The 63,872-nt window shown below is 47.0% G+C and overlaps 4 protein-coding genes across 4 annotated transcripts; all 4 read right to left on the bottom strand.

Moving 5' to 3' along the window:
* Positions 1–4,528: 4,528 nt before the first annotated feature.
* On the bottom strand, positions 4,529–7,455 carry LOC142774871 (beta-galactosidase-like). The gene is made up of 2 exons (XM_075876019.1): positions 5,971–7,455; positions 4,529–4,981 (listed from the first exon to the last, which is right to left on the bottom strand). Exons 1-2 carry the CDS (start codon positions 7,453–7,455, stop codon positions 4,529–4,531), a joined length of 1,938 nt encoding a protein of 645 aa, XP_075732134.1.
* A 4,730-nt stretch (positions 7,456–12,185) lies between these two features.
* Positions 12,186–32,263, bottom strand: LOC119181851 (uncharacterized). The gene is made up of 6 exons (XM_075876018.1): positions 32,030–32,263; positions 31,760–31,853; positions 16,593–17,220; positions 16,332–16,341; positions 15,702–15,986; positions 12,186–12,353 (listed from the first exon to the last, which is right to left on the bottom strand). Exons 1-6 carry the CDS (start codon positions 32,261–32,263, stop codon positions 12,186–12,188), a joined length of 1,419 nt encoding a protein of 472 aa, XP_075732133.1.
* Positions 32,264–36,489: 4,226 nt separating this feature from the next.
* LOC142774870 (beta-galactosidase-like) lies at positions 36,490–39,416 on the bottom strand. Its single transcript, XM_075876016.1, has 2 exons — positions 37,932–39,416; positions 36,490–36,942 (listed from the first exon to the last, which is right to left on the bottom strand). The coding sequence occupies exons 1-2, from the start codon at positions 39,414–39,416 to the stop codon at positions 36,490–36,492; spliced, it is 1,938 nt and encodes a 645-aa protein (XP_075732131.1).
* Positions 39,417–53,757: 14,341 nt separating this feature from the next.
* Positions 53,758–54,444, bottom strand: LOC142774869 (beta-galactosidase-like). Its single transcript, XM_075876015.1, has one exon. The coding sequence runs from the start codon at positions 54,442–54,444 to the stop codon at positions 53,758–53,760; it is 687 nt and encodes a 228-aa protein (XP_075732130.1).
* Between the last annotated feature and the right edge of the window lie 9,428 nt (positions 54,445–63,872).

Below are 63,872 nucleotides of genomic sequence, written 5' to 3'. Positions count from 1 at the left end.
ATAGCAGCTATTGTAGGAATCGGAAAGTTATAAGCTTTTTTAATGTCAACATCCCGTAAGAAATTTTTTGCTGCCTTATTTCACTTCCGGTGCAGCGAACAATGCTTGAAGGGCGTTTTAGGGAAAATTTGTTTAGACTGCTGTATGCTATGTGCATGATTACTGTACATATTACTTAAAATGTCAAATAGGCCAAATATTCATTTATACTAACCTTGCTTTTAAACTAAAGCGCCATTGAACCCAACGGTTATGCACTTCAGGTTAACAAAATTAGGCGACCGAATCGGTGTGGTAGACTGCCAGAGACTAATAACTAATGGGTTCAAGCGCGGACTGTCACCTGAAGTTCAGCAAACTGTCCATTGCTTTCTCAGATAAATATTTCTACATTTCCTGAGAAATAACGAGCGTGGTCCGTGAGTCTACTCTTCTGCCTCGTGCACGGGGTGTAAAAATTGGTCTTTGTGATTGTTTTAACGGCTATCTTTTCCTTTCCTGTTTCAGTAATATGTACGCGGTATGTGAAAAATTAACCTTCAGCGAATAGTCTACAGGCTAGTCCCCGTCTGCTTACCGCCCTTGATCATCTACCGCGCATTTACATTGATCACGAATCACCGAATTGCCGAATCGTGCGATTTGATTGGTGGAGAGCTCATTTAATTTCTGCGAACACATTGCATGGTACATTCGAACACATTACATGCCATATTGATCACATCAAGAAGTACAACCGCAGTTCTTGCGGCACAGTTTTACCGTGTCCTCCTTTGGAGGACCCATTAAAAGTTTAGCCAATCCAATCTACGGTCAGCTCCGCCAATGGCGAGCGTCGTTTTATCAACCATCAACCGACTTCATTGTGTGAGTGGGTGGGTAGCGCTTGCAATGATAGCACTCATGGCACGCATATGTTAACGAACAGAGCGCCGTTGGCAATGCTTTGACGTTGCCAACAGTGCTTCATTATCACTTGACGAACGTAATTATTCTCATCAGCCTAACTGCACCTACTCCAGAGAGAGAGAGAGAAAAAAAACCTCTCCCATCTTTTGCTAATCAACCCGGTCATATATGCTTGCTGCGGTGAGGTCATCTCCGCAGAATTGTTAATCTCACATGCACACCTGACTTTCTGCCGCCCTTACGCGGCGAAAATTGGGGCCTTTTTTTATGGCTAGTGGTGGACATCAATTGGCTTTCAGTTGAATCGGCTGCTTACATATTTTTTTTTGTTTAGCTAGCTGTAGACATAGTCCGGGTGACAGCTACTGTATGTAGTCCCTCAACCTCCCGTGTTGGGTGTTGAAATAGACGTCTTTTCTGGTGCAGCAGAGCATTTTGCCATGATGGTTCATGGGAGCTCGCACACTGACTTAATCTTGGTAAATTAGGTCTTTATTCCACAAGTGCTGCGAAATATTCCTGTATTTTACAATATATGCTAAGCAAGCAGAAACACATACGTGGACGGGACTCGATGATTAATTGGGCTGAAATTTCACAAGAACACCTCGTATTTGCTTTAGTTGACCATAGGTTTTTACGCAGCTGTTTAAATTTAGTGAACTTGCACATAAAAAAATTTTCCTGTGGCGCCTTGAAATTCGTTAAAGTGCTTTCACTGTATCGGCTATCTATAACCACACTTGTCTTTTTGAAAGTTTATGTAGTACTTAGTAAAATAAAAATAGAAAATTATTATAATACAAAAGGAGGTCCCGAAGTAAAAATTGTCAGGCAGACTTATTGTTAACACATGCATAGAAATGTTAGAATTAAGATTGTCACCTTAGGAAAAAGCAGCGAGAGTAAGATAAAGCTAACGTAATAAAAGGTGTTACTTAAGGCAGCTGTAGGTAGTAAATATACCCTTGAAATAACTTAAACCAGTCATAAAACAACTATAAGAACAAGGTGAATATAACATCATAACGCATACATCAATAACTAATGACGCAGTTTCTCACGTCATGGCGTATATTTATATGTATGTAGACACATATACGTAAGCAATGAGAGTTTTTCAGGTGCAGGGTTTCGAACGTTTTTTGCGTCGTCCATTAATACGACATTCTCTCTCACGGACGGACATAACGAGTGGTTCATTGTTCAGTTCGTTTAAATATCCCGGCGTTCCGGTATTCACAGTCTGTTCTTCCGTGCATCACGCTGCTGCCACTGTCGAACACTTACGAGACCGGAGTACATAACGAGCCTTTTCTCCGTTCGGTCGCTGTTATCTTCGTATTGCCACAGGTGTTTACGTTTTCGTGCCCGACACAGTCGATCTTGTTTGCGCCTATTGGTGTCACGCGAAAATTAGACACGTTGCACCTATAACCAGTAACTTACGCTCTAATTTAGTCGGTCCTAGTTTGACAGGTGGCACGTTTACGCACTTGCTGGCGTTTTCAAGTTTATTTTTCGCTTTTATGTGGTCTACAAGCACGCTTGTTTTAACTTAATTATTTAAAGTTTATTAAACTTCTCTGACGCGCCTCTGTCGAGAAACGATGTACTTTTAACATAAATGTGCATGTTAGAGGATCCAAAGGTCATGGCATACTCACGTATTCTCAATGCATTCTTTTTGCTGCTGAGTTGGCTGCGTTTATTCAAATGCCTTGTCCCCCCCTCCCCCCCTTTAGCAAGTCACATACCACACTCTAGTTATTTCTTGCTTATAACACAAGAAAACTAAAAACCAAACAACAGAATCTCCTGATGTTTTACGGTGTTACCGTGACTTAGTTTATCTGGCGCTCTGGTTAACCACTGAAGTGTCTAGCAGTTTAATGAGACGTGAATATTTTGTTTTGAACTGTACTTGAAAACCATTCATTTTTTTTTTCAAGCCATCCTCTCTCCACAGTTGTACAGATCCAGTGAGATCGCTTAGGTGTGATATGCCGCTACTATTCGGAATATGTTAGCCTCATTACAAGGTACATCCCGCAAAGCACTTCTTGAACTTGGTCACAGCCTTCATTATTTTTTAACTGGTTCACAAGTGACCTGTGTTGACGGTGTTCTTTGGATGCTGCAAAGAACAGAATATTGTACTGAAAAACATTCTAAAGAACAATACAATTTCGGTTTTTCCGTTAACGGGTTCGTAAACGTAGTGTGTGTGCTTTTTTTCAGGTGCTTTCGCAGTGCTAATTTTTTGTTTACATACATTGAAAGACACCGCGAAGTCTGCCAACGAAGGACGCGGAATAGATTAAACTGCTAAAGTTTGCTCATCATTTGTCAGACTTTAGCAATGGGTTAATAGAAAACAAACCATTTTCATAACTTCATGATCATTTTAGGCGATGGTTTTAATTATAATGTAACATAAGTTCAGAAAAATCGGTTTATTTAGGTTCTGATAATTCACGCAATGCGAAGACCTTGCAATTCGGGTTAACGTAGTAGCGTCATGTCATGCTGCTTGGTGCATTCATTGCATCATACACTTCTGTAACGTTCATATTTGCATGTAAGTGCGACGTGTTTAGAGAACACAAGGATTTCATTCTTGAGACACTCTGTGAGCTCTTTGGGTTTTAAAATAAATTGACTCCAGTAATGTTGTTAATTTTTTTTTTTTGCTGTTTGGTGTTAACGTCCCAAAACCACTATAGTGGAGGGCCTTGAAAATTTTTACTACCTAGCTTTTTTTTTACCGTGCATCTAAGCTGACGGGCCTCAATCATTTTCGCTACCATCGGAAATGCAGCCGCCGGGGCCGGGTATTCAATGTCGTGACCTGCAGGTCCGTTTTCGAGTGCCTTTAGCACTAGACCACCGTGGCGGCGCTGGTTGATGTGTTCGCTAGTCAACAATGATACACGTGATATCTCAGGGGGTCTCATGTTTCTTGTAGGAGAGAGAGAAGGAAAAGTAATTAGGGAAAGGACGGGACCCTAGCCAGCCTTGAATGCGGTCGGCCTTCCTCAATGCCAAGGTTGGTGGGGAAGGGTTCTAAGAAGGAAGGAGGGAAACTTCATATAAATAATTAAGAAATTCAGAGCACGCTGTGCAGTCTGGAACAATATAAGAGAGAACACTTACTTCGTGTTTCAGCAGCGATTGCTTGTAATGTACTCGTACTTATAATAATTCGACATATTGGATTGCAAAATACGCCCTTCCGTTCGAAGATAGTGTTATGAACACTTGCACTCTTGTCAGCTGCGTTTTGTCACTCCGATGCATGAAAAGTTATTTCCATATTTTCTCTCGCATTTCTCAGCGCTGTACTCAATCGTGGAGGCCCTGTTATGGTTCACTTAGGCAGCACCAAGTATATGAGCTCGCTTATTTGAAGATTCGAAGATCCTCTTTATTTGCTTTATGACAAGAAACTCTCATAACCTAGCGTTAACGCGTACCATTTCCACAGAGGAAACATCAGCCGTTTAACTCAGTCTACTGACCTCACTTGGCGTAAAGCGGCGTGATGATGTTGACTGCATCAAAACGTCCCATTACTAGAAGTTTCCACCGCAGTTGCATCGACCTTTACGTAACTCATTTAAGGGTGTGGGCTTGCCGGGTCGGCAATGAGGTACGGCTTGTCATGAAATCTCACACCACGTTCGCCCTTGTCGCTCCACAGCCCTTCCACCTCGAACATGATTAGTTTGTTCTCTTCGGGATGTGGTCTCAGGAACACGCCCGGAACGTAGAGTCTGATCTGTGGTCCGGCCGCGGGCCAGTAGCGACCCAAGTTGATGCCGTTGATGAACGCGATTCCCTTCGTGTAGTTCCCAGGGTCTAGGAATGTGTCCAGCGGCTTCTGCCCTTCGCGTAGCTTGAAAGTGCCGTGAAAGAAGCGCGGCGTCTTCTTCTTGCCGTCCACGTCTCCTTTACCGTGGCTTTCCAGCAGGCGCATCAACTCGGTGACATCCCTGTTCCTCGTCACCGGCACAGCCTCGATGGTCCAGTCGGTCAGGTTGACACCATTCACAGTCACGTTCTGCATACCCTGCGCGCAAAGGACAGTACATTGTCAAATTGAGTCTGTTTTCTTCTTTTGTTTAGTGGCCCTCAGTCATTTCAACATGGTTTTGGTAGGGCTGGTACACTCTGCGGGACAAGGAGTATGGTGTAGCGGCTGTTCATATAAGGACGTAGCTCAATTTTAGAGCACTGTGTGGTCCAGTTCATTTCCTTCCGCTTGACTATAGTTTTGCTAGCTGTTTATTCAATAAAGACGATATTCGACGACACGCAGTTTTCAATATTGTTCCTTACGCAGCAGTTACTTATATGGAAAGTGACTACCATCCAGCAAGTAATTACCGCGTAGTCAAGCAAGTAACGCGCAACAAGTAATTACTAAGTATTAGTTATACTTATACTTATAAAGAATTACTTATAAAGAAAGTAATTACCATCGCAATGAGTTTATTTACAGAACATGTGTACTGAAAGAAAATCCTTGCTTAGCTGATATGTAATTGGGTCATGCGAATTTTGATAAAGCGTGCATAAAGTTTGTCTCAAAGTAATTAGGTCAGTTTCTGGGAAAATGGCATTATTATGTTCTAATCGGAAGGGCTTTTGTGAATTGGAGGGTGCACTGATAATCACTGAATATTTGTCACTGAATACAAGTAAGCACTTTTTTTTCGAACTGTTTATAGTAAACAGGCCATCACACAGTCACCCAACAATTTGTGATTTTATAAAAAACAGAGAATAATGCAGTCATTACCATCATCATCTCTCACTGTGCCCACAGCAGGGCCTCTCCCGTGTTTCGTCAATCAACCCCGGTCGTTCCTGTGATTGCTTGCGACTACGTTATCCGTATAAATTTTCTGAATCTCATGCGCCTACCTAGCTCTCCGCCTTCCTCTAACGTCCTTGCCTTCTTTTTGAATTGGTCTGTTACTCTTAATGACCAGCTGTTATCGTGCCTTCGCGCGAATGCAGTATTTTACTTTTCTTCGCATGCTTTAGGCTGCTCACCTTGGGGTCGAGATTCTTCGGTCCAAAGTGTTCTCGGCCCATATTTTCAACAAAAATGGAAATCCTTTCACCCTTGGTGAGTTTCACGGTCGCGTTTGTCACGACATGTAAACGGCTTGTCTGGAAGCAGCGCATCATGTGGCGCTCGTCCCTCACGAAAAGCTGGGCCATGTCACGCAGTGCGTGCACCTTTAACAACTGAGACCCGTTGATGTTCATGCGCACCTCCGTGCTGTACACGAGAAATCCGTAGTCCTGTCCCAGCTGCTCGAATGTCACTGGATACTTGGAACTGGTTCTCCTCAGCCATCCCTTCCGTCGGAAGTGGTCCATGACCTCTGCGAGAGTCATGACGTGGGTCATGTACACCGCATCCAGTTTTAGTTTTGGTGAACCCTTCGGAGCATCTCCCTGCTTGAGCGGTAAGTACTTGCCGATGACGTCTCTCAGCGAATAGTAGTAAGCCTTGGGGTCCCCGTCTTCGCCGATGGGGGCGTCGAAGTCGTAACTTGTCACTATAGGCGCGTCGCCGCTTGTGGCAGCCTTGAAGCCGAAGCTCGTTCCGCCATGATACATGTAGATGATAATGTTCGCGCCTTCGTCCATCAACTTCTTGAAGGTATCGAGGACTTTTGCCGGGTAGGCTGGATTGTTGTCCCAACCCCAGAAGTTCATCCAACCGGTGTAGTATTCGGCAACCAGGAGAGGACCTCCCGGTTTAACCTGGACCTTGCGGATCGTGTTGAAGATGGACATGTTGCACTCGGAAGCGCAGTTTCCGGCCGCCAATATGTCGCGTACCTTGTCGCAATAGAAGCGTCGTTCGTTGGGAAAGTTCGTGTGATACATTACCACGTCCTTGCCGAGCCCCTTCTCCTGTAAAGTGAGCATGAATTCCATGTAGTTCGGGTCACAACCGTTGTCCAGGTGACCGTACTCGTTCTCAACCTGGAACATGATGATGGGTCCTCCATTCTTGTACAGATATGGGACGAACATCGGTAGCAGCTTGTGGAACCATTTGGTGACTTCGTCCACGTACTCCTTTTGCGTGCTGCGGTAGCGTATGTTCGGATGCTTGCGGAGGAGCCAGTAAGGGTAGCCGCCGTTGTCCACCTCGCCGCATATGTACGGGCCTGGCCTGATGACGGCTAAGAGGTCAGCCTTCTTGATGGCTTCGAGGTAGGCCACGACGTCATAGTTGTCGATGAAATTGTACTGTTCCGGTTCCGGCTCGTGCCCGCTCCAGTCAATGTAAAAGTCTACGGCGTTCAGGCCGCCCATTCGGAGCTTGTACAGGCGGTCATCCCAGTATGCTCTGGGAACGCGAAAGTAGTGCATCGAGCCGCCCACCAGTCTAAAGGGCTGGCCGTCCTTGACAAAGGTGTGCTTGTCATAGTCGATGTAAAAGGAGCGGCCGCACGACGCTGGTGTGGCCAGGATCACGAGAATGGCACTCAAGCTCCATACGTCCATGCCTTCCATGGAGTTGCGGAAAACGTGCCCTCCTATAGAGAAGGCTCGCATAACATTCCTGATAAGTTCATAAAAACGTCTTCCTTTATCTCCGAAGCTTCTGTGGCCATTCGGAGAAGTGTATACGCATTACACCTGTTCCTCATCGTTGTGTTTTCGGAGAACTTCTATTTCGTGGTCTACTTGCTTCTTGTTTATTTGAAGCATCATCAAGTGAGTGCAGCGACGCGCAACGCTTTCCACTAGCATACTGGCATATGACGTGTCTAGTTGTTTTGCATGGCGCAAAATGTTTCGAATTTTTTTTTTATTTTGTGGCTGTGTCTGAATAAAATAACCCAAAGTAATGTATTCCTCGTGACAGTGATCACTTCTTGAATACTCATCACTTATACAAGCTCTTAGCGAAAGAAAAGAACTGTACGAGCAGTTGTTTCCTTTGTTACACATAGCGTTAGTGAAACTCTACTAAGAACGCTGCCCAAGAATGTATATGGGATGTTGTTTGTAGACTAATTGTAGTGCAGTGCGTATAAGAAATGTCATGAAATAAAAGCGGACGAATAGACAACTCGCCACCAGCATCAAGCGAACATACAACAATAGGAAAATGGAAACGATGTCGTTTATCCCAATATGGGGCCGCAACTAAAGAGCTGTTGGACGGTCTTAATGTAGCCAATCATATAATTCATGTTCGCCCGTTTTAAACCCTGACTGCAGTTAAATTTAGGAACGTCAAGTTTCTTGTTTTGCTTCTTTTTCAGCTCACGGAGATTCATTATTCATTATTGTTCGGGAATAATGAATTCTCATTCTACATAATCCATTGGTTATCCGTGCGTCTTCTATTTAATCACTAGCAAACGAAAAGTAGTTAGAAAATCATGTGTGAAATTACCTATCGAGCACTTCGCGAACTTGTTTAAGTTTTGCTTTCGGGTTTCCTACAGGGCGCATCAACTTTTGATTAAATTACGCTGCATGAATGAAAGCCTTAAGCGACTTGGCCCTTAGCTCGCAGTGAGGTAACATAAAAAACACTATAAGCATAGGTCGTCCATTCTTCTTTTTCCAAGCCAAACTTCCTTTTAGAAAAACCGGCAGATCTGATGTACAGTGGGAGCTGCCGTTTACGAAACAAGAGGTGGGTAGGTGACTGTGACGTAACTTTTTTCACTTAACCAACTTAATGAAATGACGCTACAGATATGTACATATTTTATACGCACACAGATAAGTTGATGAGCGGCGTATGTCTTAAATAACAAGTTGTTTATAGTTGAGCAACGATACCAACAAAAACTTTGGTTTTACCAACACGAGAAGTGTGAAGATGTTACGTAGTGCTTATGTTGCCTCCATTACAGCATTACCGCCTTTACCCGCCTTATTTTATTCTTGCGAAGTGTAACACAATACCTGTCTCGCGATTAACATATGTAGTTACCATTTCGAATAATTTATCTACATCTACGCTTATATAACACCCCCAAGAAGAGTCTTTAGGGTTTTAGGGTAATAAAATGAAATTAAAATGAAATATGTTTATTTTGGCGGAGAACGCACGCATGTTTTGTGAACCTGTGTGCTCTTGCGAAAGGGTTTCTTCACAGTTCTTCCACAAGGTGATCATCAGGTGGATCAGTGAGCACCAGGAGCGGGACAGGACTTGTTATCAGATGTGTTCATGATCGCAATGACAAGGCGTCTATGTAAACTGAAGTATCGTAATATTAATCATCATCATCATCAGCCTGAACACGTCCCCTGCAAGACAAAGGCCTCGCCCATGTTTCACCAGTCAACTCACTCCTGTACTTGCTGCTCCCACTTCATATTCGCAAATTTCGTAAACTTCCACACAACTTTGTGTCTCCCCCTAGCCCGCTTGCCTTTTCTGGCAATCCAGTCAGTTACCCTTGGTGACCGGTCGTTAACCGGTGGTTAACCTTCCTACGCGCTACATGCCCGGCCCATGTCTATTTCTTCTTCTTGATTTCATCTATGATGTCTTTAACTGAAGCATAGAGTTTTTCATTAGCAAGTAGAGGGAACTCTGGCTCTGCGACTGTTCCGCCACCATGCATAGGAACGATGGGTAATCGAAAAATGCATGGGCAGTAATTCCCGGCCAGGCCTTGGTCTGGGCCCGATATTCGTTTACTATATATTTCCCCACGATGACTCAAAGCAAGACACAGATTCAATACAACCCCGTCCCCTCAAAAAAGAAAAGAAAATTTGGGAACCCTTAAGCTTCGCGTTTCAGAGTAAAACACGATAGTGAAATCCAGCCCCTAGTACGCCCTTCAACCGCTAAGTGCATACATAAAATAGGTTTAGTTATACAAACACACGCACACAACCACACACACACACACAAACGCGTTTGCTTGCAAGAGCGACGCATCTATAGTAAGAGTACGGGTTTCTGATCTGTTTAACCGCACTTTTGTAACAAATTCAGGGAAATATTGTCAGTCATATAGTCACAAGGTCCTGTATTATAAATTGCTCGTAGGCGTGACTCTTGTATTTGTAAATGGTCACACTCTCTCCGTCTTGCTTTAGTTATCTGGCAATTGTTCGGCTTGTTCTTCTAGAGACCTTTTCCGGCCAACCGCAACAAGCGTCGCCTTATGAAATGGCCACTGTAGTACTTGACTTCTTAATGGTGTCGTGAGAATGAAAAGCTAAACCTATGCAAGTGCTGTGGTTTGTTGCAATAGCATTTTTTTTTTTTTGAAGGGACATAAAGAGTCTCACAACGCCTCACAGACGGCAGCACATTATCTGGAGTTTGCTGTTCGCTTGATCAACACCTGTAGAAAGGCATGATATGTTTTCCGCTAGATGGACATAGTTGTCAATATGTAGAGCTGTTTGAAAGTTCCTGTGTGTGTTTATCGGCGATGGCGGCCCTGTCCCGGCCTTTTTCGACGCAGTTTGATGGCTTCCCAAATGCGCCTACAAATCGCCGAATGGGCTCGTTTGGCATCGTGACACCTGTCGAACAAAATGCGTCAAGGAGACTCCTTCCACTGCGTGGCGTTTACGTAGTGTGTTTTTTGTTTTTTGAAGCAGCTGCAAGTAACATAGCGGCTTTGTGGTACACCTGCTTGCTACGTGAACGGCCCGGGTTCGATCCTCAATGGGATCCAAATTTTGTTCTTTACTTTATTTCCATTTTTCTGGATTTTTCGCTCACAACCAACGGTGCCGGCGTTGATGGCGGAATTTATGCGACACGGGCTCTCTAACGCTATCACGTTAAACAAAATTATCCACCTGGTACGGCTTGGCTCGACCACAGATTGGACTTCACTGAGGCCCGAGCCAATAATGTAGTCAGTGTTGCCTGAACATGGAACCAACAGCAAGTGATTTTAAGTAGCGCATATCAATGTAGTCAAGAGTTCGATGAAAGTTCGTTTGCTCCGGCATTGAATGAGATGAAACACGGGGACTGACGAAGTGTGGTGAAATTATCTAACGCATTGGAGCCGCATACTGGATATGTGACAACGACGTCCAGTTCAGTTCACTGACCAGTTCACTGGTCAGTGAACAGGTTAGGATAGAGTGAACAATACAGTTCACTGTATGCGGTTCCGAAACGTCACATAGTTTCGTCAAACTTAGGGAACGTCTTTCATCTCAGCAAATATCAATGCTTTCGTGGTGCATTTATCGCTAACAAATACAATTTAACCTACGGTCATTTTTTGCACAGAACGGCCTTAGGTGGAAATGGTTGAGCTGGGTACTGGATACTATGAATGTTTGTTCGGTAGTGGTGTACTGTTTCTATTTTTCCTCGAATGTAATGGAAATAAGCCAGAATGTTTATATTGTAGCAGGGAAAGTGATTTGTAGCATGACATCAGTTTCAATAGAAAGCGCATTAAAAGTAGAGGAGACCGAGAACAGAAACCTCGTTTTGTTTTTATCACTCTCTATATTTATATTTAAAGAGTGATCTACCAAGAAAGACTACAGTCCACCCTTTTCGATATACAGCACCTGTCTGCAGCACTTAGTACGACCTTACCAAAGCAAGACAAGTAAAGAAAGAGGGGCGAATATGTTACATTACGTATGAATTAAAACCTAGACAAAAATTATGACTGATCACCTTGCGCCGCGGGCGGCTTTCGAAATGCGCATAATACGTATAATAAATGCGCATAATACGCTTTTTTTTCTCGTTTGTTGTTCAGTCGTTCAACGTGTCTGCTTTCTTGCATCATTTATTGTACTTCTCCACCAGTGTTGTTGCCTGATGTAGAAAGAGCTGGACGGAGGGCTTCTAGCGTTTCAAGTGTCCCATCGCAATTCCTCGATCTGGTCTCGTCTTTCTGGAACTTACATCGTGGTGGCGGGGCATTGAGAAGCACTCGAGAACTGCCTGCCTGAAAAAAAGAAGGAAAAAAAAGGGGGGGGGCGTCTGGGGGGATAGGCTTGGAAGCAATCCTACACCCGGAGGGGGTAAGGGTCGTTGCACGCGCTTCCCGCACAGCCGCAACGCACGTGCCGGGACGCCTACCGCACACAAGCGTGGTACAAATAAGCCTATTGGTGACGCTGCGGAGGTGAAAGAGCGTTGCCAATTGGCTTATTTGTCCCCCGCTTGCGTGCGGTTGGGGTCCCGGCACGTGCGTTGCGGCTGTGCGGGAAGTGCGTGGAACAGCTCTTAAAGGGGGGGACAAAACTCTGGATGCCCCGCAAGTAGATCGCTATCCCGTGAAGCGCACAGGGTCGCCTGGAACCAGACCGTCGATGTTGGGGACGTCCACGAAGCTAACAGTCCTATTTCCCGGTGGCGTGTACTCGGTCTCGAAAAGCAGGATTGTGTTCATCTTCGGGTACGGGTGGAGTAGCGCCCCGGGAACGTACAGGGTGACCTGGGTGAATCATCATCATCATCATCATCATCATCATTATCATCATCATCAGCCTGTCTACGTCCACTGCAGGACAAAGGCATCTCCCATGTTCCGCCAGTTAACCCGGTCCTGGGCTTGCTGCTGCCAATTTATACCCGCAAACTTCTTAATCTCATCTGCCCACCTTACCTTCTGCCTCTCCCTAACTCGCTTCCCTTCTCTGGGAATTCAGTTAGTTACCCTTAATGACCAGCGGTTATCCTGTCTACGCGCAACATGCCCGGCCCATGTCCATTTCTTCTTCTTTATTTCAACTATGATATCCTTAACTCCCGTTTGTCCCCTAATCCACTCTGCTCTCTTCTTGTCTCTTAAGGTTACACCTACCATTTTTCTTTCCAGTGCTTGCTGCGTCGTCCTCAATTTAAGCTGAACCCTCTTTGTAAGTCTCCAGGTTTCTGCTCCGTAACTAAGTACCGGCAAGATACAGCTGTTATATACCTTCCTCTTGACGGATAGCGGCAATCCTCCTGTCATAATTTGGCTGCATTTCCGATGGAGGCGGAAATGTCGAGGCCCGTGTGCTCAGATTTGGGTGCACGTTAAAGAACCCCAGGTGGTCAAAATTTCCGGAGCCCTCCACTACGGCGTCTCTCATAATATGGTGGTTTTGGGACGTTAAACCCCACAAATCAATCAATACCTGTCATAATTTGAGAGTACTTGCCGAATGTGCTCCACCCCATTCTTATTCTTCTAGTTACTTCAATCTCGTGGTTCGGCTCAGCGGTTATTACCTGCCCTAAGTAGACATGGTCTTTTACAACTTCAAGTGCACTATTACCTATCTCGAAGCGCTGCTCCTTTCCGAGGTGGTTGTACATTACTTTAGTTTTCTGCAGATTAATTTTAAGACCCACTTTTCTGCTCTCCTTGTCTAACTCCGTAATCATTAGTTGCAATTCGTCCCCTGAGTTACTCAGCAATGCAATGTCATCGGAGAAGCGCAGGTTACTAAGGTACTCTCCATTAACTCTTATTCCTAACTGTTCCCATTCTAGGTTTCTGAAAACCTCCTGTAAGCACGCGGTAAATAGCATTGGGGAGATTGTGTCCCCCTGCCTTACACCCTTCTTGATTGGTATTCTGTTGCTTTCTTTATGAAGCACTATGGTAGCAGTTGATCCCCTGTAGATTTCTTCCAGAATGTTTATATATACTTCATCTACGCCCTGATTCCGCAGTGTCTGCATTACGGCTGATATTTCTACTGAATCAAACGCCTTCTCGTAATCTATGAAGGCAATGCATAGTCGTTGGTTACACTCTGAGCATTTCTCTATTACCTGATTGATAGTATGAATGAATGAATGAATGAAGGTGCGGCGATGGCGCAGTGGTTAGAGCATCTGCCTCGCATGCAAGAGGTCCGTGGTTCAAATCCCGGTGCCGCGCAGTTCCCAACCGGATTAAAAAAAAAAAATCCGCGTGGTGATGGAACTGCATTACGAGGCCTGGGGTGCGGCCTCACCGGTAACCACCGCCGGGAACGCACTCCCTCACCAGAGAAGGATTGGCCACCCTGGTGCAGTATCTGGCCACTACCTCCCACATGCATACGTCAAATAACTCACGGCCCTCAGTCCCCAGCAGCTGCGAAGCTACTGACCACGGCGGCGTGAATAGCCGTAACATTTCAAATCAACTGTCGCTGTCAACATGGGCATGTGCAGTGTTCGACATTAAATGGAGGAGAGGCACCTAAGCCCCTCCTCCGATTGGTCGAGTCGGATGAAGAGCAAGTTCCACAATGGACGCACTAATGAAAATGGAGCGATGGCGTGCCTCTCGCAAAGGCCTGCCGTCGGTGCCCTACTTTCTGGGTAAAAGATGGCTGAAGACAAATTTTTGAATATGTCGTCGGTGTCAGTTGGTCTCCACTGTCGTCACGTAAACATGTGTAGCCGTAACCCGGTGCAATATAAAACGGCGTGAATGGTCGTACTGTGTAAATGTAAGGTACGGAATGGTCTCCCTATTATAAATGACCACAAGAAGGGGTGTGGCCCGCCCCCATTTAAACGAAAAATACGTAAATTGACTCGTTTAACCTTCCAGCCTTACGCGACCGTCGACGAGCATATATAGTTGTCGCGATATTCTCAAACGTGACAAATGAAGACTTTTTAATCAACAAAAATGGTCTTATGTAGAACAAATAAATTGTATAAAAATTGATTGAGTGATTAAAACTTCTATTGGACAAAATATGATGTGCTCTCGCTGGTCGGCTTCAGCAACGTGGTAGAAAAAAAAGAGAAAGAAAAAACTAAAAAAAAGACAGATGAACCAATGATGACCATAATCGCTGTAGTTCTGTTTTTCGGCGCGGGGTGGTCACATGTGTCCATGGTTCTATAATAGTGCTTTTTATTCAAGTTCCTCACCTTTCGTTGCGTTGCCGGTTCTGATACCGCGAGCGCTGTATATTTTTACACAAATATAAAAGTAAAACAAACGTTATTGTATTAAAACATGGTGCTATTTTATTAGGAAAAAAAGGCTTTAAATAGTGAGTGAAAAACATTTTTGCTCATTTTGGTAAGTTTTTTATCAGTCGCGAAGGGTTAATGAATCCTTAATGTTTATGAAATTTGATATCTCAAGTGATTGTTGTTTCCCTTCTCCACTAAACCACCCCGAGGTGTGAAACTAAGAACGCTATTAACCAAGTCGAGTCATAACCAGCCTAATTCCATCAACTGTGGTAATGCGCATGCAATTTGGCTAACTTTCAATGTAGTAACTGATAGAACACAGAAAATCAAATAGTTCGGTCATGTGCAAGTTCGCGCAACTAGCAATAAGCTTTATTTTATAAGAAAGAACAAAAGGCGTTTCGTCAAACCTGTAGGAAAAGAAAGTCTGCCCAAATTCTGCAGTTGTGCTGATGGACTGGTTAGAGTTGCTGTATAGGAGATTGAAGAATTGAAAATTTTACTATCTCCTAGGAATGCCACAAATAAATGAATTAATGAACAACTTGATTCGTCCCTCTTTAAAGAGAAACAAGTCGTTGGGTATAGGGGGAGGGGGAGAACTACTTGGAGAGTGCTTCCTCCGCCTTTCGGCCCACTTCAGGGCGGCCTTCTGAATGTCGGGCCTCGAGATGCACAAAGCAGCTGCCCACTGCTCCTCACTAGAAATCGTTTCAAGAAAGAGGGTATGGGGTGTTTAGGGCACCTCTACAAGGATGTCAGCCTACTGTGTAAGAGACCCAGAATTTGCAAGATTGAGAAGGCCAACTGTTGGGGTGACGACAATAGAATTACCTCAGCGCGAGTGTGTATATAAAAAGGGGTTTACCTGCGGGCCTATACTAGGCCAGTATCGTCCAAGGTTGAAGCCATTAACGTAGGCTGCGCCTTTGCCCCAGCCTGTTAGGTCCAGGTAGGTATCCAGTACTTTCTGGCCCTTGGGCAGCATGAATGTCCCGAAGAACGCGCCAGGTACACTGCAGTGTCGGCCTGGATTCGAGCTCTCCAGAACGTCTGTCAGATGCCTGATGACGTGTTGCTTGTCCAATGGCAAAGGCTCCATAGTCCACCCGGAAAGCACTTCGTGTCCGAGAGTGACGTTAGAAGTTATTCCCTGTGAATGAAGCCCCTGGTAATATTTTTGCGCACGTTTGTGATCTATTACGTTCGTGGTATATTTTGAATAGTGTTACACGAGATTCTACCACAGAGCCACGCCAGGTCTCGGAACTACTTTTCAAATAGACGCTAATCTTCGTGAAATGTCACTAGTGGTTGCAGTGCTGCCTGCCCAATTTTATAATCATTACATATGTACTCCTTTCATACAGCCGTCACGTCGGGTAAACGTCAATTGTGGTGAGATGCCATGTGCTGAAATTGATTTAAGTAGCAGTGTCAAGGGCCAGCATCTTCGCGAGCATCAGCGCTTCATATCAGCTTCTGGTGTTGCTAAAACACATGTCCAGCTGACATCGTTGGGCAAGTGGAAAAATGGTTATATAAACATCTGCGACTCTTCAACATATTACCCTGCATGCAACATTCGTACATATATTTAGCGTCATGTGACGTGTCGCTAAAAAGTTGCAACATGGTCATTTTTCCTCCGCGTGCTTAGCATAAAGTTGATTCCCAGGCTCGTAGGATCTACCGAATTTGTTTTATAATAGTCATAGCCAAATACCACCGACTAGACGTATAACAATTATTCCCCTACCTATAGAGGGTGGAGTTAGGCTCGTCTGTCCTGAACAACACAACGTCCTGACCGAGGTAGCGTTGACTCAGATAGACGAGGTGGCGCATGTAGACGCTGTCGCACATACCGTAGTAGCCGTACTCGTTTTCTACTTGCACGAGCACAATGGGACCACCGTTCTTGTAGAGAAACGGCCGGGCCAAGGGAAGCAGGACGTGAAACCACTCGTTGACGCGCTTGATGAAGGAGGCGTCCGAAGACCAGTACCTCATGGCGGGATCAATCCTCAGCAGCCAGTATGGCAGTCCACCGTTGTCCCTTTCCGCGCATATGTAGGGACCCGGTCTGAAGACGACGAGTAGGCCGACGTCCTTGGCGACGTCCAGGAAGGCCCTCAAGTCGTAGTCTCCCTCGAAGTTGAACGTGCCTGGTTCCACTTCGTGTCCACTCCACTCGGCGTAGACGTCGACCGCGTTCAAGCCTGCGAATCGCATCTTTAGCAGGTGGTCCTTCCAGTACGCCCTCGGTACGCGGAAGTAGTGCAGAGAACCGGAAATGATGCGGAAGGGCTTGCCGTCTTTGAGGAACTGATTGTTGGCGTAGTCTACGGTGAAGGATCGGCGGTGTGAGAAGAAGGACTCGCCGCCTGGGGATGTGCAAGCTATTGTTAGCATGAAAACGAGCCCTCTCAACTCAGCCATGTCACTTCAATACGCTCATATGCGTTGCTCCAGTATCACTATGGGTCTGGAAAGCGTTCATCCCCTAGTGGACGTTTCTGCGTCGCCTTTGCGCAAGTATCCAGTGTCACCGAACTTACGCTATACTCGGGTGCAATCTAAAAAGACAATGTCATCTCAACCCACTGCCGTCGCTATGCGTTCGACAGAACTTGCTTCACTTCTTCGTCCAGTAGCGTTGGCTTATTTTCGTGACGTCATACACTTGTCCAGTGTTTCAGCTAGTTGAATTTCCCATCTGGACACACGCTTGAACTGCTGGTTTCGGGATTGAAACTTCAATGCCCTGGTAAATTTCCTCAGTGATTTTGAAGCAGCTGCTCAACCAAGCGTATTTTTCGATGCAGTAATGACGAACCTTTAACTCTAATGAGGCGTAGTACTTATTGTAGTTGAGTGTTTCCTGCTTGAGTTAAACAGCTAGCATTACTCTTTCAGAGTAGACACTCTGTGGTTTTGTAAGCGGAACTGGCATTTTTTCATTAGGTTGTAACCTAACACAGAATATTTGAAGCCGTTGAGAACAAGAAGAACGAAAACGGGTGTGTTTTCAAGGGCGAGTCGTTTTGATTATTATAAAATATGAAGCGAATATAGAAACGTGGCCTCTTTCGGTGACCTTATTTTGAACCTGAAGGGCGCTCATTACACTTTAGAAAGCATACGAGAAAGAACGTTGGCATAGCTTTGATTGTAACTGCATGAAATTCTCGGGCTCAAATTCACACGAAGCACGCCCGCCAGTGACGGAGAATAAGGTTGAAGGCTCGTATGAAGAGAAGGCTGATTGCGGGACAAGTATAGCTTCATTCATACGGGCCGAGTATAGAAGTCCTCAAGCGCTCACGCCAGCTGCTTTTGAAGAAATCGATATACTTTAACTTTTGCACGAAAGGTTGAGGAGAAGTTTTTACGGCGTGTGCCGATAAATTAACTATCAATGAAGCCTAGATAGTGGTCGGATGCGAATGTACCGCTATGGATAGTTAAATAGTATGGATTGTGAATACTCTAAATCTTCAAAGTAAATGTCTGAACAAGCTGTTCTGACGAGCCTTAGCTTCCACAGTTTAATGTCATAGGAAGATCAGGATTATTCCTACATTGTACACCTTACGCTGTCTCAAGTCGTTTTCTGAAGACATACACAAATTCATGCCGGCTCTCAGGTTAATTTTCAATGTAATTGAGAATACTAGCACAAACAGTTTGTCAATTCACGTTACAGGTGGGGACCAATGCATGGAAGCGAAATGCTGTGCACAGTTTCTATGGAACGGAAAGTTGGCCGAATTGTAGCCTTAAACAGTAATGAATCTACATTTCTAATCCCATTACATGAATTTTTCTAAATGTAATTCTCTTTCATTTAAATTACAGCTGGTTCAATCATGTGAGCAATAGGCTGACATAGGCCTTGTTGATGTCGCATCCATATTGTAATTTCCGATATCTTTGTTCCACGGTTCTCAGGTGAACTTTTCGATTCTGATTAGCTTGTTTCGTTTTACTCGTTCTTGTTGTTTTTTCTTGACCTTCATGCCATAAAGAAAGCGCGCATGCGATGTTTAGTCATAATTAGTCAGAAATATTTGGGAACACTCAATTTCACACAATTCAATTTCGAACAATTCAATTTTTTGAACAATTCAATTTTGAACACTTCATCAAGATATCACTCTTTTCTTTGGAGTTGTATAAGGCAAATATTGACCCGAGACTGCATGCGTGTGAACGACAACGATGATGTGGGGATTTAGCAGACACCATGTAGTGGGCCTCTGGCTTGACTCAACAACAAAGAAGACAATCTTGCGGCTTAGCTGTTCAAAACACGCTGCTTTCGCTGCCTCAAGGCGTACTTGTACTGCGACACTGGTGGAGGTGCTGGCCCGCGACACCACCTGATGCTCCACACTCCCACGGGGAGCCGTTCATCCAGTCCAGAAGCACTTGTCGACACTCCCGTGCATCGCTTCAGTCGTCACTTGCGAAGCCTCCCTCCAGAGTTCACCCCCTCGCAGGAACACTCTACAAGGCAGCGCTCACATCTACCAATGGCAACCGCCAGTCCACAACAGTTACTACGAGACAGCAGTCCACCAACCCCATCTCAGGTAACCTTTTTTTCACCGCTCGTGCCTGATCGCTTTGGTGGTGGAGCACATGAAGACGTCGAAGACTGGCTTGATCACTATGAACGTGTCGCCAACACCAACCAGTGGTCTCTTGAACAAAGGCTTTCCCGCGCCTATTTCTATCTCGACGACAGTGCTCGTACTTGGTACGATAACAGAGAAGGCAGTTTGTCAACATGGAGTGACTTTAAAAGAGGGATGATTCACACATTTGCCGATGTTGACCGGCGCGAACGTGCGCAACATATGCTCGAGCTACGGGTTCAGAAACCCAATGAAACGGTCGCAATGTTCGCTGAGGACATGGCCCGTCTCTTCCGTAAAGCTGACCCGCACATGACCGACGACAAAAAGTTACGCTACCTCATGCGTGGCGTTAAAGAGCAATTGTTCGCCGGACTTTTGCGGAACCCGCCAAGCACCATGACAGACTTCATCAAAGAAGCTACGGCTATCGAGCGGGCGCTTCACCTACGATGCCGACAATACGATCGCTTGTCCAGCAGCACCCACATTCCACTCGCCGCTACGACATCTGATAATCACAGCTCGTTAAGCGATTTAATACGAGAGATTGTTCGCGAGGAGCTGCTGAAGCTGCGGAGTCTGGTCACGGAACCACCCACGGCGTCTGTCGCTGAAGTCGTCCGCGAAGAAATACGCCAAGCGTTTTCTGCAGCTGATCCTACTCACGATCAGTGACCCATGAGCTACGCAGCCGCGCTTCGCCGCCCGCCGCCCGTTCCGCCGTCGTACCGCCAGCCATCGACAGCCGTTCCTTGGTCGTCACCGCAAGAACAGACACCGCGGCGCCCTTCCGTCGTGCCACCGTACGAAATGCTGCCGTACGAAGAGCCGTCTCCCAACGAGACACGGCATTTACAACATTATGAGCCGTTGCGGCGTCCACAGCTTCGTAAAACAGACGTCTGGCGCACCGTGGATATACGTCCACTTTGTTTTACCTGCGGAGGTGTCGGCCACATTTCTCGTCATTGCTGGCACCGCGTCGACACGTTTCGACCTCTTCGGCAATGGTCTGACGATCGACGCCCCAACGACGACTACCCACCACGCCGGGACGCTGATTCTCAACGACCTTCCTTGTCTGAGTTCCATTTTGACAACCGACGTGCCAACAATGACGACAGTGAGCCTAATTACCAGCCAGGTTTGGGACGTCGACCACGTTCTCCGTCTCCGGCATAATCGCCTTCGTCGCGCCACGGCTCTACAGCCGACGCCAGGGGAAGGAGGTCACCAAGTCCACGCCGGGGAAACTGAAGGCGGCGACCTCCGGGGGTGAGGTTGCAGGCCGCCAAGGCGACGAAAAAAGGCCCCTGTTACTCTTACCACAGGACGCCGTGAAGCCGACTAGTTGTAACGTTGACGAAACTGTGACCACAGATCTTACCGTTTTTGTAGACGGACAGCAAGTAACAGCCTTAGTTGACACCGGTGCCGACTTTTCTATTATAAGTGAAAACCTTGCCGTGCGCCTAAAGAAAGTGAAGACTACGTGGACGGGACCTCACCTGAGGACAGCAGGCGGCCAGCTGTTGATGCCTGTCGGAAGGTGTACAGCGAGACTCGGCATCGGCGGCTCTTCTTTCGTGGCGACGTTTGTCATCCTCACCTCATGTTGCAAGGACCTGATCATAGGGATGGACTTCTTAAGAGAATATGGTGCCGTCATCAACATCCTGGACCGTTCAATTACGTTCCGCAACAGCCCTGGTTTGGTTGACTTTTCAGACGCAATACGTAACACTTTACGTATAATCGATGATGATGTGGTCGTCCCGCCACCGTCATGCACTCTTGTTTCGGTGGAAGGGCACAAAGCGTTTGATGGCGAAGGCATTGCCGACCAAATTGGCTCGCTGCTATTTAGCCATGGCATTTCGGTCGCACGAGGTATCGTCCGTCTCACTGGTGGGCGCACGAATTTACTTTTGACCAACTTCAGTACTGAGCGCCGGCACCTTACGAAGGGCACAGCTATCGCTTCTTACGACAATATCGTAGACATGCGAGGCAGTTTATGTTTATCGGTATTAGACGAAGTGCCTAATCAAGAACCAGAACCCGTTCTCGATGTTAGTCCCACTCTGTCAGAGGATGACCGACAGAGACTTCTTCAGCTACTAGCCGAATTCCACGACTGCTTTTCATCGACCTCACGAGTTGGTCGAACACCTTTGACAAAGCATCAAATAATCACCGAGGACAGGGCGAGACCTATTCACCAGAACCCTTATCGTGTAGCTTTAAGGGAACGCGAAGCCATACAACAACAAGTAGCGAAAATGCTTGAAGATAATGTAATTCAACCGTCACAGAGCCCCTGGGCATCGCCTGTAGTGCTAGTAAAGAAAAAGGACGGCACGCTGCGTTTTTGCGTGGACTACAGGAAGCTGAATCGGGTGACCAAAAAAGATGTGTACCCGCTCCCACGTATTGATGACTCCCTTGACAGACTTCGGCACGCTCGCTACTTTTCTTCCATGGACTTGAGGAGTGGATACTGGCAGATCGAGGTAGACCCAAGAGACCGAGAGAAAACCGCTTTTGTGACGCCAGATGGTTTATACGAATTTAAAGTCTTGCCTTTCGGTTTGTTCTCCGCGCCCGCGACATTTCAAAGGCTTATGGACACGGTACTTTCGGGATTGAAGTGGAAGACGTGCCTAGTCTATCTGGACGACGTTGTAGTATTTTCAACGACTTTTTACGAGCATCTCCAAAGGCTGGAAGTTGTTTTACGTGCCATACGGTCTGTGGGCCTAACATTGAAACCGGAAAAGTGTCATTTCTGTTTCCACGAACTTCAGTTTCTCGGTCACGTCGTCAGTAACGCAGGCATCCGACCCGATCCTGGAAAAATTGCCGCTGTCGCACGATTCCCAGTACCCTCCAATAAGAAGGTTGTCAGACGCTTCCTGGGCCTTTGTGCCTATTATCACCGATTTATCGCAGACTTTGCCCGCATCGCGTCGCCACTAACTCGTCTCACAAGAGACGACGTTGCCTTTGAGTGGAACGAAGAACAGGAGGCTGCCTTTAATGACCTGTGTCAACGTCTTCAAACGCCCCCAGTGCTTGCCCACTTCGATGAAGAAGCCCCGACGATGCTTCACACAGACGCGAGCAATGTTGGTCTGGAAGCTGTGCTTGTGCAGCAGCAAGAGGGCACAAAAAAGGTAATCGCTTACGCAAGCAGAACGTTAACACGTGCCGAGGCTAATTACTCTACAACTGAGAAGGAATGTCTCGCCGTGGTATGGGCGGTTTTAAAATTTCGCCCGTATTTATATGGCCGCCCCTTCAAAGTAATTAGCGACCACCACTCATTGTGCTGGTTAACAAGTCTAAAAGACCCTACCGGGCGATTAGCGCGTTGGAGTCTCAGGCTGCAAGAATTCGATATTGTAGTCGTAGACAAGTCAGGCAAGCGACATATGGACGCCGACTGTCTGTCCCGTTCACCCATCGAGTCGGCAACCCTACCTGAAGAGGAGCAAATGGCATTTCTCGGTGTCCTCGACACGACTGCCATTGCGCAGCAACAACGTGACGACGCTGAGTTGCTTGGCCTAATTAACTACTTAGATGGCAGATCTCAGAAGGCGCCAAGAGTTTTCGCAAGAGTGTTGTCATCATTTTGTTTACGGGACGGAGTACTCTACAAAAGAAACTTTTCGCCGACGGGATCCGCCTATCTGCTCGTCATCCCAGCAACCCTTCGTACCGAAGTACTCAAAGCATGGCACAACGAGGTGAGCTCTGGCCATTTGGGTTACACGAGAACGTTGGCCAGAATACAGCAAAAGTATTACTGGCCGAGACTAACCACAGCCGTGAAGCACCACGTTCGTACCTGTCTCGACTGCCAGCGACGCAAGTCACCACCGATTAAACCAGCTGGCCTCCTGCAACCCGTAGAGGTCCCAACAGCTCCATTATACCAGATCGGCATGGACATTTTGGGCCCACTACCTACTTCTACTGCAGGGAACCGCTGGGTTATCGTCGCGACGGATTATCTGACCCGTTATGCTGAGACAACGGCTATTCAGAGAGGTACAGCAGCAGAGGTGGCAAGATTTTTCATCGAGAACATTGTACTGAGGCATGGTGCACCAACCGTCGTGATCACAGACAGAGGAGCCGCATTTATGGCAGCTCTTTTGGATCACGTCCTCGTGCTGAGTGGAACAGCGCATCGTAAGACCACCACCTACCACCCACAAACGAATGGGCTGACAGAGCGTCTAAACAAAACCATTGAAGACATGCTTTCGATGTACGTAGACGTTGAACAGAAAAATTGGGATGATATCTTGCCGTACATAACGTTTGCATACAATACGGCAAAGCAAGAAACGACGCGCCTGACCCCGTTCAGCCTCGTTCATGGACGAGAAGTACGAACTATGTTAGATGCGATGCTACCGCACGAAGGTGACGACATCGACCCATACGCCAACACGTTTACGGAACGCGCGGAAGAAGCTAGGCAACTTGCACGTTTACGGATCCGCCAGCAACAAGAGCACGATGCAGGCCGCTACAATGCTCACCGCAGAACAGTTGTCTATCAAACTGGCGACAAAGTATGGGTTTGGACACCCGTACGGAAACGAGGACTTTCCGAAAAGCTTTTAAGAAGATACTTTGGGCCTTCCCGAGTACTGCGACAACTGAGTGAGGTTACTTACGAAGTTGTTCCCGACAGTTCGTGTTGTACCAATCGTCGCCAGCCCCATCCTGAACTCGTTCACGTAGTGCGCATGAAGCCTTACATCAGCGAGTGATTGCGTGAGACTTTTCTTTTAAAAAAAACTGCATTATTGACTTCGCATCGGGTCGATGCTCTTTGAGAGGGATGCAAATGACCCGAGACTGCGTGTGAACGACAACGATGATGTGGGGATTTAGCAGACACCATGTAGTGGGCCTCTGGCTTGACTCAACAACAAAGAAGACAATCTTGCGGCTTAGCTGTTGAAAACACGCTGCTTTCGCTGCCTCAAGGCGTACTTGTGCTTTGTTCGCGTTGTACTGCGACAATATTACAGGCCGGGAATGGTCTCGCCTTTTTCCAAGTCGATGTATACGTTCTACACTACACGGGCTTACACCTATTACAGAAAAAAAGCTTTTGGTTTACAGTTTCAAACAGTTCATCGGCTGATTCATTTGGTCTCTCGGGAAGACCATAGACGATCAAATTATTTCTTCGTTGCCGATTTTCCAGATCGTCGACCCTCCGGGAAAGCACAGCCACTTATTAAGTTAAAGCAGAAACCGCTTCTTTAGTTTCTGTCAGTTTTGGAAGTGATGACTCAATCATAGACATTCGTTCTTCAAATTTTTTTATGACGCTGCCATTATCTTTTACTTTCTTCTGAAGCGCACGTTGATCACGTTTTATATCAGCAAGTGTCTTTGTCTGTTCTTTCAATGTTTGCAAAATTTGTTCAATTTTTTCTTCAAGTACAGCGTGACCGGGATTTGTCTCAATATCACCACTCCTAGCCAACTTCAGCTACACAGACCAGTAATCAGAAGATAGAGACAACAGTGTTTTGGGGCACGGCACGACTATGAGAAATAGTTCATCGTTTCGAAAACATGAAAAGCACCGCCTCACCTGTAAACAAGCAAAGACGAGCGTATTTGAGGTCATGCTTTGGTGAGGGCCGTGCCCGCAACTGAGTCCGTGTGGATCGGAGGTGTTCCTTATGTATGGTTGAGGGGCGTGCACATCCATCTTTGATTGGGCCACGTAGTCACAGCATGGCTCGTCGATGACGTAGGCTGCTGGCTCCAAGGGAACCGCATGAATGCGTCTGCTTGTTGAAAGATGTTCGACGGAGTAGAACACACTTGTTTAGGTCGTGCTGCTTGCAGAAATGATAATCGGAATCTGTAAACAAGCAAAGACGAGCGTATTTGAGGTCTTTAGTGAGTGCCGTGCCCGCAACTCTGCTTTGTTGAGTGCCGTGCCCGCAATCCTTGGAAAAGCAGAGGACCTTGAAATAGAGAGACAATGGACACACGGGAGGACTTACTACTGAGTGCTACGTGTTCGTACTTCTCTATTCCACTGATGGAAGCAGATACGTGCCATCTCATATGTACGTGCCAGCGGTTACAGTCGGAACGCTCCCGTCAACTCCTACAAGCTGGTCTTCTATGCAGTGACACGACCCGTTATGACCGCTGAATGCAGGACAACATATTCCATAAGACACCGCGTCACTTCACACACAGCACTGGCTTATAACAGTGCACGTATAATAAACATATACAAAAAATAGTTTGCTTTAAAGTCAATTCTATGTCGCAAGTAATAAGACACAGGGTTGCTTCTTACAACAATAGGTTTAATTCCTTCATTGTTCCATAAGTTACGTGACGCCAAAGTTGCCGACGGTCACTATGCGTTTCATGAGGCATTTACGTGTTGAAAAACGTTTTTCTTTTCCTGATCCTGCCATACCCCCCCCCCCTCCCTGGTTACTTTTTAAGAAAAGTGTATAGGCGCTGTCCAAAGTGCCCTCGAAATCAAGGAATGCGCTCCTTATTCCTTTTGTCGTTATATCTGTTGGAAGCAAGATATTCTGGATCTCGTTAGAGATTGTTGGGTGGCCGTGCGACTAGCTGCATTCTGTTGTGACTACCAAGCTTTTTAAATGAAGCGAGGCTTGTTTGATCCTGCTTAATTGTTAGAGATCATTTGGCACTAGTAGTTTAATCATGTGCAAACAAGTTTGTCCAGTATTATTAGCGATGGTTCGCCGGCTTTTTATATACGCGCATTCAGACTACTGCACGAGCTGTAATGGCTTTGTTTATCACTTGGTGTATTTACATGTACCCAAACGTGGGAACAATTGTAACCACCAGTACCCAGCTGTTTAACACAACATTGTATCATGTAGACTTTCTTTTTGTGGTTGAGCTAACTTTGGTGATTTTGTATATTTAGTGCATTTGGTATTTTTCATCATCTAGCGCAGTGGTCGGCTACATACGGCCAGCGGAACACTATATCGCCGCCCGCAACACGTCAGAACATCCCTTCCACACTCCCTACTTACCGATGAGCACCTGTCGACTAACTCAAGAACGCTCCAACGACTTGCTGCGTCTGTCGGTGAGTAACCTTGGTGTAGATATTTGAGAGTTCCCAGCAAAAGTCTCATTGAAAGAGCATTTCTGCATATTATAAACCTTCGTTCCAACACAGCCTCAGTGATCGTTCATGAGTTGTCGCAATCAGCGCTCGAAGCACATGTTCAGGATGTTTGGCCGGCATCTCAATCGGCATTTCGCTATACGTCCGTGCTAATTCATATCGTCCTACGTGAAACTCTAGTATCTATCATTATCAGCGTCGCCAGGTACTGGCCCATCAATGTTCGGTGCGTCGACGAAGCTGACGCTTCTCTTGTCTTCTGGCGTAGACTCTGTCTCGAAGAGCGTAACGATGTTCTCTTCCGGATGTGGCCGGAGCAGCACACCGGGAACGTACAGGGTCACCTTCAATGGATTTTTTGAGTCGCTTGCTGGACTCCGGGCCGACCGTTTGTGCGCCCTCGCACTCCGCGCGCTTGCGACCTTCGGCGTCAGCGTAGCTCTGGCCGACTGGGCTCGCCCTACGTCACCTCCTGCCGCCGACGACCTTCGACGACAGTGTAGCTCTGACTTACTGGACCTGCTCTACGCCATCTACAGACGCCGACAACATCTCTCGCAAGTGTACCCCATCCTCGGACTCCAGTGACCGTGCTTCCATCTTTCCTGTCTCTCCTATCCCCTCAGTTTGTTGTTGCTTCTTCTTCCTCTTTTCTACACCTTTACTCCTACCCTTTTTATCCCTCGTCACCCCCACCCCTTGTGAGCTCTGTGGCGGTGTCGCTCACTGAAGCAGACAATAACGGGGCTCACTTTTCTCTTCCTTTCTCTTTCTTAAGAACCGCTCACTGCAATGGATTCGAAGAAGGTGGAGGTCACAATTTTCAGCTGCAAAAGCATGGACAAATTAAGGAGATGCGTAGTGCGCGCGTTACCTTGCAGATGCGTGGAGGAACTATCGCTGATTCAATAGGGAAGAATCGTGGTGTAGTGGGCATTTAGCAACTGTACTTGCTGTACACATCCTATGCTACTTTGAAGCGGCTAACGTTACGTGAGTCGGTTAGTTTCCTTGCGACATGGTTGAGACATGCATGGAGAACCGAAGCCAGGCTGGCAAGTTAGAAGGCCTTGCGCACGGGGCTCGCTTACTTCACTTCACCTTATTACCTTAAAGACCCTGGTGAGGGGGTATTACATAAGGGGTGGGTTAACAAATGGAGGTTACAGAGAGTGATCTTCTGACAAACAATATGTATTTATGTTTTGCGCAAACGTTTATGAACACGTGATTGCTGCAGTGACACGGGGAAGGCCATTCCAGTCCACTGCTGTGCGAAGAAAAAATGAGGCAGCAAAAGTAGTAGTGCGAGCGCGTGCGTGTGCGATTGAATAAGGATGGGTTGTACGGTGAGATATGTGCGTTAATGGGAGATTTAAGGTGCTTGATTGAGGGAACTGTGAAAGAACTTGTGAAACAAACACAGGCTGGCGATGCGGCGACGCACAGATAGATTATCAATGTCAATGTCACGTTCTAGGGATGATATGCTTATGTCGTATGAATATGAAGAGTGAATGAACCTAGTGGCACGATTTTGTACAGATTCTATTTCGTTTATTAGGTATATCTGGTGCGGGCTCCAGATGGGCGCTGCATATTCTAGTTTAGGTCTGATGAGCGATTTGTAAGCCAGAAGTTTTATGTCTAGTGGTGCGTGACGCAAATGACGCTTTACGTATCCGAGGGATCTGTTCGCGGATGATATGACGTTGTTGATGTGTGTGTTCTAGGAAAGGCCAGATATTAAGGTGACGCCTAGGTATTTATATGACTGAACGTGTTCGATAGCGGAATTAGAGATTAGGTATGAGAATGATAAAGGATTACGCTGGCGTTGAAATGAGACGAGTTTGCATTTAGTGGGGTTAAGCTTCATTAACCAAAGATCACACGACTGTTTCACGAGATCCAGATCTTGTTGGACTGTAGTTTGATCAGAAATTTTAGTAACTGTGCGATAGATGACACAGTCGTTGGTAAACAAACGGATATGGGAAGTTACATGAACAGGATGATCATTAATATATATTAGGAACAAGAGGGGTGCGAGTACAGATCCTTGGGGGACGCCGGATGTTACTGGGAGGGAGCTAGAACGGGTATTTTTAATGGAGACGAACTGAGAGCGGTTAGTAAGAAATTGTGTGATCCATGCCAGAATGTTGGGGTGCAGGTTTTGCTGGGAAAATTTTAATAGTAGGCGTTTGTGCGGTACCTTATCAAAGGCTTTTGCGAAGTCGAGAAAGATTGCATCGGTCTGGAAGTGGCGGTCGAGAGAAGAGTGTATATCATGAATAAATATAGCAAGTTGGGTTTCACAGGATAATGATTCACGAAATCCGTGCTGGGAAGAATGAAAAAAATTGTTGGTGTCAAGAAAGTTCATGATGCGTGAATATATGAAATGTTCCATGATCTTGCAGGGGACGCTTGTTAGAGAGATGGGTCGATAATTTAAGGGGGACCGTCTGTTACTTGATTTGTGGACTGCAATGACCTTTCCCTCCTTCCAGTAGTCTGGTAAAATTCCTGTTTCGAGTGACAATGAGAACATAATCAAAAAGTACACTGCAATAATTTCTTTGGTATTTTTTAACAATTTAGAGTTAATATTGTCTACTCCAGCTGATGATGAAAGCTTTAATTTGTCAATGATTGATGAAATGCCACTAACGGATAAACACAACAGGGGCCATCACTGGTAATGTCGTAGTAGGTGGCGTAGGAAACGGTACGTTGGCTTCTTTAGTGAACACTGATGAGAACGCGGTGTTAAAGATATTGGCACAAACAGTGTCGCTTACGTCTTCATTTTTATCGTTTGTAAGCGTGATGTCTCGTGTTAGTTGCGGGTTTATGATTTCCCAGAATTTTCTAGGGTTAGATTTGAGATGAATCACTGTGATAGAATCTCTGTTTACCTTTTCTAATTTCAGCATAGTAAGCATCTTCCGCGGCATAGTACTTGCCCCATATGCGCACGCATTACCATTAAACTTCGCAGCTCGGAAGAGGCGCTATTTTTATTTTCAGGTGTTTTCAAACTTTTGGAAAACCATGGTTTACTTTTATTGGCAGTAAAGCTCACTGTGGGTATGAATTTATCAGTCAAGTCAGTTATCTTGTCTTTAAGCATTAGCCGCTGTCATTGAGAGAACAGGAACGGAAGTTAAGTTCGAAGTATGGTAGGAAATCTCGTAATTCACGATTAATTAATTTATAACTACCCTTATCATACACGTGAATTATTTTGCGGAAAATGGGGCGTATTTTTGGGGTGAAGTTAAATATGGTATGAATGACTTTGTGATCGCTGATTTCACGTAAGTATGCAATAGATTTTAAGCTTTTGGGGCTATTTGTTAGTACCAGGTCTAAAATGTTTGATGTTTGAGGATTCACTGGTGACGCGCGTTGGTTCGGTTACCTGTTGGATGAGGTTAAAGTTGAGGCAAACATCGACGAATTCTCTTGCTTCAGTATTTCCCGAGGTTGGTGAAACCTGCTTGAGCCAATTAATGGAGGGAAAGTTAATATCCCATAACGCAGAATACGTGCGTTAGGGTGTTTATTAGTTAGCTGGGATGAGATTTCGTTAAGTTTGCGGGGGAAGTCTGGGTAATTTGAGGGGGCCTATAGCATACGCCAAGTACTATTGCTTCGGGAAGGGTACGGCATATTACCCATAATGATTCTAGTTGTGAAGATGTGTTGATTAGAGAGCATGATAGTTCTTTTGTAGTGGCGATGAGTACGCCTCCGCCACGTGCATTTTTACGATCGTGACGAAAGACGTTAAAGTTTGACAAGTCGGCCAAAACCTGTGTATCTGAAATGTCGTCACTGAGCCATGTTTCTGTTAGTATCAGTACACTACTGCTGGATAATTGTACTAGATTAGACAGGGGCACGTGCTTGGGAAGAAGACTACGTATGTTAGTATGAAGTACAGAAAATGACAGGTTTGCTCTTGCGTTTGTACGGGGCTGATGGCGTTCTAGCTGACGGCGACATGATCCCTACGATATGGCTCTGGAAATGCCTGCTGCATTGTTAAAGATAGATCACTGCGCTCCGATGTGCAGGGTTTTGAGGCGTAATGAAAATGGTACGGATTTGCTTCTAGCAAAGGTTACAAGCTGTTTTCGTGCAGTTCGAACTGGACGCGTGAAATCTTCGCCAATGCTGAAATTAGTGCATTTTAGTTTTGGGCCGCTCGAAAGGATAGATTCTTTAGTTTTGAAGGATGAAAGCTTAACAATAATGGGTCGTTTCCGGTTTGTGTTGTAACGCCCTAGACAATGTGCACGCTCTATGTCTTTAGTCTTGACTGTAAGACCAAAGCTTTCGAGGCAGTGGCTAATGATTATTTGTTCCGATTGAGCGTGTGTTTCCTTCGGGTTGGTGTGGGGAAACCCGTAAAATATTAAGTTGTTGCGTCGGGAACGGTTTTCGAGGTCGTCAAGGCGCTCTTCAATGTCACACATATGATGGGTTAGTTGACTGGTCTTAGAATTAAATGCGTCGACTTCTGTTCAGAGAGCTAGAAGACTTTGGTAACGCTTTTCTAAGTCTGCGAGACGGGTGCTTAGATTAGTGATAGAGTTGTTTGTACTTGTTAGCTGGGTTTTGAGGCTCTGCATTTCGGTTATCAAAGTGGCCTGGCCGGCAAACAACTTTCTCAGTTCTTCGACGACGATTTTGTCAGGACTGGGGTTTGTCTCTACCTCCCCCGACAGCAGTAGCAAGGCGCGTACGACATCAATACATTCAGAAACAAGTAAAAGGCAGCACTGTGGGCTTGGTAGCTGCACCAAAAAGTAATCACTCGATTTTTTAGTAAGTGCTTGATACGAGCTACTAACCTGCATGATCAGGATGAACGGATTAGCGGTCTGTGAATTGGCACAGCCGCGAAGCCCACACTGCGCGGTGGACGGTGGTTGCTGCTTTATAGTCTGCGCATAGGATGTTGTCGATGGCGATAGGGCAGCTAGATTCCTTTCAATGATCCACAGCGAAATTGGGGGGGGGGGGGGGGGGCTGCTCAAGGTCCTGCAGCATGGGTGACAGGCAGGAGGAAAACGCAAGGTTCACTTCCGTTGCCAGCAGGCCCGAAGTTTCCCGGAGTGGCAGACGAGGCTGTCAGAAAGGCAGACACGAGAAGGTCGGTGATGATGCGGGCAAAAACCTGCATGATCAGGATGAATGTATTAGCGGTCTGTGAATTGGCACAGCCGCGAAGCCCACCACGCGATCTTGAAGGCAAATCTCAAGTGTCCTCCAGGATTTCAATCCTCTCGCATTGATAAATAAATAAATTGATAAATAAATAAATAAGTACCGTTCCCTTTCACTGAAACTTACTTGTGGCCCGATGCTAGGCCAGTATCGCCCGAGGTTAAAGTTGTTGACGAAGGCGACACCTTTTCCCCAACCCGTTGGGTCAAGGAAGTTGTCCAACGTATTTTGTCCTTCTGGCAACACGAACTTTCTGAAGAACGCCCCGGGAGCTGAACAATTCTGCTCGGCGTTCGGCGTGTTAAAGGCCTCTGCCAGTTGCCCCACCACATCTGACTTGTCCAAAAGCAGTGGTTCCATGGTCCAGCCAGAGAGGACGTGGTTGTCCAGGGTGACGTTTTCGATTATTCCCTGCGCTAGTCCACTAGTGTGCGCACGTGCGTCTCCTGTCTTTTCGCTTTTCCTCTGTGTCTCAGCCTAGCGTAGCAAAATAACAATAAACACTTCCAGTTAGTAGAGAGTGTCTCCAACATTGCTCGTACGAATAAGAGAGAAAAACGATAGTTATTTTGAGTAGATTACCACCTTCATTACGCAAGACGTATCTTTCATTATTTCTTCGTTCTCTTGTACGCTGAATTGAGATAAATGAATAATCAAGGCCAGGCGAACGCAGTACCTCTCGTGCGAGAATGGAGCCTCAGTATATAATGTCTATAGGCACGGTATTTGCTGAATTCAGAGAAACGCATCTTCCTTATGCCCTTTAGCATTCCTGGTACAATTCCAATTGGCTAAACTGACAGGGATCCACCGTTCGAAGCACATTTTCGAAGTTCTCGATGATCGCCCGAGCCCGCTGGATGGCCCACAGCTGATTTTTGGGGTCCTCGACGAGGAGGGCTGCCTTCCAGATCTCAGCAAGGCATCTCGTTTCAGGACGTCTCTCAGTTAGCGTCGTCTTTCATCGTGGCTTATCATCGTTCGTTGAGCATTCCCAAAGTACGTGGGCCATATTGTATACCGTTCGTCCTCGTACCACTAACAGCCAGGCGATGGGTGCCGCGCGGGTCACTGGCGTCGGTACATCGTTTAGGTCGCTGGTAGTCGACAAAGTACACCTTGATGGTTTGAAAGAACCCTCGCGTATTCTAATTCCTATTGGTTTCAAGACGGCGATGTTCGTCGAAAAATTCATAAATGTTAATGAGTTAAGAAAGCAGGTTGATAGAGGAAATTTCCGAAAAGCATGGAGAAGAACCGAGTGAGAGGTTTACTTTGCGCGAGGTGGAACGGAAAGTGGTAAGATGAAAAGATTAACCGAGAAAACAACCTGCTATGTAAAAAAAATGCATAGCAGTTATTGTAAGAATCGGAAAGTTATAAGCTTTTTTAATGTCAACATGACGTAAGAAATTTTTTGCTGCCTTATTTCACTTCCGGTGCAGCGAACAATGCTTAAAGGGCGTTTTAGGGAAAATTTGTTTAGACTACTGTATGCTATGTGCATGATTAATGTACATATTACTTAAAATGTCAAATAAGCGAAATATTCATTTATACTAACCTTTCTTTCAAATTCCCAACTAAAGCACCATTGAACGCAACGGTCATGCACTTCAGTTTAACAAAATTACGCGACCAAATCGGTGTGGTAGACTGCCAGGAACTAATAGCTAATGGGTTCAAGCGCGGACTGTCACCTGAAGTCCAGCAAACTGTCCGTTGCTTTATCAGACAAATAATTCTACATTTCCTGAGAAATAACGGACGAGGTCCGTCATAGCTCTTCTGCCTCGTGCACGGGGTGTAAAAATTGGTCTTTGTGATTCTTTTAACGGCTATCTTTTCCTTTCCTGTTTAAGTATTATGTACGCGGTATGTGAAAAATGAACCTTCAGTGAATAGTCTACAGGCTAGTCCCCATCTGCTTATCGCCCTTGTTCTTCTACCGCGCATTTACATTGATCATGGATCACCGAATTGCGGAGTCACGCGATTCGATTGGTGTAGAGCTCATCTAATTTCTGCGAACACATTGCATGGTACATTCGAACACATTACATGCCATATCGATCACATCAAGAAGTACAACCGCACTTCTTGTGGCACAGTTTTTCCGTGTCCTCCTTTGGAGGACCCAATAAAAGTTTAGCCAATCCAATCTACGGTCAGCTCCGCCAACGGCAAGCGTCGTTTTATCAACCATCAACCGACTTCACTGTGTGAGTGGGTGGGCTGCGCTTGCAATGATAGCACTCATGGCACACATATGTTAACGAACAAAGCGCCGTTGGCAATGCTTCGACGTTGCCAACAGTGCTTCATTATCCCTTGACGAATGTAATAATTGTCATCAGCCTAGCTGCACCTACTCCAGAGAGAGAGATAGAAACCTCTCCCATCTTTTGCTAATCAACCCGGTCATATATGCTTGCTGCAGTCAGGTCATCTCCGCAGAATTTTTAATCTCATATGCACACCTGACTTTCTGCCGCCCTTACGCGGCGAAAATTGGGGCCTTTTTTTTATGGCTAGTGGTGGACTTCAATTGGCTTTCAGTTGAATCGGCTGCTTACATATTTTTTTTGTTAAGCTAGCTGTAGCCCTAGTCCTGGTGAGAGCTACTGTATATAGTCCCTCAACCTCGAGTGTTGGGTGTTGAAATAAACGTCTTTTCTGGTGCAGCAGAGCATTTTGCCGCAGATGGTTCATGAGAGCTCGCACACCGACTTAATCGTGGTAAATTAGGTCTTTGTTTCACAAGTGCAGCGAAATATTCCTGTATTTTACAATATATGCTAAGCAAGCAGAAACACATACGTGGACGGGACTCGATGATTAAATGGGCTGAAATTTCACTAGAACACCTCATATTTGCTTTAGTTGCCATAAGTTTTTACGCAGCTGTTTAAATTTAGTGAACTTGCACGTAAAAAAAATTTCCTGTGGCGCCTTGAAATTCGTTAATGTGCTTTCACTGTATCGGCTGCCTATAACCACATTTGTCTTTTTGAAAGTTTATCCAGTATTTAGAAAAATAAAAATAGAAAATATTATAAAACAGGAGGTCCCGAAGTAAAAATTGTCAGGCAGACTTCTTGTTAACACATGCATAGAAATGTTAGAATTAAGATTGTCACCTTAGGAAAAAGCAGCGAGAGTAAGATAAAGCTAATGTAATAAATGGTGTTACTTAAGGCTGCGGTAGGTAGTAAATATACCCTTGAAATAACTTAAACCAGTCATAAAACAACTATAGGAATAAGGTGAATATAACATCATAACGCATATCAATAACTAATGACGCAGTTTCTCACGTCATGGCATATATTTATATGTATGTAGACACATATACGTAAGCAATGAGAGTTTTTCAGGTGCAGGGTTTCGAACGTTTTTTGCGTCGTCCATTAATACGACATTCTCTCTCACGGACGGACATAACGAGTTGTTCATTGTTCAGTTCGTTTAAATATCCCGGCGTTCCGGTATTCACAGTCTGTTCTTCCGTGCATCACGCTGCTGCCACTGTCGAACACTTACGAGACCGGAGTACATAACGAGCCTTTTCTCCATTCGGTCGCTGTTATCTTCGTATTGCCACAGGTGTTTACGTTTTCGTGCCCGACACAGTCGATCTTGTTTGCGCCTATTGATGTCACGCGAAAATTAGACACGTTGCACCTATAACCAGTAACTTACGCTCTAATTTAGTCGGTCCTAGTTTGACAGGTGGCAAACTAGGACCGACTAAATTCATTTTCGCTACCATCGGAAATGCAGCCACCGGGGCCGGGTATTCAATGTCGTGACCTGCAGGTCCGCCAGCAAGTGCCTTTAGCACTAGACCACCGTGGCGGGGCTTGTTGATGTGTTCGCTAGTCAACAATGATACACGTGATATCTCAGGGGGTCTCATGTTTCTTCTAGGAGAGAGAGAGAAGGAAAAGTAATTAGGGAAAGGACGAGACCCTAGCCAGCCTTGAATGCGGTCGGCCTTCCTCAATGCCAAGGTTGGTGGGGAAGGGTTCTAAGAAGAAAGGAGGGAAACTTCATATAAATAACCAAGAAATTCAGAGCACGCTGTGCAGTCTGGAACAATATAAGAGAGAACACTTACTTCGTGTTTCAGCAGCGATTGCTTGTAATGTACTCGTACTTATATTAATTCGACATATTGGATTGCAAAATACGCCCTTCCATTCGAGGATAGTGTTATGAACACTTGCACCCTTGTCAGCTGCGTTTTGTCACTCCGATGCCTGAAAAGTTATTTCCATATTTTCTCTCGCATTTCTCAGCGCTGTACTCAATCGTGGAGGCCCTGTTATGGTTCACTTAGGCAGCACCAAGTATATGAGCTCGCTTATTTGAAGATTCGAAGATCCTCTTTATTTACTTTATGACAAGAAACTCTCATAACCTAGCGTTAACGCGTACCATTTCCACAGAGGAAATATCAGCCGTTTAACTCAGTCTACTGACCTCACTTGGCGTAAAGCGGCGTGATGATGTTGACTGCATCAAAACGTCGCATTACTAGAAGTTTCCACCGCATTTGCATCGACCTTTACGTAACTCATTTAAGGGTGTGGGCTTGCCGGGTCGGCGGTGAGGTACGGCTTGTCATGAAATCTCACACCACGTTCGCCCTTGTCGCTCCACAACCCTTCCACCTCGAACAAGATTAGTTTGTTCTCTTCGGGATGTGGTCTCAGGAACACGCCCGGAACGTAGAGTCTGATCTGCGGTCCGGCCGCGGGCCAGTAGCGACCCAAGTTGATGCCGTTGATGAACGCGATTCCTTTCGTGTAGTTCCCCGGGTCTAGGAACGTGTCCAGCGGCTTCTGCCCTTCGCGTAGCTTGAAAGTGCCGTGAAAGAAGCGCGGCGTCTTCTTCTTCCCGTCCACGTCTCCTTTACCACGGCTTTCCAGCAGGCGCATCAACTCGGTGACATCCCTGTTCCTCGTCACCGGCACAGCCTCGATGGTCCAGTCGGTCAGGTTGACACCATTCACAGTCACGTTCTGCATACCCTGCGCGCAAAGGACAGTACATTGTCAAATTGAGTCTGTTTTCTTCTTTTGTTTAGTGGCCCTCAGTCATTTCAACATGGTTTTGGTAGGGCTGGTACACTCTGCGGGACAAGGAGTATGGTGTAGCGGCTGTTCATATAAGGACGTAGCTCAATTTTAGAGCACTGTGTGGTCCAGTTCATTTCCTTCCGCTTGACTATAGTTTTGCTAGCTGTTTATTCAATAAAGACGATATTCGACGACACGCAGTTTTCAATATTGTTCCTTACGCAGCAGTTACTTATATGGAAAGTGACTACCATCCAGCAAGTAATTACCGCGTAGTCAAGCAAGTAACGCGCAACAAGTAATTACTAAGTATTAGTTATGCTTATACTTATAAATAATTACTTATAAAGAAAGTGATTACCATCGCAATGAGTTTATTTACAGAACATGTGTACTGAAAGAAAATCCTTGCTTAGCTGATATGTAATTGGGTCATGCGAATTTTGATAAAGCGTGCATAAAGTTTGTCTCAAAGTAATTAGGTCAGTTTCTGGGAAAATGGCATTATTATGTTCTAATCGGAAGGGCTTTTGTGAATTGGAGGGTGCACTGATAATCACTGAATATTTGTCACTGAATACAAGTAAGCACTTTTTTTTCGAACTGTTTATAGTAAACAGGCCATCACACAGTCACCCAACAATTTGTGATTTTATAAAAAACAGAGAATAATGCAGTCATTACCATCATCATCTCTCACTGTGCCCACAGCAGGGCCTCTCCCGTGTTTCGTCAATCAACCCCGGTCGTTCCTGTGATTGCTTGCGACTACGTTATCCGTATAAATTTTCTGAATCTCATGCGCCTACCTAGCTCTCCGCCTTCCTCTAACGTCCTTGCCTTCTTTTTGAATTGGTCTGTTACTCTTAATGACCAGCTGTTATCGTGCCTTCGCGCGAATGCAGTATTTTACTTTTCTTCGCATGCTTTAGGCTGCTCACCTTGGGGTCGAGATTCTTCGGTCCAAAGTGTTCTCGGCCCATATTTTCAACAAAAATGGAAATCCTTTCACCCTTGGTGAGTTTCACGGTCGCGTTTGTCACGACATGTAAACGGCTTGTCTGGAAGCAGCGCATCATGTGGCGCTCGTCCCTCACGAAAAGCTGGGCCATGTCACGCAGTGCGTGCACCTTTAACAACTGAGACCCGTTGATGTTCATGCGCACCTCCGTGCTGTACACGAGAAATCCGTAGTCCTGTCCCAGCTGCTCGAATGTCACTGGATACTTGAAACTGGTTCTCCTGAGCCATCCCTTCCGTCGGAAGTGGTCCATGACCTCTGCGAGAGTCATGACGTGGGTCATGTACACCGCGTCCAGTTTTAGTTTTGGTGAACCCTTCGGAGCGTCTCCCTGCTTGAGCGGTAAGTACTTGCCGATGACGTCTCTCAGCGAATAGTAGTAAGCCTTGGGGTCCCCGTCTTCGCCGATGGGGGCGTCGAAGTCGTAACTTGTCACTATAGGCGCGCCGCCGCTTGTGGCAGCCTTGAAGCCGAAGCTCGTTCCGCCATGGTACATGTAGATGATAATGTTCGCGCCTTCGTCCATCAACTTCTTGAAGGTATCGAGGACTTTTGCCGGGTAGGCTGGATTGTTGTCCCAACCCCAGAAGTTCATCCAACCGGTGTAGTATTCGGCAACCAGGAGAGGACCTCCCGGTTTAACCTGGACCTTGCGGATCGTGTTGAAGATGGACATGTTGCACTCGGAAGCGCAGTTTCCGGCCGCCAATATGTCGCGTACCTTGTCGCAATAGAAGCGTCGTTCGTTGGGAAAGTTCGTGTGATACATTACCACGTCCTTGCCGAGCCCCTTCTCCTGTAAAGTGAGCATGAATTCCATGTAGTTCGGGTCACAACCGTTGTCCAGGTGACCGTACTCGTTCTCAACCTGGAACATGATGATGGGTCCTCCATTCTTGTACAGATATGGGACGAACATCGGTAGCAGCTTGTGGAACCATTTGGTAACTTCGTCCACGTACTCCTTTTGCGTGCTGCGGTAGCGTATGTTCGGATGCTTGCGGAGGAGCCAGTAAGGGTAGCCGCCGTTGTCCACCTCGCCGCATATGTACGGGCCTGGCCTGATGACGGCTAAGAGGTCAGCCTTCTTGATGGCTTCGAGGTAGGCCACGACGTCATAGTTGTCGATGAAATTGTACTGTTCCGGTTCCGGCTCGTGCCCGCTCCAGTCAATGTAAAAGTCTACGGCGTTCAGGCCGCCCATTCGGAGCTTGTACAGGCGGTCATCCCAGTATGCTCTGGGAACGCGAAAGTAGTGCATCGAGCCGCCCACCAGTCTAAAGGGCTGGCCGTCCTTGACAAAGGTGTGCTTGTCATAGTCGATGTAAAAGGAGCGGCCGCACGACGCTGGTGTGGCCAGGATCACGAGAATGGCACTCAAGCTCCATACGTCCATGCCTTCCATGGAGTTGCGGAAAACGTGCCCTCCTATAGAGAAGGCTCGCATAACATTCCTGATAAGTTCATAAAAACGTCTTCCTTTATCTCCGAAGCATCTGTGGCCATTCGGAGAAGTGTATACGCATTACACCTGTTCCTCATCGTTGTGTTTTCGGAGAACTTCTATTTCGTGGTCTACTTGCTTCTTGTTTATTTGAAGCATCATCAAGTGAGTGCAGCGACGCGCAACGCTTTCCACTAGCATACTGGCATATGACGTGTCTAGTTGTTTTGCATGGCGCAAAATGTTTCGAATTTTTTTTTATTTTGTGGCTGTGTCTGAATAAAATAACCCAAAGTAATGTATTCCTCGTGACAGTGATCACTTCTTGAATACTCATCACTTATACAAGCTCTTAGCGAAAGAAAAGAACTGTACGAGCAGTTGTTTCCTTTGTTACACATAGCGTTAGTGAAACTCTACTAAGAACGCTGCCCAAGAATGTATATGGGATGTTGTTTGTAGACTAATTGTAGTGCAGTGCGTATAAGAAATGTCATGAAATAAAAGCGGACGAATAGACAACTCGCCACCAGCATCAAGCGAACATACAACAATAGGAAAATGGAAACGGTGTCGTTTATCCCAATATGGGGCCGCAACTAAAGAGCTGTTGGACGGTCTTAATGTAGCCAATCATATAATTCATGTTCGCCCGTTTTAAACCCTGACTGCAGTTAAATTTAGGAACGTCAAGTTTCTTGTTTTGCTTCTTTTTCAGCTCACGGAGATTCATTATTCATTATTGTTCGGGAATAATGAATTCTTATTCTACATAATCCATTGGTTATCCGTGCGTCTTCTATTTAATCACTAGCAAACGAAAAGTAGTTAGAAAATCATGTGTGAAATTACCTATCGAGCACTTCGCGAACTTGTTTAAGTTTTGCTTTCGGGTTTCCTACAGGGCGCATCAACTTTTGATTAAATTACGCTGCATGAATGAAAGCCTTAAGCGACTTGGCCCTTAGCTCGCAGTGAGGTAACATAAAAAACACTATAAGCATAGGTCGTCCATTCTTCTTTTTCCAAGCCAAACTTCCTTTTAGAAAAACCGGCAGATCTGATGTACAGTGGGAGCTGCCGTTTACGAAACAAGAGGTGGGTAGGTGACTGTGACGTAACTTTTTTCACTTAACCAACTTAATGAAATGACGCTACAGATATGTACATATTTTATACGCACACAGATAAGTTGATGAGCGGCGTATGTCTTAAATAACAAGTTGTTTATAGTTGAGCAACGATACCAACAAAAACTTTGGTTTTACCAACACGAGAAGTGTGAAGATGTTACGTAGTGCTTATGTTGCCTCCATTACAGCATTACCGCCTTTACCTGCCTTATTTTATTCTTGCGAAGTGTAACACAATACCTGTCTCGCGATTAACATATATAGTTACCATTTCGAATAATTTATCTACATCTACGCTTATATAACACCCCCAAGAAGAGTCTTTAGGGTTTTTAGGGTAATAAAATGAAATTAAAATGAAATATGTTTATTTTGACGGAGAACGCACGCATGTTTTGTGAACCTGTGTGCTCTTGCGAAAGGGTTTCTTCACAGTTCTTCCACAAGGTGATCATCAGGTGGATCAGTGAGCACCAGGAGCGGGACAGGACTTGTTATCAGATGTGTTCATGATCGCAATGACAAGGGGTCTATGTAAACTGCAGTATCGTAATATTAATCATCATCATCATCATCATCATCATCAGCCTTAACACGTCCCCTGCAAGACAAAGGCCTCGCCCATGTTTCACCAGTCAACTCACTCCTGTACTTGCTGCTCCCACTTCATATCCGCAAACTTCGTAAACTTCCACACAATTTTGTGTCTCCCCCTAGCCCGCTTGCCTTTTCTGGCAATCCAGTCAGTTACCCTTGGTGACCGGTCGTTAACCGGTGGTTATCCTTCCTACGCGCTACATGCCCGGCCCATGTCTATTTCTTCTTCTTGATTTCATTTATGATGTCTTTAACTGAAGCATAGAGTTTTTCATTAGCAAGTAGAGGGAACTCTGGCTCTGCGACTGTTCCGCCACCATGCATAGGAACGATGGGTAATCGAAAAATGCATGGGCAGTAATTCCCGGCCAGGCCTTGGTCTGGGCCCGATATTCGTTTACTATATATTTCCCCACGATGACTCAAAGCAAGACACAGATTCAATACAACCCCGTCCCCTCAAAAAAGAAAAGAAAATTTGGGAACCCTTAAGCTTCGCGTTTCAGAGTAAAACACGATAGGGAAATCCAGCCCCTAGTACGCCCTTCAACCGCTAAGTGCATACAAAAATAGGTTTAGTTATACAAACACACGCACACAACCACACACACACACAAACGCGTTTGCTTGCAAGAGCGACGCATCTATAGTAAGAGTACGGGTTTTTGATCTGTTTAACAGCACTTTTATAACAACTTCAGGAAAATATTGTCAGTCATATAGTCACATGGTCCTGTATTATAAATTGCCCGTAGGCGTTATTCTTGTATTTGTAAATGGTCACATTCTGTCGTCCGTCTTGCTTTAGTTATCTGGCAATTGTTCGGCTTGTTCTTCTAGAGACCACTTCCGGCCAACCGCAACAAGCGTCGCCTTATGAAATGGCAACTGTAGTACTTGACTTCTTAATGGTGTCGTGAGAATGAAAAGCTAAACCTATGCAAGTGCTGTGGTTTGTTGCAATAGCATTTTTTTTTTTGAAGGGGCATAAAGAGTCTCACAACGCCTCACAGACGGCAGCACATTATCTGGAGTTTGCTGTTCGCTTGATCAACACCTGTAGAAAGGCATGATATGTTTTCCGCTAGATGGACATAGTTGTCAATATGTAGAGCTGTTTGAAAGTTCCTGTGTGTGTTTATCGGCGATGGCGGCCCTGTCCCGGCCTTTTTCGACGCAGTTTGATGGCGTCCCGAATGCGCCTACAAATCGCCGAATGGGCTCGTTTGGCATCGTGACTCCTGTCGAACAAAATGCGTCAAGGAGACTCCTTCCACTGCGTGGCGTTTATGTAGTGTTTTTTTTTTTTTTTTGAAGCAGCTGCAAGTAACATCGTGGCTTTGTGGTACACCTATTTGCTACGTGAACGGCCCGGGTTCGATCCTCAATGGGACCGAAATTTTGTTCTTTATTTTATTTGCATTTTTCTCGATTTTTTCGCTCACAACCAACGGTGCCGGCGTTGATGGCGGAATTTTTGCGACACGAGCTCTCTAACGCTATCACGTTAAACAAAATTACCCACCTGGTACGGTTTGGCTCGACCACAGATCGGACCTCACTGAGGCCCGAGCCAATAATGTAGTCAGTGTTACCTGAACATGGAACCGACAGCAAGTGATTTTAAGTAGCGCATATCAATGTAGGCAAGAGTTCGATGAAAGTTCGTTTGCTCTGGCATTGAATGAGATGAAAAAAGGGGACTGACGAAGTGTAGTGAAATTATCTAACACATTGGAGCCGCATACTTGATATGTGACAACGACGTCCAGTTCAGTTCACTGACCAGTGAACTGGTCAGTGAACAGGTAAGCATTGAGTGAACAATACAGTTCACTGTATGCGGTTCCGAAACGTCACATAGTTTCGTCAAACTTAGAGAACGTCTTTCATCTCAGCAAATATCAATGCTTTCGTGGTGCATTTATCGCTAACAAATACAATTTAACCTACGGTCATTTTTTGCACAGAACGGCCTTAGGTGGAAATGGTTGAGCTGGGTACTGGGTACTATGAATGTTTGTTCGGTAGTGGTGTACTGTTTCTATTTTTCCTCGAATGTAATGGAAATAAGCCAGAATGTTTATATTGTAGCAGGGAAAGTGATTTGTAGCATGACATCAGTTTCAATAGAAAGCGCAATAAAAGCAGAGGAGACCGAGAACAGAAACCTCGTTTTGTTTTTATCACTCTCTATATTTATATTTAAAGAATGATCTACCAAGAAAGACTACAGTCCACCCTTTTGGATATACAACACCTGTCTGCAGCACTTAGTATGACCTTACCATAGCAAGACAAGAAAGAGGGGCGAGTATGTTACATTACCTATGAATTAAAACCTAGACAAAAATTATGACTGATCACCTTGCGCCTTCACTGTAACGTAGTGATGTTAGTCGTGAAATATAGATGTGCAGAAGTGTATGTGCCCTGTTACTGGAATGGTATGAAGCCTTTGTGTTCTGTACATGCTGTAAATAAACTTTTTCTAAACAAGGAGCTTCTTAGCGTCTCACGTCGTCGTTAGCGTCTCACGGCGTCCCTGGGCTGGCGGACGCCCGTCATGACGAGCCAGCCCCCGAAGAAGGCGTTAGCCTTCGACGTAGTCGTCCCCGAGGGGACTAGTCCTGAAGACGTCGTTGACGCGACGTCTTCAATAGTAGGAATCGAAGAAGTGTACTGCGTTCAGCACTTTGGAGGCCGGAACTACCAAGTTACCGTCAACAGTGAGGCCGCACTGGCCCAAATCGTAGACGCGTCGCACCTTATCATCCGAGGAGAGCGCGTCGCCATCGTACCCCTGGGACCCCAAGTGACCCAAGTGACCGTCCTGTTCCTGCCGTGCCGCGTACCCAGCGAAGTCCTCGCACAAGCACTCTCTCCCTACGGGAAGGTGCTGCACATCACCAGAGGACTCATGGGATCGCGCCCAACCGTGACCACTGGGACGCGATACGTTCGCATGGAAATGAAGGCTTCGTCACCGGTGCCCAGCTACCTCAAGGTCGCGGGCCATCGAGTAACCTGTGACTATAAAGGCATCCAGCGAGTGTGCCGTCGATGTGGAGACAGTGGGCACTTCCGCATGAACTGCACAGCTCCGTTTTGTGGAAGGTGCGGTGTTTATGGCCACGACGGGAAAGGCTGCTCGCTGCCGTGTCGCCGTTGTGGGGACCCGCATGCCACCGTGGCCTGCACCATCAGGCCATCGTATTCCGAGGCGGCATCCAAGGATTTCCCTCCACTTCAACCAGGAACGCCATCTAAGAACAAGTGCGACGATTCGTCAACGCGAGCCGCGGTAACCGACCACGACCAAGGTGTGCCAATCGCAACGCTGCACCAGACGCCCACTGCGTCCCCAACGATTCCGGGCCTGGTACTCCCTCCAGGTACTGAAAACTTAAGTTCCCCGCGTCCCGTGGCCATTTCTGAGGAATCGCAGGCCAAGCCCTCGTCTGACGAAGCGCCTCGTGAGGACGGCGTCTCGGATGGGAATATTGCATCTGAGGCTCCTCGCGTTGCTGCTCTGTCGACAACAAGTTCAGGTGTCATCGAGGAGTCTACATCTCAAGACGACGACGCCTGCATTAACGAGGACTCCAACAGCACCGCGAGTGAGGCGCCCCTACAAATTGACGAAGACACCAGCCCCAGTGACTTAAGCCAGGACAGTGGAGACGTCTTTGTACCATCCTCGCTCAAAAACCCGGACACGAAACGCCACCGGATAGCTACTCGGGACTTGGAAGCCCCCGTCAGAGACAGAAGTCCCCTGCGGACTTCGACGCGATCCCGGAGGCCCCGAGCTTCCGGTGGATCGCCTGGCCGGAAAAAAATGACTCAGCCATTTGCGGGGCATTGGCTCCCGCACCTGATAAAGGTACCCCTGCATTTGCGTGATTCTATACTATGTTTTCATTTTCCCCATGGCTCTTACTCTAAAAATTATTACTTTTAACGTTCAAGGTTTCCGAAATCCACAAAAACAGGCTGAGGTATTGGCTTTTGCACGTTCAGTGCACTGTGATTTGCTGTTCTTGCAAGAAACAAATTTTTTCAAGCTTTCTGATGTACTCGCTTTCAAGCGCGCGTTCAATTTTGATTGTTTCTTTTCGTACGCCAGCACGCATTCCACTGGCGTCGGAGTCGTTATTTTTAACCGAGGTCTTTTACGTGACCATCATGTTTCCTTCGATGCCTTCGGACGCGTGCTGGCGTTCGACTGCACCTTTTTTTCGTTAAGAATAAGATTTGTTGCCGTGTATGCCCCAGCGGCACGCGAGAACTCAAACGCGTTCTTCCAATCTCTTGATGCGTTTCTTTTAAATCCCCGACATGTGGTACTTTTAGGGGATTTCAATTGTGTCTTAGACTCACGCGCAGACGTTCGAGGTCCGGGTCGCGGCCGGTCAAACTGGAATGCCAGAGAACTCGAACGTCTAGTGCAGCAATTGGCATTGAGTGACATTCATCAAATTGTGCATGGCAGTAATTATGCCTATACTTGGCGTCGAGCAGCGTCGAGCAGCCGAATTGATCGCGTGTATGCATCCCCCAATCTCATTGCCTACGTTCACGACACCGGGGTAATGTCATTGCCACCGACACCGGTGTACATTAGCGACCATCGGCCGATCATGTTATCTCTCCGCCTGCCAGCGGGGACGCCGACGGTTCACAGACCATGGCGTCTCGATTGCCGCGTCCTCCAGGACTCTCAGGCTACGGAGAAATTATCCCGAGCGTTACGCGCATCGCTTATTGGGGCCGATGTAGCTGATTGGGATCGCCTCAAAGAACAGTGGCGGCATCATTGCAGTGCGTCCGGCAGAGGACTTTGCACCCGTATGTCGAAAGATGCGTCATTGTTAATCCAGAAGATACGCATTGCCAATCGAGATCCCAGTCCTTCCACTGTAATGCGGGCATGGCAAGAGGAGCTCGTTGAACGGTACCAGCGTATTATGCGCGCTTCTTCACTCTCGGCTGCAGCTTGGCGCTGTAGACGTGCACCCTGTGCGCACCCTGAGGTGCTAAGGTATGCACGCAGAGCTCTGCTTTGTCCACCAGGCTCGCCTGCCCACTCGCTGAACTCTATCACCCCAGCTGCTGCGGGTACGCGCGACTTTCAGGAATTCACTCAACACTTTGAGTCAATGGCTAAATCTGGTGCTAATGTCTGTTACCCAGGATCCGTTTCTTCACATCCTCTGCTAACAGATTTACCTCATGATTCCAACATGTCAAATGACGTCCTCCTATCACCGCCTTCCGATGACGAAATCAAAGGTGCATTAGACGCAATGAAAAAGGGATCGGCCCCAGGGCCTGACGGACTACCTGCAGAGTTTTATGTACAGTTCTGGCCCATCATTGGTCCAACTATGTCACGCGTCATTCGCAAGTGTTTCCAAGACATTACACTTCCAACTTCTTTCCACAAAGGCCGTATAACACTAGTTCCCAAGAAAGACCCAATGTCTACGCGACCAGAAGATTGGCGCCCTATTACCCTGCTCAATGTAGATTACAAGCCCTTGGCTAACATTTTGGTGCGCCGAATCAGTCCATTTCTTGCAACATTAATCGCTCCCCACCAGGTCTGTTCTGTTCCGGGCCGAGAAATACACGCCCATACGTGGTTAACGCGTGACATCATTCAATACACCATTAGCCGATGTGCGCAAGGACTGTTGGTTTCATTAGATCAAGAGAAAGCTTTTGATTTCATAGAACATGGCTACATACTAAATGTTTTACATGCATACGGATTCCCGGATAAGTTCATTGACCTTATCAACGCGATGTACACTAATTTAGAAAGTACCCTATACTTAGATTCCCGTGAGAGTCACGCATTTAGAGTCACGCGTGGGGTCCGTCAAGGGTGTCCCCTCTCCCCAGTGTTATTTATCCTTGCATTAGAGCCCTTCTTAAGGGCCGTTGAACATCACCCGCAGATTCGTGGCTTACCTCTACCCGGTAACACTCAAGTAAAAGTCGCTGCATATGCAGATGATATCACTCTATATGTACATAATGAACAGTCGCTGCAGCATGCTCTTGATACATTCCATGATTTCGGTATTATCTCCGGTGCAAGGTTAAACTTTTCTAAAAGCTTGTATTTTTTTCATTGGCAACCCCATCGGTCGCATCAACATCACGTCGCCTTTACAGTGGTCTCATGAGATTTCAATACTCGGAGTTACTTTCACTGTATTTGGTATACAGGATAGCATCTGGTCATCCGTTGTACAAACTCTTCTAAATGATATCAAAGCAGCCAGGCACTTCGAATTCCCCCTCTTGGAACGCCGATACTTAACTCAAACGGTGTACCTAGGAAAATTTTGGTACCTTTGCCATTCTGTTAAACCACCGCTCCACGTCTGCAGGAAAGTGCAAACCTGCATCAGTTCATTTTTTTGGTCTGGTGGCACAGAATTGTTATCGCGTCCAGCGTTAGCTCAACCGCGAGATCAAGGCGGTTTTGCATTCCCCGACGTTTCCGTCGCGGCTTCTACATTGTGCCTCCGCACTCTATTGCGAATACTAAGCAATGATGACATACCCGCTCAGACACTGGCTCGCTACCATCTGGGGCCATCACTACGTGTCTTCTTGCCGGATAGCCAAACAAACAAAGGTCCCCAATCAACTGAATTACCACCTTTGTATCGAGCCCTTCTGGCATTTCACCGACGTTTGGAAGCTACGTGCCCAGAGATAGAGGTGGCCGATTCTAAAGTGGTGGACACAATGGCCGCCCTTCTACGGCCCCTGGTGCCCCAGCATCGTCAATCTGTATTGAACCGCGCTTGGAAACCAATAACTGCCGCAGTGTTGCCAGGGCATCTCAGAGACTTTGTCTGGAAGCTGTGCTGGGGCTTGCTCCCCACGCGAGATCGGTTGCAGCGATGGCAGGTGGTTCGCACTTCCACTTGCCCCAACTGCGTCATGGTAGAGACCAATCGACATGCGACGTTTGAATGTGTGGTTTCCCGCCTTTTTTGGCGTGCGGTTAATGCTGGTTTTCGGGGACAGGGTGTGCGAACGTTCGTGTCCAACGGCCGATTTCCGCGTAGCCGCTTCTCCGCTCTCTTAATAGTTGCGGGGCTTTTCAGCCTTTGGAGAAACCGATGTGAGGCCGTAGCTGCCAATTGCCGCCGGCGTGCTTTGTGGCCGATACTGGGGAGAATGAGACGAGAGATCCTCGCGTTCCTCTCCGAAGAGCTTTTCTTCCTCGGGGAGCAAGAGTTTCTGCGGCATTGGTCGTGCCCTTTCGTCAAGGTGGAACACGAAAGGATACAGCTAATTTTTCGACCAACTTGGTGCTAAGCAGCGCCCGTTGAGTTGTTATATATGATTTCATTTGTTACAAATTGTGTTTTATTTGGATCTATTGTATCGTTATACCCTTGTATCGTGATATCACATTGAATTTTTGTGTACATGTATGCCAACATAATCATGTATATTAGAGCAAATGTCTTCACTGTGACGTAGTGATGTTAGTCGTGAAATATAGATGTGCAGAAGTGTATGCGCCCTGTTGCTGGAATGGTATGAAGCCTTTGTGTTCTGTACATGCTGTAAATAAACTTTTTCTAAACAATACGTATAATAATTGCGCATAATACGTTTTTTTTCTCGTTTGTTGTTCATTCCTTCAACTTGTCTGCTTTCTTGCATCATTTATTGTACTTCTGCACCAGTGTTGTTGCTTGATGTAGAAAGAGCTGGACGGAGGGCTTCTAGCGTTTCAAGTGTCCCATCGCAATTCCTCGTTCTGGTCTCGTCTTTCTAGAACTTACATCGTGGTGGCGGGGCATTGAGAAGCACTCGAGAACATCCTCCCTGAAAAAAAAGAAGGAACAAAAAGGGGGGGTGGTCTGGGGCGATAGGCTTGGAAGCAATCGTACACCCGGAGGGGGTAAGGGCCGTTGCACGCGCTTCCCGCACAGCCGCAATGCACGAGCCGGGACGCCTACTGCACGCAAGCGTGGTACAAATAAGCCAATTGGTGACGCTGCGGAGGTGAAAGAGCGTTGCCAATTGGCTTATTTGTCCCCCGCTTGCGTGCGGTTGGGGTCCCGGCACGTGCGTTGCGGCTGTGCGGGGAGTGCGTGGAACAGCTCTAAAGGGGGGGACAAAACTCTGGATGCCCCGCAAGTAGATCGCTATCCCGTGAAGCGCACTGGGTCGCCTGGAACCGGACCGTCGATGTTGGGGACGTCCACGAAGCTAACAGTCCTATTTCCCGGTGGCGTGTACTCGGTCTCGAAAAGCAGGATTGTGTTCATCTTCGGGTACGGGTGGAGTAGCACCCCTGGAACGTACAGGGTGACCTGCGTGAATCATCATCATCATCATCACCATCATCAGCCTGTCTACGTCCACTGCAGGACAAAGGCATCTCCCATGTTCCGCCAGTTAACCCGGTCCTGGGCTTGCTGCTGCCAATTTATACCCGCAAACTTCTTAATCTCATCTGCCCACCTAACCTTCTGTCTCCCCCTAACCCGCTTCCCTTCTCTCGGAATCCAGTTAGTTACCCTTAATGACCAGCGGTTATCCTGTCTACGCGCAACATGCCCGGCCCATGTCCATTTCTTCTTCTTTATTTCAACTATGATATCCTTAACTCCCGTTTGTCCCCTAATCCACTCTGCTCTCTTCTTGTCTCTTAAGGTTACACCTACCATTTTTCTTTCCAGTGCTCGCTGCGTCGTCCTCAATTTAAGCTGAACCCTCTTTGTAAGTCTCCAGGTTTCTGCTCTGTAGCTAAGTACCGGCAAGATACAGCTGTTATATACCTTCCTATTGAGGGATAGCGACAATCTACCTGTCATAATTTGGCTGCATTTCCGATGGAGGCGGAAATGTCGAGGCCCGTGTGCTCAGATTTGGGTGCACGTTAAAGAACCCCAGGTGGTCAAAATTTCCGGAGCCCTCCACTACGGCGTCTCTCATAATCATATGGTGGTTTTGGGACGTTAAACCCCACAAATCAATCAATACCTGTCATAATTTGAGAGTGCTTGCCGAATGTGCTCCACCCCATTCTTATTCTTCTAGTTCCTTCAATCTCGTGGTTCGGCTCTGCGGTTATTACCTGCCCTAAGTAGACATGGTCTTTTACAACTTCAAGTGCACTATTACCTATCTCGAAGCGCTGCTTCTTTCCGAGGTGGTTGTATATTACTTTCGTTTTCTGCAGATTAATTTTAAGACCCACCTTTCTGCTCTCCTTGTCTAACTCCATAATCATGAGTTGCAATTCGTCCCCTGAGTTACTCAGCAATGCAATGTCATCGGCCAAGCGCAGGTTACTAAGGTACTCTCCATTAACTCTTATCCCTAACTGTTCCCATTCTAGGCTTCTGAAAACCTCCTGTAAGCACGCGGTAAATAGCATTGGGCAGATTGTGTCCCCCTGCCTTACACCCTTCTTGATTGGTATTCTGTTGCTTTCTTTATGAAGCACTATGGTAGCAGTTGATCCCCTGTAGATTTCTTCCAGAATGTTTATATATACTTCATCTACGCCCTGATTCCGCAGTGTCTGCATGACGGCTGATATTTCTACTGAATCAAACGCCTTCTCGTAATCTATGAAGGCAATGCATAGTCGTTGGTTACACTCTGAGCATTTCTCTATTACCTGATTGATAGTATGGATGAATGAATGAAGGTGCGGCGATGGCGCAGTGGTTAGAGCATCCGCCTCGCATGCAAGAGGTCCGTGGTTCAAATCCCGGTGCCGCGCAGTTCCCAACCGGATTTTAAAAAAAAATCCGCGTGGTGATGGAACTGCATTACGAGGCCTGGGGTGCGGCCTCACCAGTAACCACCGCCGGGAACGCACTCCCTCACCAGAGAAGGATTGGCCACCCTGGTGCAGTATCTGGCCACTACCTCCCACATGCATACGTCAAATAACTCACGGCCCTCAGTCCCCAGCAGCTGCGAAGCTACTGACCACGGCGGCGTGAATAGCCAAAACATGTCAAATCAACTGTCGCCGTCAACATGAGCATGTGCAGTGTTCGACATTAAATGGAGGAGAGGCACCTCAGCCCCTCCTCTGATTGGTCGAGACGGATGGAGAGCAAGCTCCACAATGGACGCACTAATGAAAATGGAGCGATGGCGTGCCTCTCGCAAAGGCCTGCCGTCGGTGCCCTACTTTCTGGGTAAAAGTTGGCTGAAGACAAAATTTTTGAATATGTCATCGGTGTCAGTTGGTCTCCACTGTCATCACGTAAACATGTGTAGCCGTAACCTGGTGCAATATAAAACGGCGTGAATGGTCGTACTGTGTAAATGTAAGGTACGGAATGGTCTCCCTATTATAAATGACCTCAAGAAGTGGTGTGGCCCGCCCCCATTTAAAAAAATACGTAAATTGACTCGTTTAAACTTCCAGCCTTTCGCGACCGTCGACGAGCATATATAGTTGTCGCGATATTTTCAAACGTGACAAATGAAGACTTTTTAATCAACAAAAATGGTCCTATTTAGAACAAATAAACTGTATAAAAATTGATTGAGTGATTGAAACTTCTATTGGGCCAAATATGATGTGCTCTCGCTGGTCGGCTTCAGCACCGTGGTAGAAAAAAAAGAGAAAGAAAAAAACTGAAAAAAAAAGACCGATGAACCAAAGATGACCATAATCGCTGTAGTTCTGTTTTTCGGCGTGCGGTGGTCACATGTGTCCATGGTTCTATAATAGTGCTTTTTATTCCAGTTCCTCACTTTTCGTTGCGTTGCCGGTTCTGATACCGCGAGCGCTGTATATTTTTACGCAAATATAAAAGTAAAACAAACGTTATTGTATTAAAACATGGTGCTATTTTATTAGGGAAAAAGGGCTTTAAATAGTGAGTGAAAAACATTTTCGCTCATTTTGGTAAGTTTTTATCAGTCGCGAAGGGTTAATGAATCCTTAATGTTTATGAAATTCGATATCTCAAGTGATTGTTGTTTCCCTTCTCCACTAAACCACCCCGAGGTGTGAAACTAAGAACGCTATTAACCAAGTCGAGTCATAACCAGCCTAATTTCATCAACTGTGGTAATGCGCATGCAATTTGGCTAACTTTCAATGTAGTAACTGATAGAACACAGAAATTGTAATAGCTCGGTCATGTGCAAGTTCGCGCAACTAGCAATAAGCTTTATTTTATAAGAAAGAAGAAAGGCGTTTTGTCAAACCTGTAGGAAAAGAAAGTCTGCCCAAGTTCTGCACTTGTGCTGATGGACTGGTTAGAGTTGCTGTATAGAAGATTGAAGAATTGAAAATTTTACTATCTCCGAGGAATGCCACAAATAAATGAATTAAGGAACAACTTGATTTGTCCCTCTTTAAAGAGAAACAAGTCGTTGGGCATAGGGGGAGGGGGAGAATTACTTGGAGAGTGCTTCCTCCGCCTTTCGGCCCACTTCAGGGCGGCCTTCTGAATGTCGGGCCTCGAGATGCAGAAAGCAGCTGCCCGCTGCTCCTCACTAGAAATCGCTTAAAAAAAGGGTATGGGGTGTTTAGGGTACCTCTACAAGGATGTCAGCCTACTGTGTAAGAGACCCAGAATTTGCAAGATTGAGAAGGCTAACTGTTGGGGTGACGACAATAGGATTACCTCAGCGCGAGTGTGTATAAAAAAAGGGGTTTACCTGCGGGCCTATACTAGGCCAGTATCGTCCAAGGTTGGAGCCATTAACGTAGGCTGCGCCTTTGCCCCAGCCTGTTGGGTCCAGGTAGGTATCCAGTACTTTCTGGCCTTTGGGCAGCATGAATGTCCCGAAGAACGCGCCAGGTACACTGCAGTGTCCGCCTGGATTCTAGCTCTCCAGAACGTCTGTCAGATGCCTGATGACGTGTTGCTTGTCCAATGGCGAAGGCTCCATAGTCCACCCGCAAAGCACTTCGTGTCCGAGAGTGACGTTAGAAGTGATTCCCTGTGAATGAAGCCCCTGGTAATATTTTTGCACACGTTTGTGATCTATTACGTTCGTGGTATATTTTGAATAGTGTTACACGGGATTCTACCACAGAGCCACGCCAGGTCTCGGAACTACTTTTCAAATAGACGCTAATCTTCGTGAAATGCCACTAGTGGTTGCAGTGCTGCCTGCCAAATTTTATAATCATTACATATGTACTCCTTTCATACAGCCGTCACGTCGGGTAAACGTCAATTGTGGTGAGATGCCATGTGCTGAAATTGATTTAAGTAGCAGTGTCAAGGGCCAGCATCTTCGCGAGCATCAGCGCTTCATATCAGCTTCTGGTGTTGCTAAAACACATGTCCAGCTGACATCGTTGGGCAAGTGGAAAAATGATTATATAAACATCTGCGACTCTTCAACATATTACCCTGCATGCAACATTTGTACATATATTTAGCGTCATGTGACGTGTCGCTAAAAAAATGCAACATGGTCATTTTCCCTCCGCGTGCTTCGCATAAAGTTGATTCCCAGGCACGTAGGATCTACCGAATTTGTTTTATAATAGTCATAGCCAAATAGCACCGACTAGACGTATAACAATTATTCTCCTACCTATAGAGGGTGGAGTTAGGCTCGTCTGTACTGAACAACACAACGTCCTGACCGAGGTAGCGTGTACTCAGATAGACGAGGTGGCACATGTAGACGCTGTCGCACATACCGTAGTAGCCGTACTCGTTTTCTACCTGCACGAGCACAATGGGACCGCCGTTCTTGTAGAGGAACGGCCGGGCCAAGAGAAGCAGGACGTGAAACCACTTGTTGACGCGTTTGATGAAGGAGGCGTCCGAAGACCAGTACCTCATGGCGGGATCAATCCTCAGCAGCCAGTATGGCAGCCCACCGTTGTCCCTTTCCGCGCATATGAAGGGACCCGGTCTGAAGACGACGAGTAGGCCGACGTCCTTGGCGACATCCAGGAAGGCCCTCAAGTCGTAGTCTCCCTCGAAGTTGAACGTGCCTGGTTCCACTTCGTGTCCACTCCACTCGGCGTAGACGTCGACCGCGTTCAAGCCTGCGAATCGCATCTTTAGCAGGCGGTCCTTCCAGTGCGCCCTCGATACGCGGAAGTAGTGCAGAGAACCGGAAATGATGCGGAAGGGCTTGCCGTCTATGAGGAACTGATTGTTGGCGTAGTCTACGGTGAAGGAGCGGCGGTGTGAGAAGAAGGACTCGCCGCCTGGGGATGTCCAAGCTATTGTTAACATAAAAACAAGCCAACTCAACTCAGCCATGACACTTCAATACGCTCATATGTGTTGCTCCAGTATCACTATGGGTCTGGAAAGCCTTCATCCCCTAGTGGACGTTTCTGCGTCGCCTTTGCGCAAGTATCCAGTGTCACCGAACTTACGCTATACTCGGGTGCAATCTAAGAAGACAATGTCATCTCAACCCACTGCCGTCGCTATGTGTTCGACAGAACTTGCTTCACTTCTTCGTCCAGTAGCGTTGGCTTATTTTCGTGAAGTCATACACTTCTCGAGTGTTTCAGCTAGTTGAATTTCCCATCCGGACACACGCTTGAACTGCTGGTTTCGGGATTGAAACTTCAATGCCCTGGTAAATTTTCTCAGTGATTTTGAAGCAGCTGCTCAACCAAGCGTATTCTTCGATGCAGTAATGACGAACCTTTAACTCTAATGAGGCGTAGTACTTATTGTAGTTGAGTGTTTCCTCCTTGAGTTAAACAACTAGCATTACTCTTTCAGAGTAGACACTCTGTAGTTTTGTAAGCGGAACTGGCATTTTTTCATTAGGTTGTAACCTAACACATAAGATTTGAAGCCGTTGAGAACAAGAAGAATGACAACGGGCGTGTTTTCAAGGGCAATTCGTTTTGATTATTATGAAATATGAAGCGAATATAGAAACGTGGCCTCTTTCGGTGACCTTATTTTGAACCTGAAGGGCGCTCATTACACTTTAGAAAGCATACGAGAAAGAACGTTGGCATAGCTTTGATTGTAACTGCATGAAATTCTCGGGCTCAAATTCACACGAAGCACGCCCGCCAGCGACGGAAAATAAGGTTGAAGGCTCGTATGAAGAGAAGGCTGATTGCGGGACAAGTATAGCTTCATTCATACGGGCCGAGTATAGAAGTCCTCAAGCGCTCACGCCAGCTGCTTTTGAAGAAATCGATATACTTTAACTTTGGCACGAAAGGTTGAGGAGAAGTTTTTACGGCGTGTGCCGATAAATTAACTATCAATGTAGCCTAGATAGTGGTCGGATGCGAATGTACCGCTATGGATAGTTAAATAGTATGGATTGTGAATACTCTAAATCTTCAAAGTAAATGTCTGAACAAGCTGTTCTGACGAGCCATAGCTTCCACAGTTTAATGTCATAGGAAGATCAGGATTAGTCCTTCATTGTACACCATACGCTGTCTCAAGTCGTTTTCTGAAGACATACACAAATTCATGCCGGCTCTCAGGTTAATTTTCAATGTAATTGAGAATAATAGCACAAACAGTTTGTCAATTCACGTTACAGGTGGGGACCAATGCATGGAAGCGAAATGCGGTGCACAGTTTCTATGGAACGGAAAGTTGGCCGAATTGTAGCCTTAAACAGTAATGAATCTACATTTCTAATCCCATTACATGAATTTTTCTAAATGTAATTCCCTTTCATTTAAATTACAGCTGGTTCGATCATGTGAGCAATAAGCTGACATAGGCCTTGTTGATGTCGCATCCATATTGTAATTTCCGATATCTTTGTTCCACGGTTCTCAGGTGAACTTTTCGATTCTGATTAGCTTGTTTCATTTTACTCGTTCTTGTTGTTTTTTCTTGACCTTCATGCCATAAAGAAAGCGCGCATGCGATGTTTAGTCATAATTAGTCAGAAATATTTGGGAACACTCAATTTCACACAATTCAATTTCGAACAATTCAATTTTTTGAACAATTCAATTTTGAACACTTCATCAAGATATCGCTCTTTTCTTTGGAGTTGTATAAGGCAAATATTGACCCGAGACTGCATGCGTGTGAACGACAACGATGATGTGGGGATTTAGCAGACACCATGTAGTGGGCCTCTGGCTTGACTCAACAACAAAGAAGACAATCTTGCGGCTTAGCTGTTCAAAACACGCTGCTTTCGCTGCCTCAAGGCGTACTTGTACTGCGACACTGGTGGAGGTGCTGGCCCGCGACACCACCTGATGCTCCACACTCCCACGGGGAGCCGTTCATCCAGTCCAGAAGCACTTGTCGACACTCCCGTGCATCGCTTCAGTCGTCACTTGCGAAGCCTCCCTCCAGAGTTCACCCCCTCGCAGGAACACTCTACAAGGCAGCGCTCACATCTACCAATGGCAACCGCCAGTCCACAACAGTTACTACGAGACAGCAGTCCACCAACCCCATCTCAGGTAACCTTTTTTTCACCGCTGGTGCCTGATCGCTTTGGTGGTGGAGCACATGGAGACGTCGAAGACTGGCTTGAGCACTATGAACGTGTCGCCAACACCAACCAGTTGTCTCTTGAACAAAGGCTTTCCCGCGCCTATTTCTATCTCGACGACAGTGCTCGTACTTGAGAACAGAGAAGGCAGTTTGTCAACATGGAGTGACTTTAAAAGAGGGATGATTCACACATTTGCCGATGTTGACCGGCGCGAACGTGCGCAACATATGCTCGAGCTACGGGTTCAGAAACGCTATGAAAGGTCGTAATGTTCGCTGAGGACATGACCCGTCTCTTCCGTAAAGCTGACCCGCACATGACCGACGACAAAAAGTTACGCTACCTCATGCGTGGCGTTAAAGAGCAATTGTTCGCCGGACTTTTGCGGAACCCGCCAAGCACCATGACAGACTTCATCAAAGAAGCTACGGCTATCGAGCGGGCGCTTCACCTACGATGCCGACAATACGATCGCTTGTCCAGCAGCACCCACATTCCACTCGCCGCTACGACATATGATAATCACAGCTCGTTACGCGATTTAATACGAGAGATTGTTCGCGAAGAGCTGCTGAAGCTGCGGACTCTGGTCACGGAACCACCCACGGCGTCTGTCGCTGAAGTCGTCCGCGAAGAAATACGCCAAGCGTTTTCGGCAGCTGATCTTACTCACGATCAGCGACCCATGAGCTACGCAGCCGCGCTTCGCCGCCCGCCGCCCGTTCCGCCGTCGTACCGCCAGCCATCGACAGCCGTTCCTTGGTCGTCACCGCAAGAACAGACACCGCGGCGCCCTTCCGTCGTGCCACCGTACGAAATGCTGCCGTACGAAGAGCCGTCTCCCAACGAGACACGGCATTTACAACATTATGAGCCGTTGCGGCGTCCACAGCTTCGTAAAACAGACGTCTGGCGCACCGTGGATATACGTCCACTTTGTTTTACCTGCGGAGGTGTCGGCCACATTTCTCGTCATTGCTGGCACCGCGTCGACACGTTTCGACCTCTTCGGCAATGGTCTGACGATCGACGCCCCAACGACGACTACCCACCACGCCGGGACGCTGATTCTCAACGACCTTCCTTGTCTCGGTTCCATTTTGACAACCGCCGTGCCAACAATGACGACAGTGAGCCTAATTACCAGCCAGGTTTGGGACGTCGACCACGTTCTCCGTCTCCGGCATAATCGCCTTCATCGCGCCACGGCTCTACAGCCGACGCCAGAGGAAGGAGGTCACCAAGTCCACGCAGGGGAAACTGAAGGCGGCGACCTCCGGGGGTGAGGTTGCAGGCCGCCAAGGCGACGAAAAAAGGCCCCTGTTACTCTTACCACAGGACGCCGTAAAGCCTAGTTGTAACGTTGACGAAACTGTGACCACAGATCTTACCGTTTTTGTAGACGGACAGCAAGTAACAGCCTTAGTTGACACCGGTGCCGACTTTTCTATTATAAGTGAAAACCTTGCCGTGCGCCTAAAGAAAGTGAAGACTACGTGGACGGGACCTCACCTGAGGACAGCAGGCGGCCAGCTGTTGATGCCTGTCGGAAGGTGTACAGCGAGACTCGGCATCGGCGGCTCTTCTTTCGTGGCGACGTTTGTCATCCTCACCTCATGTTGCAAGGACCTGATCATAGGGATGGACTTCTTAAGAGAATATGGTGCCGTCATCAACATCCTGGACCGTTCAATTACGTTCCGCAACAGCCCTGGTTTGGTTTTCTGTTCAGACGCAATACGTAGCACTTTACGTATAATCGATGATGATGTGGTCGTCCCGCCACGGTCATGCACTTTTGTTTCGGTGGAAGGGTACGAAGCGTTTGATGGCGAAGGCATTGCTGACCAAATTGGCTCGCTGCTATTTAGCCATGGCATTTCGGTCGCACGAGGTATCGTCCGTCTCACTGGTGAGCGCACGAATTTACTTTTGACCAACTTCAGTACTGAGCGCCGGCACCTTACGAAGGGCACGGCTATCGCTTCTTACGACAATATCGTAGACATGCGAGGCAGTTTATGTTTATCGGTATTAGACGAAGTGCCTAATCAAGAACCAGAACCCGTTCTCGATGTTAGTCCCACTCTGTCAGAGGATGACCGACAGAGACTTCTTCAGCTACTAGCCGAATTCCACGACTGCTTTTCATCGACCTCACGAGTTGGTCGAACACCTTTGACAAAACATCAAATAATCACCGAGGACACGGCGAGACCTATTCACCTAAACCCTTATCGTGTAGCTTTAAAGGAACGCGAAGCCATACAACAACAAGTCGCGAAAATGCTTGAAGATAATGTAATTCAACCGTCACAGAGCCCCTGGGCATCGCCTGTAGTGCTAGTAAAGAAAAAGGACGGCACGCTGCGTTTTTGCGTGGACTACAGGAAGCTGAATCGGGTGACCAAAAAAGATGTGTACCCGCTCCCACGTATTGATGACTCCCTTGGCAGACTTCGGCACGCTCGCTACTTTTCTTCCATGGACTTGAGGAGTGGATACTGGCAGATCGAGGTAGACCCAAGAGACCGAGAGAAAACCGCTTTTGTGACGCCAGATGGTTTATACGAATTTAAAGTCTTGCCTTTCGGTTTGTTTTCCGCGCCCGCGACATTTCAAAGGCTTATGGACACGGTACTTTCGGGATTGAAGTGGAAGACGTGCCTAGTCTATCTGGACGACGTTGTAGTATTTTCAACGACTTTTGACGAGCATCTCCAAAGGCTGGAAGTTGTTTTACGTGCCATACGGTCTGTGGGCCTAACATTGAAACCGGAAAAGTGTCATTTCTGTTTCCACGAACTTCAGTTTCTCGGTCACGTCGTCAGTAACGCAGGCATCCGACCCGATCCTGGAAAAATTGCCGCTGTCGCACGGTTCCCAGTACCCTCCAATAAGAAGGCTGTCAGACGCTTCCTGGGCCTTTGTGCCTATTATCGCCGATTTATCGCAGACTTTGCCAGCATCGCGTCGCCACTAACTCGTCTCACAAGAGACGACGTTGCCTTTGAGTGGAACGAAGAGCAGGAGGCTGCCTTTAATGACCTGTGTCAACGTCTTCAAACGCCCCCAGTGCTTGCCCACTTCGATGAAGAAGCCCCGACGATGCTTCACACAGACGCGAGCAATGTTGGTCTGGGAGCTGTGCTTGTGCAGCAGCAAGAGGGCACAAAAAAGGTAATCGCTTACGCAAGCAGAACGTTAACACGTGCCGAGTCTAATTACTCTACAACTGAAGGAATGTCTCGCCGTGGTAAGGGCGGTTTTAAAATTTCGCAACTGTGAGAAAGGCAGACACGAGCAGGTCGGTGATGATGCGGGCAAAAACCTGCATGATCAGGATGAACGGATTAGCGGTCTGTGAATTGGCACAGCCGCGAAGCCCACAGTGCGCGGTGGACGGTGGTTGCTGCTTTATAGTCTGCGCATAGGATGTTGTCGACGGCGATAAGGCAGCTAGATTCCTTTCGATGATCCACAGCGGTATTGGGGGCGCTGCTGAAGGTACTGCAGCACGGGTGACAGGCAGGAGGAAAACGCAAGGTTCACTTCCGTTGCCAGCAGGCCCGAAGTTTCCCGGAGTGGCAGACGAGGCTGTCAGAAAGGCAGACACGAGCAGGTCGGTGATGATGCGGGCAAAAACCTGCATGATCAGGATGGACGGATTAGCGGTCTGTGAATTGGCACAGCCGCGAAGCCCACAGTGCGCGGTGGACGGTGGTTGCTGCTTTATAGTCTGCGCATAGGATGTTGTCGACGGCGATAGGGCAGCTAGATTCCTTTCGATGATCCACAGCGGAATTGGGGGCGCTTCTGAAGGTCCTGCAGCACGGGTGACAGGCAGGAGGAAAACGCAAGGTTCACTTCTGTTGCCAGCAGACCCGAAGTTTCCCGGAGTGGCAGACGAGGCTGTCAGAAAGGCAGACACGAGCAGGTCGGTGATGATGCGGGCAAAAACCTGCATGATCAGGATGAATGGATTAGCTGTCTGTGAATAGGCACAGCCGCGAAGCCCACAGTGTGCGGTGGACGGTGGTTGCTGCTTTATAGTCTGCGCATAGGATGTTGTCGACGGCGATAGGGCAGCTAGATTCCTTTCGATGATCCACAGCGGAATTGGGGGCGCTTCTGAAGGTCCTGCAGCACGGGTGACAGGCAGGAGGAAAATGCAAGGTTCACTTCTGTTGCCAGCAGACCCGAAGTTTCCCGGAGTGGCAGACGAGGCTGTCAGAAAGGCAGACACGAGCAGGTCGGTGATGATGCGGGCAAAAACCTGCATGATCAGGATGAATGGATTAGCTGTCTGTGAATAGGCACAGCCACGAAGCCCACAGTGCGCGGTGGACGGTGGTTGCTGCTTTATAGTCTGCGCATAGGATGTTGTCGACGGTGATAGGGCAGCTAGATTCCTTTCGATGATCCACAGCGGAATTGGGGGCGCTTCTGAAGGTCCTGCAGCACTGGTGACAGGCAGGAGGAAAACGCAAGGTTCACTTCTGTTGCCAGCAGACCCGAAGTTTCCCGGAGTGGCAGACGAGGCTGTCAGAAAGGCAGACACGAGCAGGTCGGTGATGATGCGGGCAAAAACCTGCATGATCAGGATGAATGGATTAGCTGTCTGTGAATAGGCACAGCCACGAAGCCCACAGTGCGCGGTGGACGGTGGTTGCTGCTTTATAGTCTGCGCATAGGATGTTGTCGACGGTGATAGGGCAGCTAGATTCCTTTCGATGATCCACAGCGGAATTGGGGGCGCTTCTGAAGGTCCTGCAGCACTGGTGACAGGCAGGAGGAAAACGCAAGGTTCACTTCTGTTGCCAGCAGACCCGAAGTTTCCCGGAGTGGCAGACGAGGCTGTGAGAAAGGCAGACACGAGCAGGTCGATGATGATGCGGGCAAAAACCTGCATGATCAGGATGAACGGATTAGCGGTCTGTGAATAAACATAGCCGCGAAGCCCACAGTGCGCGGTGGACGGTGGTTGCTGCTTTATAGTCTGCGGATAGGATGTTGTCGACGGCGATAGGGCAGCTAGATTCCTTTCGATGATCCACAGCGGTATTGGGGGCGCTGCTGAAGGTCCTGCAGCACTGGTGACAGGCAGGAGGAAAACGCAAGGTTCACTTCTGTTGCCAGCAGACCCGAAGTTTCCCGGAGTGGCAGACGAGGCTGTGAGAAAGGCAGACACGAGCAGGTCGGTGATGATGCGGGCGAAAACCTGCATGATCAGGATGAACGGATTAGCGGTCTGTGAATTGGCACAGCCGCGAAGCCCACAGTGCGCGGTGGACGGTGGTTGCTGCTTTATAGTCTGCGCATAGGATGTTGTCGACGGCGATAGGGCAGCTAGATTCCTTTCGATGATCCACAGCGGTATTGGGGGCGCTGCTGAAGGTCCTGCAGCATGGGTGACAGGCAGGAGGAAAACGCAAGGTTCACTTCCGTTGCCAGCAGGCCCGAAGTTTCCCGGAGTGGCAGACGAGGCTGTCAGAAAGGCAGACACGAGCAGGTCGGTGATGATGCGGGCAAAAACCTGCATGATCAGGATGAACGGATTAGCGGTCTGTGAATAAACACAGCCGCGAAGCCCACAGTGCGCGGTGGACGGTGGTTGCTGCTTTATAGTCTGCGGATAGGATGTTGTCGACGGCGATAGGGCAGCTAGATTCCTTTCGATGATCCACAGCGGTATTGGGGGCGCTGCTGAAGGTCCTGCAGCACGGGTGACAGGCAGGAGGAAAACGCATGGTTCACTTCTGTTGCCAGCAGACCCGAAGTTTCCCGGAGTGGCAGACGAGGCTGTCAGAAAGGCAGACACGAGCAGGTCGGTGATGATGCGGGCAAAAACCTGCATGATCAGGATGGACGGATTAGCGGTCTGTGAATTGGCACAGCCGTGAAGCCCACCACGCGATCTTGAAGGCAAATCTCAAGTGTTCTCCAGGATTTCAATGCTCTCGCATTGATAAATAAATAAATAGATAAATAAATAAGTACAGTTTACTTTCACTGAAACTTACTTGTGGCCCGATGCTAGGCCAGTATCGCCCGAGGTTAAAGCCGTTGACGAAAGCGACACCTTTTCCTCAACCCGTCGGGTCAAGGAAGGTGTCCAACGTATTTTGTCCTTCTGGCAGCACGAACTTTCCGAATAACGCACCGGGAGCTGAACAATTCTGCTCGGCGTTCGGCGTGTTAAAGGCCTCTGCCAGTTCCCCACCGCATCTGACTTGTCCAAAAGCAGTGGTTTCATGGTCCAGCCAAAGAAGACGTGATTGTCCAGGGTGACGTTTTCGATTATTCCCTGCGCTAGTCTGCTAGTGTGCGCACGTGCGTCTCCTGTCTTTTCGCTTTGCCTCTGTATTGCAGCCTAGCGTAGCAAAATAACAATAAACACTTCCAGTTAGTAGAGAGTGTCTCCAACATTGCTCGTACGATTAAGAGAGAAAAACGATAGTTAGTTTAAGTGGGTTGATACCTTCATTACGCAAGACGTATCTTTCATTATTTCTTCGTTCTGTTGTACGCTGAATTGAGATAAATGAATAATCAAGGCGAGGCGAACGCAGTACCTCTCGTGAGAGAATGGAGCCTCAGTATATAATGTCTATAGGCACGGTATTTGCTGAATTCAGAGAAACGCATCTTCTTTATGCCCTTTAGCATTCCTGGTACAATTCCATTTGGCTAAACTGACAGGGATGCACCGTTCGAAGCACATTTTCGAAATTCTCGATGATCGCCCGAGCCCGCTGGATGGCCCACAGCTGATTTTTGGGGTCCTCGACGAGGACGGCTGCCTTCCATATCTGAGCAAGGCACCTCGTTTCAGGACGTCTCTCACTTAGCGTCGTCTTTCCTCGTGGCTTATCATCATTCGTTGAGCATTCCCAAAGTGTGTTTAGAAAAAGTTGTTAACGATTTAGAGTACTAGGCATTCCCGAAGTACGTGGGCCATATTGTATACCGTTCGTCCTCGTACCACTAACAGCCAGGCGATGAGTGCCGCGCGGGTCACTGGCGTCGGTACATCGTTTAGGTCGCTGGTAGTCGACAAAGTACACCTTGATGGTTTGAAAGATCCCTCGCGTATTCTAATTCCTATTGGTTGCAAGACTGCGCTGTTCGTCGAAAAATTCATAAATGTTAATGAGTAAAGAAAGCAGGTTGATAGAGGAAATTGCCGAAAAGCACGGAGAAGAACCGAGTTAGAGGTTTACTCTGCGCGAGGTGG

Source organism: Rhipicephalus microplus, chromosome 10, assembly GCF_043290135.1.
Source record: "Rhipicephalus microplus isolate Deutch F79 chromosome 10, USDA_Rmic, whole genome shotgun sequence".
NCBI lineage: Eukaryota > Metazoa > Arthropoda > Arachnida > Ixodida > Ixodidae > Rhipicephalus > Rhipicephalus microplus.
This window is presented reverse-complemented; position numbering and strand designations above follow the sequence as displayed.

Excerpts from the sequence above, each read along its gene's own strand:
- LOC142774871 (XM_075876019.1), bottom strand. The coding sequence starts at position 7,455 with ATGGAAGGCATGGACGTATGGAGCTTGAGTGCCATTCTCGTGATCCTG. Across the intron at positions 4,982-5,970 it reads CGAAGAATCTCGACCCCAAG|GGTATGCAGAACGTGACTGT; the intron begins GTGAGCAGCCTA and ends CTTTGCGCGCAG.
- LOC119181851 (XM_075876018.1), bottom strand. The coding sequence starts at position 32,263 with ATGGAACCACTGCTTTTGGACAAGTCAGATGTGGTGGGGCAACTGGCA. Across the intron at positions 31,854-32,029 it reads GGCCTAGCATCGGGCCACAA|GTTTTTGCCCGCATCATCAC; the intron begins GTAAGTTTCAGT and ends CTGATCATGCAG. Across the intron at positions 12,354-15,701 it reads GGCCTAGTATAGGCCCGCAG|GTCACCCTGTACGTTCCCGG; the intron begins GTAAACCCCTTT and ends TGATTCACCCAG.
- LOC142774870 (XM_075876016.1), bottom strand. The coding sequence starts at position 39,416 with ATGGAAGGCATGGACGTATGGAGCTTGAGTGCCATTCTCGTGATCCTG. Across the intron at positions 36,943-37,931 it reads CGAAGAATCTCGACCCCAAG|GGTATGCAGAACGTGACTGT; the intron begins GTGAGCAGCCTA and ends CTTTGCGCGCAG.
- LOC142774869 (XM_075876015.1), bottom strand. The coding sequence starts at position 54,444 with ATGGCTGAGTTGAGTTGGCTTGTTTTTATGTTAACAATAGCTTGGACA.